The sequence below is a fragment of the Crassostrea angulata genome, chromosome 9 (genome assembly GCF_025612915.1).
Source record: "Crassostrea angulata isolate pt1a10 chromosome 9, ASM2561291v2, whole genome shotgun sequence".
NCBI lineage: Eukaryota > Metazoa > Mollusca > Bivalvia > Ostreida > Ostreidae > Magallana > Magallana angulata.
In genome coordinates this window covers 37569689-37630636 of record NC_069119.1, presented here as the reverse complement: position 1 = coordinate 37630636, position 60948 = coordinate 37569689, and the positions used below count along the sequence as shown (strand labels likewise).

At 35.1% G+C, this 60948-nt stretch overlaps 2 pseudogenes; one reads left to right on the top strand and one right to left on the bottom strand.

Moving 5' to 3' along the window:
• Nucleotides 1–202: 202 nt before the first annotated feature.
• LOC128163003 (uncharacterized) lies at nucleotides 203–11666 on the bottom strand (annotated as a pseudogene).
• A 26263-nt stretch (nucleotides 11667–37929) lies between these two features.
• LOC128163006 (uncharacterized) lies at nucleotides 37930–43612 on the top strand (annotated as a pseudogene).
• The last annotated feature ends 17336 nt before the right edge of the window (nucleotides 43613–60948 follow it).

The window sequence follows — 60948 nt, the reverse complement described above, 5'->3', positions numbered from 1 at the left end:
AGATGCTGGTATCCATCCCTTTAGGAAATATTTTGTCCGATTACATCAATTACTGTGTTGGATATTTTGAATGGAAAATCGTGGTTAGGAATCCATAATGTTAGTATGAATTCCATAACATTCTTTATATCTAATGGTGAAAAAAAACACAAGTATAAATTTAAACACTAAGTATTATTAATTATTATTTAATTTATCTCTGCAATCCAATTTCATTACATTCAATTTCATATTAAGCAACAGACAGCCATGCTTGGATGATCACAAAGTGTGAAATAAACAGGAGTCAGTATTATAGTCCATGTGAATTATACACAGGTCAATTTCAGCTGCAGATGTTGAACAAAGGGACAAATAACATGTGTGGTTTTGAGAGCAGACTAGATTTGTACAGAAACATTTACAACCTGTCAATATCCAGGTTATCTCCATTCTACGGCTGGTGTTGAGCTGGACATGTCATCTCCATCAGGACGGGGTCTGTTCTCATCTACAACAAGAGATTAATTAGCTGTTAATTGATAATCAACTTCATACAGTATATATAAGACAGACCTACATCTATAAATAAGTTTAACCTAATTACATTGACACATGCTTTTATAGTTATGTAATTAATAAAATCATTTCAATCGACTTGTAACAAAACAAATTACAAATACATGTGTCACTATATTAACATCTGGTTTATTAATTAAAGTGATATGTTACAAACATTAATTAACTAATTAGAATGACATGTGACTGCACATCTTATTATAAAAACATTCAATTTCTATTTACGGTATTTTAGACAAACAAACAATGAATCCCAATGACTGGTAGATACAGCTAACCCTGTAACAAAAAGCTGTTTATATTGACAAACTATCACACAGATAAACATGTCTTACATGTATCTTATTGACTGATAATTAACACGGGTTGTGTGTCTTAGTTATCTATATCTAATTAATGTGAATGATAATGACTCAGACTTACCTGTCAGAGCGTCCTGTCCGGTGATATACCTGTAGACACACACCTTTTTGTTGTTCTCCCCTGATCTGACCCAGAGACGGTGAGTGTTGACATCATAACTCAGGCTCCATGGTTCACACATCTCTTGTGATTTTCTCAGTAGATGTGACAGAAACTGACCGTCCTTGTCCAACATCTGTACTGTTTTGGTTCTAACATCACACACCAGGATGTGTGACAGCGCGTCAGTACAGACTCCACGTGACCATAATCGTGATCCTGATGGATGTCCTGTGTAGGAGAAACGATGTCTTCCTCGACGCTCTGTCACCACTACAGCATGACGTGTACAGTCAGACACCACGACATCCCCATTGTTGTTGTCTGTTATATAGTTAGGTATTCTATACAGTCCCCGTCCTGTGATGTCATGTTGTATGGTTTGTGTCAGTTGTCCACTCTGGTTGTACCGGGTTACCTTGCCTGTCTCTGTATGTATATAACGCATCCCGACCAGTAGATCCCCAGTGGACGGGGACCAGTACACACACGATGGTCTCCATGTAGAGTCTGTTCTCTCTATAAATGTGGTGGTTGTTTTCATATCCTTTGACAGTTTGTTGATGTTATTATTCCTATCTATATAAATCAGTTCACTCTCACTGTTCACTGTGTGTAATCCTCCATATATATCACTATATGAATCCTCCACACGATGTAGAGGGACACCTGTTGTGTCTGCCAAGATGAGATTGTTTCTATCATCACTGACCCAGACCCGGTCTGATGTCACACAGGAAATGTGATAACAACGATCAACACCTGTCACTGTGAGAGAGTGAAGTAACTCGGGGGGAGACATCAGTTTCAGCAGACACTGGTTTCCTTGCTGTGGTTTTTCTGTCCCTGGGGTTGGGATTCCACTCAGTGACTCCATCACACGACTATGATCTACAAACATCAAACATAGAGTTTTAATTCTGTATTGTTACATGAAGTAGGTTAAGTTAATTAAATACTCTGATTACAGTTATTATCAAACTCATTTATGTACTTTAAATGAATTTCTCTTGTATATCTTAATTTCATAACCATGAAAATGTTCGCATTTTCTTATTAGTCCCCTACCGGTTTTCAAAGGAGGGGACTATAGCTTTCCTCTGCGTCCGTCAGTCCGTCTGTCCGTCTGTGCGTCTGTCTGTCCGTCCGTTTGTCTGTCCCACTTCAGTTTTCCACACATTTTTTTCTTTATGCGTTTGTGTAATAATATGAAATTTGCTGAACAGCTACAAAATGTCAAACTACTGACCAAGTTTACACTTATGTAGCGTCTGTTTGACATATTTTCGAGAAAATTAATTTCTTATCTTCGAATATTTTAATGTTCGGGTTCGATATTCTGCATAAAAGTGCATTGTTTTCACGATTTCCACAAACCGGTAGGGGACGTGTATTGCTTATGCAATACTCTCAGAATGCTTGTTTAAATAAGTTTGAGGAAAAATATGGTAATATGTACATATATGTAATAATGAATAACAATTACATGGATATATAACTAATTTATGAATTACAACCACAATGAAATAGATATAAACTGAATTAACAATTTAATATGACTTGTGTGATATAACAAAATTAACTAATGTATACTTAGATCTCATTGAAACCTGTATGATACCTAACACATATATACTACATCAATGATGATGACTCAGACTTACCTGTCAGAGCGTCCTGTCTGGTGATATACCTGTAGACACACACCTTGTTGTCCCATGATCCAACCCAGAGACGGTGAGTGTTGACATCATAACTCAGGCTCCATGGTTCACCCATCTCTTGTGATTCTGTCAGTAGATGTGACAGGAACTGACCGTCCTTGTCCAACATCTGTACTGTTTTGGTTATACAATCACACACCAGGATGTGTGACAGCGCGTCAGTACAGATTCCACGTGGCCGTAGTCGTGATCCTAATGGATGTCCTGTGTAGAAAAAACGATGTCTTCCTCCACGTTCTGTCACCACTACAGCGCCAGACACATAGTCATAATCATAGTCAGACACCACGACATCCCCATTGTTGTTCTCTGTTATATAGATAGGTTCACTATAGTCCACATCCTTTGTCATGCTGTATGGTTTGTGTGAGTTGTCCACTCTGGTTGTACCGGGTTACCTTGCCTGCAACCTTGCCTGTGGCTTTATGTATATACCACATCCCGACCAGTAGATCCCCAGTGGACGGGGGCCAGTACACACACCGTGGTCTCCATGTAGGGTCTGTTCTCTCTATAAATGTGGTGGTTGTTTTCATATCCTTTGACATTTTGTTGATGTTATAATACCTATCTATATAAATCAGTTCACTCTCACTGTTCACTGTGTGTAATCCTCTATCATAACCACTACATGAATCCTCCACACGATGTAGAGGGACACCTGTTGTGTCTGTCAAGATGAGATTGTTTTCTATATCACTGACCCAGACCCGGTCTGATGTCACACAGGAAATGTGATAACAACGATCAACACCTGTCAGTGTGATAGATTGATGGAGCTCAGGAACAGACGTCAGTTTCAGCAGACACTGGTTTCCTACGCGTCGGTTTCCTCTCTCTGTGATTTGGATTGCACTCAGTGACTCCATCACATCTTCCTTGTTGAGTGACTCAGTCATGGAGAGCTGGCTGGTGTGGAGTGTAGGATGTATCTGGGGGAGGGCTGTCTTTATGGAGGAGAGGAATTGTATCGGTCTGATTATTCTCCTCTGTTCATATATGTGCACATATCTCTGTAGGCTGACAATATGTATGATCATTTCTTTTTTCTGTTTTAAACATCTGTGTTTGAAATCAAAGTCACAGAACACATTACACATGAAATCGTTTTGTATATAGTCAATGAGATGCTTCAGTGTCCTGGCCTTTGTTAACATCTCTGATTGATAGAGGGAGAATTTTGTGCGACAGGTTTTGAAATCAGTTTTGATTCGTGGCAGGAGAACAGGTCTGTAAAAGAGAGCTTCACTTCTGATGGTGTGAATGGTTCCTCTGTGTTGTTGTCGCTTTGTGTCATAGGATGTTGTAATATCTAATTGTCGGTTATTTCTATGCTGTGTGCAATAGAAACAGACAGGAACTTGACAAGATTCACAGTACTTTCTATAAACATGGCTAGGACGTCTCACACAGATCTCTTGTGTTGGGATGTTGTTGATTTTATCACGATGTGACACAACATCATGGTCAATTGTTTGGAGATCTTTTACATGGTTCTCTTTACACTGGGGACACAGATCACATGGACACGATACACAATAGTACTCTGTGTCCCCTGGACACTTAGAACACTGATGTACTTTACATGGAGTGCTTGCTGTTTCCATTGTGTGGAGGGACTAGGTCTCAAAATCACAACCTGTTCAATAAAAAAAATAAAGTGTTTTAAATGAAGTCAACCACATATCAATATCACATTTTTTATAAAATGTTTTCTTTTAAAAACATGTTTCTTTAATGTAATAATGTATCATTCCTACACAGATAATAGTGATTCATATAAATAATGATTCATAAATATGGCTCTGGTTACAGAAACACTCAACTTGTTAAATAAATGGCCCAAAATATGATTGACATTAGAGAGAGGGAGAACGAGAGAGAGAGAGAGAGAGAGAGAGAGAGAGAGAGGAGAGAGAGAATTCTCTCTCCGACCTTCTCTGTAAAACATGTTATCTTGTTTTCTCTTTCTATATCTCAATCCTTTTCTCACTCTCTAGAACATTTTCCAGACAAGAATTCTTTCTCTCTCAGGCTTAACATGTAACCTGGATTCTTTTCTTTCAATCTCTCTCTTTCTCTCTCTTTCTTTATTTCTCTCTCTCTCTCTGTATGTCCCTCAGAATTGTCTTGCTTAGCTTGATCTCATGTTTCTCATTCCTTCTTTCATTCTCTATCCCTCTTTCTCAAAGTTTCTCTGCTTTTTACATGGTTGCTTTCTCTGAGAGAGAAAGAGAGTTTCATAGCTTTACTTTATATCTCTCTCTCTCACTCTCTCTCTCTCTCTCTCTCTCTCTCTCTCTCTCTCTCTCTCTCTCTCTCTCTCTCTCTCTCTGACTTTACTTATATACTTGTCTCCTTTTACCAGTACTTTCATTTGCTTTCTCTCTTTTTCTCTGTATACATCTCAGAATGTTCTTGCTTAGCTCATTTATCATTCCTTCTTTCATTCTATATCATTTTCTCAATATTTCTTTGCTTTCACACATGCTTGCTTTCTATGAGAGAGAATAATCCTTTTTTTTTCTTTCTCTCTCTCTCTCTCTCTCTCTCTCTCTCTCTCTCTCTCTCTCTGTGTATATCCCTTAGAATGTTCTTATTTAGCTAGAACTCATGTTTTTTTTATTTCTTCTTTCATTCTTTATCCCTATATCTCAAAATTTATTTTCTTTAACACAGTTGCTTTTTCTGAGAGAGAAAGAGAGTTGCATTGCTTCTGACTTAACAGAGATCCTTGTCTCCTTTCTTTCATTCTCTCTCTTTCTCTCTGTATATATCTCAGACTTTTCTTGCTAAGCCTATTGCCCATTCCTTAATTCATTCTATATCCTTTTCTCTGCTTTCATACATGATTGCTTTCTCTGAAGAGAGAGAGAGAGAGAGAGAGAGAGAGAGAGAAAGAGAGAGAGAGAGCAAATGGGAAAAATGATTGAGAGATTGCTAAACATGTACCCACTTTCTATGACACCGGTCTCTCTCTCTCTCTCTCTCTCTCTCTCTCTCTCTATCTCTCTTTTAGACGGGGTCACATGACCCCGTCTTTTAGTTTACTGTCAGCCAAGTATCAAACCGGAAGGCACGGGCACGCGTAGAACACATGAATTAAGTCTCGGCATAAGAAAATAGTGCAGAACCTTTTCATGCATTTCAGTGAATATCTCCTATCGGTAAATATCCCGCACCAATATTAGACCTATGAATTCAGAGATAATGCATGGTTGTTATGTTTTAAATTTTTCATTTACCGTGTGGTAGTACATGTAAATAAATACATGTAGTACTTATCACAATTTTAAGAAGATAAAAAGAACAAGTTTTTATTGTCGTTTTAAAATCTATTTTACAACTCCTTTATTGTAGCTCTTCAAAAAAATGAAATTAAATCGCTTTCGAAATCAAGTTCATTTTTTTCCACGACACGAATGAAAACGTGTGCTTAATAGAGGAGAGTGTATTGAAAGGAAACAGATGACAATGTCCTGCGACATTTGTTATTTTTACTTTTGAAAGCGTTAACTTTGCATATATTAGAAATTTTAAAATCAAAAAATGCTGAATTAATAGCTAAAATCAACAATTTACAACTATATATCATACAATAATTTTTGCTTTATCAATTGTCAGTAAAACATATTACCGCCATGTGAATATTTTTCCTAAAGATGAAACCAGCTCTCCTTCATTAGCACTAACATGACATGTTCCTTATTTTTTTTCTAACCAGTCCTTAACTGACTTATCTCTGTACATTTATCAATAAATGTCTTTATCATTCTGTTGCTTTATTTAACGACATATATAACAGCCAATCAGGAAAGATCTACCTCAAAATATGACGTGATTCATTCACTTTTGGACTCTATTTTCTAGTTTTGTCGATTTAAAAAGCAGTTCACTGAATTCGGAGTATGATTTTTCATGAAAGTAATAGTTGAATCTTAATTCGTGTATATGATTCACGAGTTTACAGAAAAAGTAGTAAGTAGCAAACGAATTTATTTTTACCAATTATTTTTATATGAATCGTGACAGATAATTCGGTCTAAAAAAGTCAAAATGGTTACCGTGACGAACTTTTTTTTATTGTTTTAGTACTTGGAATAATCTGATTGTAAAAAAGAAATATTTCTTACGTCAGGTGCCTGTGTTTGTTATCGGTATACAAATGTTAACTTTGTTCGGTAATTCAGCAGTTTGAGAGATTTCGGGTTTATTCATAAACCTTGTATAACAAATTCGTCCGACGTGTGGATTTTCCCTGGGATCAAACATTTTAAAAAAGCTCATGATTTAAATTATCTACCTAAATATACGGTAGTTGTTTTGATTTTCCCGGTTAGTTGTAGTTTTTAGAATTTTTCCTTTGGGTCTTATTTTACATAAAATACCGTTGTGTCAATTTTCTACAATTATGAAGAACAGTCCCGGTCGGGATTAAGTCAAATTTAGACAAAGTATCAGGCAATTGCAAAAAGCCGAACTTTAACATACTAGATTGAAACAACTAATTCAAACTCATAATGTTTGGAACATATATCGAGGAAAACGTGGACAACTATCAATTCAAACTTTTAAGACTCCGTCTTTCAGTACTCTCAGTACCTTGATTTTTTCTCTGCTTAACATCTGCCCTTGTCTCTCTTTTCTTTTAATCTCTCTTTCTCTCTCTGTATATCTCTCAGACTTTTCCTGCTTAGCCTGAACTCATGCATTCCTCCTTTCCTTCTTTATCCAGCAGGGTTGTCTCTAAGACCTGGGGGAGGACCTAAAATAATTACCTTGCTATTATTGTATTTCAAACACAATCTAGCTATAAACTAGACCCCCAGACCCCTTTTATTAATTTATTTTTACTTCTACTTCAATTATTATAGACAAGCTTGTAATCCCTCTTTCTCAAAATTTCTCTGCTTTCTCTAAGAGAGAGAGAGAGAGAGAGAGAGAGAGAGAGAGAGAGAGAGAGAGAGAGAGAGAGCGAGAGTGAGACGGACACACACACACATATAGGGAAGCAAAAGGAGAGAAAGAGAGAGAACAAGCATACATGTTAAACTGAAAAATTATAGAAGAGGGAATAAGATATATTAATCTCTGCTAAACATGTAACCGGTCTCTCTCTCTCTCTCTCTCTCTCTCTCTCTCTCTCTCTCTCTCTCTCACTATATCTACTAACATTTGCTCTCTTTTTCTGACTGTCACATTAAAATTCATCATTGTTTATATTTAGTTTCGTATTTTAATTTAACCACATATCCTGTGGTGAGCCCCTTAGTGTTTTAGTCTTACGTATTTGTAAATACCCATATTGAACCTCAGTTCACTGGGCCTTAAACCCGCCAGTCCGTGCAGTATCAGTTTGGACGCGGCAGTCCAGAGGGAAGGGCGCACTTATACTTCTCTCGTGCATACCATCCAGTCACTATGCATTTTGTTAATATAAATAGCTGTGTGCTTACTCTGGGGTGAACCTGGTACTGGCTTTTTCTGAGGTGAGGTTTATTAATTCAATTTTATCGTCATTTCGTTCATTACTGTTCTAAAACACCCAGTCATGGTATTCCAATCGTTTTTATGCTTATTTGTTACGTATGAATTTAAATGTCTATGTTTAGATACACGTGTGTGAATCTATTATAAGTATGGCGGACTATTATGGTCATATTCTTTTTGTAGTAATGAGTAGTATTATGCAACACTGCATTTAAGTAACTGAGTTAGTATTTTGTGAGTGTAAAAGCTAATATGCTTTATAGTAAGTCTACTTTAAGACTGTATATCAGTATTTTGTGTGTAATAAGCGTCTATGCTAAGTGTGTCATTCATGACCGTATAGCCTGTAAGTAAAGTATGGTGCGTATTGTTGTAAAAGCCACAGTTGCTTTTGTCATGTACTTAATGTGTTTGTGTACTATGTTGTCGCAGGTTCCCTTTTCCTGCCATTGTGTAAACCACTTTCATCGATGGTGGCCGAATATTGGTGACGTCTTGTGTAGACTAAGTGGCCAGTAGAGAACATTGTCCAGTGGAGGACCCTACCAGTCCATTCTTGTTAAGACCAAGTGGCAATAGACTACAGTGAAGGACCTTACCAGGTTCCATACTAGGACAATTACTTTCAATATGCATCGATTCAAACTATATTAAATATGTAAAAACAATGTAAAAATATTGTTTTACTCTTTGTCTTACAGTAAATATAAATTTTAATTGATTCCGCTCGAAAATCTGTGACACTGACATTGCTCTCTCTCTCTCTCTCTCTCTCTCTCTCTCTCTCTCTCTCTCTCTATCTCTCTCTCTCTCTTAATTTATTTCACTTTATAATACTTTTCTCTGCTATAATCTACTTTTGGTCACTCTCTCCCTCTCTTTGACTTTCTTTGTTACACATGTCCCCTTGCTCTCTCATTCTTTCTCTTCCTCTATTTATCTTTCCCATTTCCCCCTGCTTAACAGAAACTGGCTGAGTAATGAATTGTGGCTTCTGACTGGCTTTCCCCCATACACTAGCTGAGTATTTGACTGTGGCCTATGACTGACTTCCCCCCTTACCCTGGCTAAGTATTTGACTGTGGCCTATGACTGGCTTTCCCCCTTACCCTAGCTAAGTTTTTGACTGTGGCCTATGACTGGCTTTCCCCCTTAACCTGGCTGAGTATATGACTGTGGTCTATGACTGGCTCTCCCCCTTACCATGGTTGATTATTTGACTGTGGCCTATGTCTGGCTTTCCCCCTTACCCTGGCTGAGTATGTGACTGTGGCCTAGGACTGACTTTCCCCCATGCCCTGGCTGAGTATTTGACTGTTGCCTAAGTCTGGCTTCCACCTTACCCTGGCTGAGTATTTGACTGTGGTCTATGTCTGGCTTTACCCCTTACCCTGGCTGAGTATTTGACTGTGGCCTAGGACTGACTTTCCCCCCTGACCCTGGCTGAGTATTTGACTGTGGCCCATGACTGGCTTTCCCCCTTACCCTGGCTGAGTATTTGACTTTGGCCTATGACTGGCTTTCCCCCTTACCCTGGCTGAGTAGTTGACTGTGGCCTATGACTGGCTTTCCCCCTTACCCTGGCTGAGTATTTGACTGTGGCCTATGACCGGCTTTCCCCCTTACCCTTGCTGAGTATTTGACTGTGGCCTAGGACTGACTTTCCCCCATACCCTGCCTGAGTATTTGACTGTGGCCTATGTCTGGCTTTTCCCCTTACCCTGGCTGATTATTTGACTGTGGTCTATGTATAGCCCCCCCCCCCCCCTTACCCTGGCTGAGTATTTGACTGTTGTCTATGTCTGGCTTTCCCCCTTACCCTGGCTGAGTATTTGACTGTTGCCTATGCCTGACTTTCCCCCTTACCCTGGCTGAGTATTTGACTGTGGCCTATGTCTGGCTTTCCCCCTTACCCTGGCTGAGTATTTGACTGGGGTCTATGATTGAATCCCCACCATACCCTGGCTGAGAATTTGACTGTGGCCTATGTCTGGCTTCCCCCTTACCCTGGCTGAGTATTTGACTGTGGCCTATGACTGGCTTTCTCCCTTACCCGGGCTGAGTATTTGACTGTGGCCTATGTCTGGCTTTCCCCCTTACCCTGGCTGAGTATTTGACTGTGGCCTATGTCTGGCTTTCCCCCTTACCCTGGCTGAGTATTTGACTGTGGCCTATGTCTGGCTTCCCCCTTACCCTGGCTGAGTATTTGACTGTGGCATATGACTGGCTGTCCCCCTTATCCTGGCCCTGGGGAAGATAATTTGGCAATATCTCAACCCTGACATTACTATAAAAATATACTTTTCACTTGTTTGACAAAACAAACTTTAAATAAGGATGAGGGCAATATTTGTCAATACCTTGGTAAGAAATTGATGTTGACCTTGGCCTATGGTCTCGGGCAACAGTTCTTACCTCATGGCTAACACAATGACTACTGCCCTCATACCTATTTAAGAGCTGCATACTATGATGTTTATGAATGACACACAACGACAAACGAGCGACTGCAATAGGTCTTCTGAGTGACCAAGAAACAAAAAGATTAGCTACCTAATGAGAAATTCATATATTGAATACTATACCACATATGTATTTTGTTTTTCTTGACGTTATCCACTGTATATCCGTGTATCATACATTTAAAACCTATAAAGAGACCACACATTTCTACACACCAGTACATGTATAACATAAAGTAATATTATACAGAAAATTTCAATTAAAACATATAGGAAAGCAAAAGTACTGAGAGAGAGAGAGAGAGAGAGAGTATTACTAACACATTAATCTTTATCTAACTTGTGTGTTTGAAACTATTTTGTAATTATCAAGATAATTAATTACTCTGTGCATTTCCAACTTAATTAAACATGCTAAACATGAATATAATGATTTAAGAACAGATATATAAATTGCACATTTATTAAAAACTTGGCTTGTTTTCAGTATAGGTGAAAAGGGGAACAACTCCTTTCATGTTAAAATTCAGTTATTCCCCTTTTCACTTTGCTTAATCAGTGAAACTGTGTTTAATTAAAAGCAGTAGTGTCCCAGAAACTTAGGTCAATCAACCTTCAGATTTGTATTTAAACTGATAATCCATGATCAATTCATCAATTTATACTATTATTGAAAGAAAAGAGAGAGATCAACGGATTAAAAAGTTAATAGAATTATACAATCGACATTATACCGCTTTTAAAGTAGTGTCAGAGAAGGTTAACTCTTATCTTTAAACATAATGTATACAAATATCAATCAATTCATCCAACTTATACTATTGTTGGGAAAAAATGTGAGATGTAATAGCTGAATAAATTACTGTTGAATCATAATTGGAAATAAATGTTTATACTATACCACAGTTATAATAAATGTTTTTCCAAAACTGGATCAGTTATTTCTACCATGAATGAGGATAAAACACCTGATAAGTAAAGAAAATATCATAATATATATGTCACAAACCTTAATGCATTGTTTGCTTTATACATGTTATAAATTCAAATTAGTGTTAACTATATGTAACCTTTCGAAAGCACATCAGCCTAACAATGAAAATCCTATCATTTTTTATTAATTGAAAACTTTAACTAACAAATTATTTTCTCAACTCCTACATTCTCGGTTTTGAAGTTCTTGTATCACATTGTTTATCTAGGTCAGCGCAGATTAAATGTTTCTGATAAAATTGGAAACTTATTTAAAACAATACATGCAATAATTTTGAAAATCAACTATACTAAATCAATCATACTAAATCAACTTAATCTTACAATGTGCAAACAAATAGTGAGTCACATTACTACAAAGTGGTATTTCTTTCCCTTTAATCCATCTCTTTAGGCGACAAATTATGCTATACATCTGTATTTCAACATTAAACATACATTGATTAATAAAGCATGCTTGAAAAATTAAAATGATTTTTTATATGATACAATTACTTATTCAATCGTTTGTGTTTTGATACTTTTTCTTAAACTGTGAAACCAATCTTTATACCTCTTTGAATTATAAGAAAAATAAATCAAAACAATATTTTTCCAGTTTTTTTCGACTATAAATTTTCTACTTTTTTAAACCACTTATAGCGAGCTATCTCATCATTTAAAGCCAGAATGTTTAAGTTGAGAAAATGATTTGATAGTGGGGCAGTGTTGATTTATTTATGATATATGTATGCATAAATGTTTAAAATGTAGAAATAATACGTCTGTTACAGGGATGTATATACCAACGGGATAGGCAGCTCCCACAAGTCTTGCAGAAATCACGCGGTACGTGATTTTGTATAGGTCATTTTTAACTTCATATTTTTACGATGATACCTGATATATCGATAAAAAACCTTTAAAAAACTATCTTGAAATTATTCTTTAATTGTAAGTTGTACTCTATAACCCTCATCTGATCATAATAACGACAGAGTTTTCAAAACCCAGAGACCCGTTTTTGCCCCATTTTGGAGATTACGTTAAAATCGATGTATATTTTCTTTATATCTAAATTAGTTCACTACATACGATTAAAATGTATGAAAAAGCTATCCTTTTTAACAAGTTTTAGAGGAAATGAAAAACATAATATAAAAAGGAAGAATTTTACAAACTTGTCAAGGCTCGTGTGATAGTTTGGGAAATAAACATGGCGAATGTAGAAGTTGCCTATCCCGTTCGTACATACGGGACGTATGTCTGTTACGAAAATTCAGGGAAACTTGAGTCGAAATAGACCGTCTTCAGTTCCGACAATTACACGTTAATATGAGGGCTTGCAAAGAGAAGTGGATGCAGGCTATGCCTGTCCACTTCTCAAAAGAGAATAACTTAACTCATTTGGCGATTCGTCCCCGACCCTCCCAAAACGGGGTGTTGCTAAAACACGGAACGGAAAACGGAACGGAAAGCGGAACGAAATGGAAAATATCATCACGTTTATCGCTTAAAAAGGGCATAGACTGGACAGAAACGGTTTACTTTGTATCTCTTATCTATATCTAATGAATGATTATCAACATGTTGTTATCTTATTTATATTCATATGAATGTCTATCAATTTTAGCATTGTATTTATTCGGCTTTAGTTGAGTACGAAACGGAAAAATCAAATGTATACGAATTGTGAAACATTAACAAGATTAAACGAGCAAATTAGCTATAACTTTTTACTTATTTTTCTTATATGGTATTGCTGGCATATCAGCGTAACGTACGCAGTTAGTGAAAGCGTTTTATGCGTGTTTTGATTATTTTTATATTTCAAATATGATGTACATGTATATACTTACATCAAAATTGAATTATCAGTGTTCTAGACGATCTTTTATCATACAGACGATACAGTATCATTGAAATGGAAGAAGAAAAAAACCGTAGGACTGACGACATTAAAAATAACATTCAGTAAACATTAAAATACCCGGTAATTTGTGAAACTAGTAATTTGTGAAACTAGTATTTTTAGCAATGCAATTTTGTTTACGTTTGTATTATTAAGCAGTTGTTTATTCCAGCAGCTATATACATATGATCCGAATAGAGAGCTCTAGACGTTGCTCGGTTTGATTTTCCGATTATATATTGGGACTATAGTCTGTCGATCCCAAAATATTCATGCAGCACTTTTGGACGATTTATAATGGAAAATGTTGACATCTTTTCTCCATTTGGAAGTCTCTCAGAAGACCTTGCACAATTTGTCAACACTATCACCCGGGTCTGTTGAAATGTAAAACGCCGTAGACTTCTTTATTTTTAGCCGTGTATTTATACCAGCTGATAAGCTAGAGAGGACGTTTTAAAGAAAGAATAATGAGAATGTTTAATGCTTCTAAAAGAGAATCGCTTGAACCCTGAGGTATATATAAATATACAGCAAAAAGTGAATCGAGGATATTTTGGGACAGAATATAGTGGTCACTGCATGTACTGTTAATTTTGAGGAAATAAATATTCTTGAATAAATAATCTAATATTGCTAATCTTAAAAAAAAAATTAAAAAGGTACATAAAGTACATGTTTATCGTTTTAGCATGATAAGCAAATCTTTGAGGTAAATCCCTTCCGTTCCGCTTTCTGTTCCGTTTTCCGTTCCGCGTTTTAGCAACACCCATGTATGTATACACATGAACCCATCTAATCGAAGAGCTGGGTAAAACTAGTACCCGCTAATGAGACATGCAGTACACCTGTGTTGTGTACGTAACTTCAGACAAAGATCAGTCATTTGTAACATGCATGTATTTTTATGACCTTTTCTTCAAATCCACTTGCACTTTTTTATTAGGTAAATAACAGCTTTAAGGTGGTGCAGGACACCTGCATATTGTGATGTACATGTACACTTCTTATTGAGATAAACAATAAAGTATATTAAATATTGATTAAATATTTACCCCCCAAAAAATGTTACCTAACATTGAAGCGCAACGGGTTAGAGCGTTTACATGTCTGTAAGAGCATTGGGGTCCAATGTGTATTTTTGGTAATTTTACAATTGATATAAATGAATTTTCATGGGGAGGGGAGGGGGGGGGCTGGACCCATCACTCCCACCCCTTCTCTAAATCTGTGCACACGATGATGTTCATGTAGGCACACAGAAGTAAATCTAAAACAGGCAATCGCCACGGGGAGGGGGCATGATTTAATTTTTAATTTTGTTTGTAATAATTATATAGACTATTATACTTTCTATGACATAAAATGTTAAGATTATTGATTAACTGAAAATTCACTGCAAACAGTTCTACCCAAAATTGCACATACAGTGCTGCTCACGTCACGATGTGTATTATCATATGGGAAGGGATCTCATCCTTCAGTTATGAAAATTATAAATTTTAATTGTATTACCGGAGCTTGCATGTAGCCTTCATTTTTAATTAAATGTTATTTAGGGGCAAACACGTGGTGCAGGTATTACTGTCTAATGACAGCATCTAGTTTGAAATTTGCATTTAGAACACCATTGCGAATAATAACGTCATAAATACTATCAAGATAAGCAACCGAAAATGCAACTGAAAGTTTGAATTGATTAATAAATGCACACAATAGCACATGGCAAAATATGCTTTTTAAAGTATTGATTTCTTTGCCTATTAGAGAGGTATGCATAAAAGTGGTTGCATCAGTCAATACTAATGAGAAGGAATGACAATGCTACATATAATTAATTATTTATCAGAAATAAGTTTTAAAAAATTATTTCTAAAACAAATATTGATAAGAATTATTTTGATCTCATGAATAAAATCAAATTTCATAAAAATTGTAAAAAAGAATCACAGACACTTTACTTTCTAATACATTTATAAATTTTGCATTTATAGTTCGTACAATAAGGTCAGCTTGAATATGTATTCAACAATACATCGAAAGAAAAACATTCATCTTAGAAATGGTTAATGTATTCTAAGAATTAAAAATCAATTTACTTAGCACGTGTCAATCAAGTTAATCATAATATGCATAATTTGAAACGTTTTTAAAATTAAATAACAAATTATTCTGTTGGATTTTCAAAAAAAAAACTACTTAGTATCTACTTCAATTTTGGAGTAGATTCTTTTGTCCTATTATATTGCTCTTCTGGCATCCATTAAGCTAGTGAAGACAGGTTGGTACAAAACAAGGTTATTGTAATTTTTTAATGAGTCACTTGACTTCTTCAGACTGAATCTAAGTTATAATAAACATTTTTTATAGCAAGTGAGCGTTAAATGTTTATATTTTTAATGGAATTGATAATTGATGAAAACGAGGGCTAATCTAAAAGTAACGTCTCATGTACAAATGAGGTAAATACATGAAAACGTGGCGTAAAGCGACACAAATTGTCAGAATGAAAGATTAACATATTCTGGTCAAATTGTCAAACGCAACACTTTAGATGATTTAAAAAAAAAACCTTTAATATAAGTTTTGAAGCAATTGCCATTTTCGTATGTGAAAATGCTCAATTGTTCCTGTAAAAAACTGTATTTGAGTAAGTTATTATTCGAACATGACCTTGGTTGTTGAAAAGCGTGGGGTGCGTGTTCGAAATATATTTCTGATGTGTTTTTAAAATTCGGTTTGTTCCTTGCTTTAAGCTGCCTATAAAAATATAAAACAGTTGAATAAAATGCGGTACATGTACATGTCCGCCCATAAACCTTCAGAATCAGTTGATGAGGTCTAAGCAGAGTGCGGTTTACGATGGGTTCGTTTCCTTCACAATATTAGATTTTTTTTTTTGCTTTTTGGTTTTTTTTATCTATTACCTCTTAAAATGATACCATAAACAATCAACCAGCTTTTCTAAATGCATACTTTACATCATGGATAGCAAGAGGTTTTTACAGACGCCACAAAATCATGTTAAGACTTGTCTGGATGGATATTCAAAGTACCCAGAGGTATTAAAAACGTACAATGAAACCAAAATGTCATGTAACGACACGTCAACATGACAACTAAATTAGGGTAACTCACCTTTGTGATAAACACCGAACAGCGCGCACAACTGTACGGCACAATTTGAGAACACATTAGAGGCTTGTTTGTACATGTATGAGACGAAATAAACACGATAGTGAGACTGTTACTCAGCATCAGAATTAAGCAGAATAAGGTCACATAAACAAATGAAATTACCTTCCACCAATGTGTGTATCTAATTTTGAGAATAAAACGCCTCTTACCTTTCGCAGCTGTTCTTCCCGCAAAGACAATTTCTTTATATCCAAATCCTTGTTCTTGCTTTTTGCATCATTGTGATGTGAGTAAATTCCTTTTTTTTATCCATCCAAATGCTAAAAACGACAAGAAAAGGGTGATAATAACCAACTGGTTTTCCATTTTGTTGAATACGGGTTAGGTTTTCATTTTTTAAAAATGCGGCAATAGTAGACAAGAAGCGTGTGTACTCCCACTGACGATAATGACAGGCGATCTAGATATATAAAGTGCAACCTAGACTACATAGATTGTTAAAATATCTCTCAGGTTGAAAACAAATGTTATGTTAAAATTGAATTGATAAGAGTGCTTTGTTATGTATTAATTTTGCTAGACCAGTGAATTTGGATACAATATTCACAAAACACTTTGGAAGAGGAAAAAGAAATTAACATTAATACATCAAAAACTCATTTATTATTTCTTATTATATAATATTTATGCACTGTTCCATGGATGTAGATTTATTGGAAAATATAAATTCATTCTACAGTTTCTGCAATAGAATTCAGTTTCAAACCGGATGTCGTAAACAATAAAGAAGAAATTGTAAACTATAATTATTATATGTAATTATGAGAAATTATTCACAAATTCAATCAAAAGATTTATGTACAATCTGGGGAATTAATGTTTTATTAGGGTTGCATGTACGTGTAATTTTGTATATTTATCTTTTTATTATTAAAGCATTTCAATTAACTGTATAAATACAATGGAGACGTCTTTATTTTAATAAAGAAATAGTTTACATGTAAACATAGTGTGATGTCCTTTTCGATGCCATTCTTATTTTTTGTATCGTCTGCTAGGGAAACAATCATTTTCTGTCCTTTTTTATGTAAACAGATAACTTGAAAGACTGACTATATTAGTAAACAATTTAGATAGAACACAATCACGCATTTTATACTAACGATAAAAAAATATCTTGTTCATGATCAAAATTACATTTCAAGTATCACCTAGTCAAAAAAGGTGCATGCCTCCTTAATGTTCAACTGTTTTCAAAATGTTATATACTTGATTGTATATTTATCAACTTATTTTAACATGAAATTGGTTTCTGATTAATTTTTTGTTTAAACATTCGTGGTATTATCTGTAAGATCAAAGTTACATTCTTGCGTAAGCTGTAAGGTTTATCGAAAAAGCTCTATGGGCAGCACCAGCATATGCAGGGCAACTTACTTATTTTAAGCCATGTGTTTTTTCAACTATCAATGTTGTATAAATCTAACAGAATTTGATAAAAGGAAAGGTGTATTTGTCCCCTCAGAAAGGACGTTTAATTTGTATGCTTTACTAGAACTGTTAAGGTACGCTATGTAATAACGCCGATAATTAAACACTGGTAAATGTTCTCTGCATCATTACATATATCAAAGAAATATTAAAAAGCTGAAAAATGAAAATGGTTTGCAATATTGATCTGCGTAGCAAACAGTTTATCATACAAATCAAAGGTTTCTTAAAGGGACACATCTTCTTTCACTTTTATCAAAATCAATGTCATTTGTTTAACTTAAGTTTTCCTTTAAAAGACACGTTACTTAAAGTATTTCCGTTACCCTGCACACCTGTTGTTGCAAACTTTGGATCTAAAGTATTTTGTAATATATGTTTTGCATTATTTTGAAAATGACATAAGGTTTGTTGTTAGTAACGGTAAATAAAAAAAACCAAAACGTTTGCTTGCAAATTAATCTTGGTTTCACTAAGCCACGTGAACATGAATTAAACTCTTTTGTTAACGAACTAAATTTTTGCAGGAATAATAGAGCAACAATCGATATTTCATTTTGACATTCAAAGATATACACAGTGTTGGTCGAAAATGCCTTTGATACCATTATCATTAAAAAAAATCGGTTTGATTTTTCTCTAATTTTCTAAATTAAGCTTTATTGATAGAGCTAAAGATATGCCATTTTGCTGTTTGTGTATCGAATGTAACTTTTTAAGGTTTGGATATTTTGAATACATTTTACATTCATACTTGTAAAATTTTCTGATGAAAGTTAAAAAACAGAACTGATTTCAACTTAAAAGACTTAAATGTCATCAATTATCAACAAAAAATACATGTCATCACACGTTTTGAGATGTCAGATAAACATGAACTAGAGCATATTTTAGCATCAGAAAACCGTACTTCTTTGTTAAAGGGGCATGGCCACGATTTGGGTCGAAATTTATTTTTCCGATTCTTATATTTACAATGCTTTAGAAAGGCATTTTTAATAGGCAACCGAAATTTGAGTCTCATTTGTTGATTGATAAGCGAGTCACAGAGCTTGAAACTATTTGCTATGTAAACAAAGTGTTTCTTTACATTTTGAGCGTTGAAGTAAAAATTTCAGTTTTAAAGTAAAAAAGAATGTGTTAAACGTTAGGAACTGTATATCTATGCTTATAATTAATACAAAGATAGACAATTAGGCTAAAAAAAACGATTTTTCACTGGTATATGTCACCTATGCCTTGTTTACATGACAAAGAATTGTGAGCCCTGTGTCTTGCTTATAACTCTACGAATGACTCATATTTAATTTGATCATTAGAAATGCATTTCTAAAGCATTGTAAATAAAAAAAAAATTGACCAAAATCGTGACCATGTCCCTTTCAAATAAAAATCTTTGTTGGCAGATACTTGTCTATCTTTTTTAATTTTATTGTCAACTGTGTTAAAAAAATAAAACTACAAACACATTTTCAAATTAGTCGCTGGGATTAGAAAAATTATAGCATTTAGACATACATCTGAGAGAAAAGTTAGAAAAAGAGTTAACTTAGCAAAGATTAAATATATTTTAAAAAAATGGAAATTTAGGATAAAATTAAGCTGCAAAAATATCTTGAACTTAACAATATTGTAATTACATTCATGAGATTATATTCACATAAAATAATTAAAACTACAATGCACAAATTATAAAGAATTCGAAGTTTAACAATAACGTATGAAATCACAGAACATTGGATCTACTTTAAGAGCATGTTTTAAGGGTTTTTTCCCATTATTAAATTCACTGTTTTGGAGCTTCATATGCATGAATAACTCAAATTGCACAAATTGAATGATATAGATATATATATAAAGCACAGGGTATTTTACTTTTGTTGGAGCTCCGCCTCCGCCACGACCGAGGCTTGAACTATGATGTTACAATATTTTCAGGAAAGGAGATAAAGAACGAAAACCATTCAAACTCACGTTGTTTCTTCAAACTCGATTTTCGGGTCCAGGCGAGCTCCAACGCCTAAGAAGCCAGACAGCCACAAATGCCTTTAAACACATCTACAATATTTCCTCTACAATCCCTGAAAATTTCAATTCAATATCTTTCTTTTCGTTTCGAAGGAGATAGCAGGCAAATCGACCTTCTAAAAATCGCTAAAACGTCAATATCTTTCGAACGGAAATGACGTCATTAAAATAAAAAATACATATAAGGTTTCAATCAATGTCTACAAGACCTGAATTTTCCCGAAAATCGGTTGAGTCTTTTTCAAGAAATCGCTTGTACAAAAAAGCGTAAGAAAAAAAATAATAAAAAGGGAAAAAGAAACAAAGCAATAACAATCAGGTCTTCCGTTTGAAACGGAAGACCTTAACTAGAGATGATGTCCTTGCAAGCAACGAATAGGTCTTCCGTCGTAGCTGCGTCATACTTGTGACGTAATACAGAAAATTGATACCTGACCATGGTACAATATTAAATGTATAAACATTTGCAAAAGGGTCGGAACGATACACATTGCATAGATACACACACATTTAATTAGTGTGTTTCTATGCAATGTGTATCGTTCCGATCATCTCAAATTTGTCGTTTAACTGTATTTCAAGCGACTGTGAAGTGCGCGGCCAGCGCGCTAGGTTCCGTTCTTCATTGAAAGCAAGATTTTTCGTCTTGCCTAGATGGTAGAGTGGGGAGCGCAATGGCCGCTCACTGCTAGGAGAATAAGTTCCAGGGGTCGTATTGGTTCAGATTACATTTGTACAATCATATACAATAGTGAAAACACTTCATACCTGTCGATCTTTATTATTTTAAAACCAAAATACAAGAGTTCTGTTTAGCTCTTTTTTTTACCTTAACTCATCCATACAATATATATCCGTGGATTTTCACACTTTAGATTGGATTTCAGACAAAGATGTCCTGTTGTAGTTTTACAGATTGTAAAATAGATATTTAAATAGCTGAGAATATTCTTTTGTCTACATAATTTTTTTCATCTCTTAATGCTTTTATGTATAGATTATAGATCTTTGTTTAAAAAAAATTAACACAATGAGCGTAACGTTTTCTAAGAACATGGCTATCATTTTTTTTTTACAATTTGTCTTCCTTTAAGGAGATATGACCTTTGAGGTGAACACACTCAGCATCTCTTTACAGTGTTGTGTGCCATAATATAAATAGTGCCTGTTTGGGAGGGTAACAGTTGAAATTGATACCCCGAGAAAACCATTGTCAACCGACGCGAAGCGGAGGTTGACAATGGTTTTCGAGGGGTGTCAATTTCAACTGTTATCCTCCCAAACAGGCACTATTTATTTTGTTATACTGAATGTCTTAATTTTTAAGAAAATTTTACTGCTTTTATATAGGCATAACGTGCATTCTACAGCGAACCGTACGCGCATAATTTTCGCGCATGTAACATTTTTTAATGTTATCCGTTGCTAAGTGCGTTGCTAACGCTGAGGGTAATAGCAAATATTATTAACTGCGTCTTAACCAATCAGATTTCAGTATTTAACATGAAAGTATAACAAATAAATTTAGCACACTGGTTATTCAATCTATATGTATGTACATAAATATCCAAAGAAAGGACACAGATCATAAAAAGTCAAGTTTGTGCCTGAGAGCAACATTAGCTATAGGTTGTATTAAAAGACTAGAATACATTTTCAGCATAATTGACCTAAAAAAAAATATCTATCCAAAATAATATGAGTCTCAAGAATAATGCAAGGGGAGCGTTATCCCAATACAAATGTTCCAGTTATATATACAATTATATAGAATTTAGCTAAGAAGGATGTTTAATATGGTGGTACTAGAAGGCAACAATAACAACGCTAACATGACTAGATACAAGATTGAGGAGGGGTGGATGGTGGCAGACGGCAAGTTTTCTCAATGACATGTTCAGGAAAAAGTGCGCATGCGCAGTCGCAAATTACCAGATAAAAATATTTCTAAAAGGGGAAAATCCCCTCATTAACCAACTTGCAACATATATAAAACCACCACATATTGTACCGACAAAAATAGTCAGATATTTTTAGCCGTGATATCATTTCGAAATTGTTATGAAATAATTATTTTTGCACCCCGAATTTTACAATGAAATAGTTGTGTTACATGTATCAAGATGTTGTAAAAAAGTAAATTGAAATTCATAAAAATCTCTTGCTGAATATTTAAAAATCTTTCTAAAAATTAAAATAAAATGAATTCTTTTCCGCAGATAGTTTGAAAAAGAAAACTCTACTTTTTTTTTTTAAACCCAATGATATAACCATTTAAAAAGTTTAAAATGCAAAATGACGGGCTTCTCATTTGTTGTCGGTCATGCGAATTTGGTACACTTCAGTTTTTTAGGTCACCTGAGCTGAAAGCTCAAGTGAGCTATTCTGATCTTATTTTGTCCGTCGTCCGTCTGTCCGTCCGCCTGTCCGTCCGTCTGTCCGTCTTCACATTTTGAACTTCTTCTCTAAAATCACTTAACCAAATTCAACCAAATTTGGCTCAAAGCATTCTTATGGAAAGATGAATATAAATTGCAGAAATGAAAGAAAAATTTTCATTGAAAGCGGAGAAAACCTCAAAACTGTAAAAAAGGGGGATGCGTTTTAAAAAATCTTCTTCTAAAGAACTACTGAGGCAAATCAACGTGATTTAGCATGAATAATCCTTATGGGAAGAAAAATATAAATTGCCAAAATTATTGGCTTATTCTGTTTCAAATCTGAGTTATTACGAAAATAATAAGAAAGAAAAGGCGTTTTTCAAGCAATTTATGCATTCAAGAGTCTTGGTAAAATGGGTAGGCATGACCGGGCCAGGGCAAAACAAAAGGTTGACAGTTATTAATCTGCCAATCTCATTAAAATTTCAAGATATTTACTGACCAGTATATTTGTATTCGCTGTAAATATTGTTGCAAAATAATGCTTAATTGGAATTGACGATTGCCGATCTGTCCCGGCTTTTATTTTGCCCCGGCCCGGGTTTGCTTACCCATTTTACGAAGACTCATATTTCATAATTCTAAAACGAGCTATTTTGTTTAAAGCAGCCATGACACTATAGTTATAAATGTTGTGCAACAGTTCGTGTACGAAGGGAATCTTTGAAACATGCAAAATACATTGGTGCCGATTTTGTGAAGTAAATTGAGGCTAAATATTCCAATGCGTTGACAGTTTTCACAAATGACGGTGGTGTTAGCTTGTTGTGAATTTCGTTTCGTTTTCATTTATGCCTTGCGTTAACCTGGGAACTGTCGCTTGTATTTCTCGATTTTTACGTATCAAATCAAACAGAGACTTCGGTAAATCAAACAGTTTACTGTTTACCTGCGGAAATTAAGCAACATCTGATGTATTTAGAAAGAACTAAAATGCAATTCAATCAGGCTATCGGTAATTCGGTATCATCTTTTGCGTAATGGTAGATAATGCAATATGTTTTGTTGAGATGCTCGGCATTTTCTCGAGTTTATTCATTTTAAATAGAGTTTAATATCGCTGACGCAAATATGTAGGTATATACATGTATATGATTCATTTTGAAAAATAAATTGTGTTCTGTATTTGTTTTAGTGCATGCTTCTTGTGTTTAATTGTTTACACTTTCTATTTACTTACCATATTTGAGTGTTAAGCTTCGAATCATAAGCAAGATACAGAGATTTGCTCACAATTCTATGTTTGTACACAGATCTGAGGCCATTCATGTTTGTCCATTTTAAATGCCGAATAGTAAATACCAAGTTAAAAATCTTAAGCTGAATGTAATAAACTCATGTGAACAAATATGACTCAAACCTAGCAAAATTTTGAGCTCTGTATCTTGCTTATAATTCTACGATTGACGCTGAAATTTTGGTTAAGCATTAGAAATTATATATGAATTAGAGTATGTTAAATACTTGTAAACAAAAAAATTAAAGAATGATATGCTGTATATAACTACTCTCTTGGGCCCCCTCGTTATACGATGAATAATGTGGAATGTGAGTAAATAAAAACGACATCGTAAAACAGTTTCCATAGTTCTGACACATTTCTGTTGCGGGGATAACAGAATTATCGCTATTCCTAAGAAAATATTACAGCGGAAAATTATCCTGGTTTGTAGCCATTTGTTATTTTTGAATAAAAATGAAAATAATGGGTGGGCCATTGTAAATTAGAGTGATGTGCCTCTCAATACGATAACATTGTTTTTATAGCTCTTTAACATGTCACGTGACAACATGTTTCATTCCAGTGTATTCATCAATCAAGTGTGTGTAAAGTTATAAAAGTCACGAGTTTACGCGAGGTAGACAACAGTCATTTAATTAAATTAAATTGTTGAATATTTTTAATTTGAGAAATTGAGCGCATTGAGGTGCAATTTTTTTTTCCTTCTTCACATATATACATGTAGGATTTTTTGGATAAAATACAATAACTATTATATTTTTTTAAAAAAAATACAATAACTAGTAAGTAGTTGAGGAAAAAAAAGTACCTATATGCTCTCATATATTTTGATCTCTTTATTAAGTGGGGGAGGGGGGCAGAACGAAAATACAGGGAATTAGAAGTTATATAACAATGTACCCCTACCAAATATTTAGTTATGTATCTTGCGTAGGATTTTCTTATTCTGTGTAAAAACAGTATTTCATGAAGGTACAATGTCAAAGATTACGTGTATACAAAAATAAGTGTAAAATTCGAATACTTTACAATATTTTTTTTTTGTTATTTTACCGAAATCCATATGGCACAATATCTTTTGAACGTCCATTGTTGCTCAGGTGAGCGATGTGGCCCCATGGGCCTCTTGTCGTATCTAGTAATGCATATTTAACTAATTCAAAATGTTTCAAAATTGTTCAATATCCCTTATAGAATACCAAAAGAGATAAACATAATTTAGAAATTTATCAAAATCTACAAAAAGGTTGGAAAATTGATCAGAAGATATATAACTAATTCAATACTTAACGATCTTTAATAGATTCCAAAAAAAAACCAGTTTCCTATTTTTTGCCGCTAGTCTTTTTTTCGGTGATTTTCGTTGCTGTTTTTTTTTTAAGGCTCAGCATACCAAAAGTTATTGCAAAAACAACAATTAAAAACGCGAGAAGCATGCAGAAAACAGGAACATGTTTTAAAATTTGCGCATACATTTTGAGTTACACTAACGATATAAATACTAATAACGATTGTATCGAAAGAGCGCAGGTATTTCCAGAACTAATCACACAGAGGCAATCTTTCTATGTACTTGTCACCTAGACCCCTTGATTGTATTAACTGTTCTCATGCACAAATGACGTGAACATTTTTTGGCAGATTTAAAATGATAAGGTTATTGATAGTAATGCATTTGAAAGATTTACGATATCAAATTTAAAGTTCAGATAATGTTGTCAAAGTAAGAGAAAGTAAAGGTGAAGGGGCTGTAATTTATTTGGATTAAACACACATTCAAACTCTCGTTTTCATAATTAAAGTCACAAGCACTACTTAAGATTTTATAATTTTTATTTCAATATGATTTAAATGGATAAATATATTATACCAGTTGTTTGTTCTGGAATAAGACATTATTGGCATTTCGATGGACGGAAATTCTACAGAAGTTTGTTATGCACATTGCTAGACAAATAGCGCATTGACCACAGTGCCTCAAATCATTGGTATGGAATTGACCATATTTACTTATAAGGGTAAGAAATTTGAGGTACAATGTCTGTTCATAAAAAAGAAATAGACGGTGAAAGCAGCTTTCCAGAAGTCAGCTGGAACCTGTCATTTGCCTTCTCTTTTTGTACAGGTAAGATCATACCAATATACTTGCGCACTTTTACAAACTTAAACATCAATAAATCAAGGTGTTCAAATAAGCATAATATTTCATCTTCAGAGTATATTTTGCATGTTTTATAATGCAAATAGTTTAAACTATATTTCAATTAATGAGTAGTCATCAGAAAGCTGTTATGTGCCTCCTCTTTTTGATCAGAGTAACATGCTACTTCCCGTGTAGAGAAGAATCTGGTCTTTAAACATGGAACGGGCAACGCCAGATGTCTGGTGAAGGTTAATAAGGTCCCGAGGATCTAATTAATTGTAATATCATATCGGAGAAATCATAGTATGATATATCTTTCCCCATAACTCCATGTTAATATAGTACATCCAGTTGAGATTTATGCACATTTTACCTAAGACTCAGAACGTTGAATAGGTTGCTTTAGTGTCATATTAAGCTTTTTTTTCTTTGGTTTAATTTTTTTCCATTAATTTAAAATGTTGTACTTAAATTGACAATAATCGTTATTCACAAGTATACTTGTTATACATAAAGGAGGCAGTTGTCTGAAGGTTTTAAGAATCTCATGCTTGAAAGAAAAGTCAAGTTAATTTTATTAAATTATTTCTTCCAACCAAGTATCCGAACAGAAAAATATATCGTCAATTAATGTCATCACTTTTTCAGAGTAAAATGTGATTTGAAAATAATCCAATATTTTAGGAGTGCCATAATAAGGACAAGCAACTAAACTGGCGTGTGTATAATCCATTAATGCTTGGCCTCGATGTTAAACAAATAAATGGACCTCCCCAAAGAATGTTTTACCTCAAATATCTCTGTAGCTATTTATTTGCATGACAAAAACAAATAGGTCTGACTGCTAACACAGCCCTTACTTTTAACTGACAAGACGGTGTCTTTATAAGACATTTAAGTGCAATTTTTAGAGTATGCTTATCGTTCCCTTGTGTATTATAAACATGTTTTATACACCAAAATTTAAATCTTTACTATATAGACAAATACTTTTAACTGTACATTCGCATCGACAGAAGTATTTGGTCTTTGATAAAAAAAGATCAATTGATTAATTACAATTTATCGATTAACCTCTCGTGGTGTAGCTGCGTGGCAATGTTTAAGTCGTGTATTATTGAGGTTTTAATGAATATGTTTGTTTTTAGCGGGAAGATAAATAACTCTATTATATTTAATTTTGCAAAGATAAAGAGCAGTGACCTATCAAATCAGATGTTAATATGAAAGTCTATCTTTTAAGAAGAGGTTTAGAGTGTTAAAACGAAAAACGGCATACTTATCATCCACAGCATTATAGTTTTAAACGTTTACAATTTTGAGAAATCAACAATAACAATTTTTAAACGAATGTTTGATTATAAAGTTAACATGTAAGAGTACTTGCCTCGGTAATAATAATGCGCTTTTTCTGTGGTAAATATGATGCGGTTTTTCTTAAGATGAACAAAAAATGAGTCCAATTTGGACGGTAAAAGAAAAAGAAATTCCATTTAGGCATTTGATTACCTAATGGGAGTCAAACCATTAAAACGGGTAGTGCCTCACATGAAAAAATTGGAAAAGAATCTTCTTTGTCTATTTAATGCAATGTAACGTTTGATAAGCAAGATTTTCAAATAACATACATTCCATGTTATAAATTAACTGTAAGTTTGGATTTTCTGAGAGATCAATCATCCAACCAGAAGATTTACAGAGAACTGCTTTACTTATGTATTTGTTTTATTTTAATGTGGATATAAATATTTTTACCAATATAAATGTTTTCTGTCCAAAACAGGCCAAACAACGTCTTTGTGTGATTGATCTAAACATATATGACTGTATAATCATACTGTAGCAGCTAACATTGATTTGTTTTTATACTTTCATATTTCTCTAAAGTACTATATAGTACATAACCATGGACCAACGGACTTGGGCCAAGGATGTGTTCCGATGTCACCTCTGTGAGACCCGGCCCGTTCAGTGTTCTGTGATATTTGTCACATTCATCTGTGTAAAACTTATGTGGGGAGATTTACTGCTTTGATGTGAAATACTTGTTTGTGTGCATTATACTTCTTCCTAGGAACACAAAGGTCAAGAAAAGTGTTGATTAAGTGAAAAACTAGAATGTATGCCGATAGAAAGAATGACTAAAATATTAGGAAGAATTAGATGAATCAATTTATCCTAAATATCAAGAAGCTAGATTCCTAGCTGAGAAAGCTGATCTAATTATCCACTCTACGAAATTGATAACAACTATTTATAAACGTGGAGAAAACTTTCACATAAAATTAGACAACATTATTAAGAAACTGAAAAATTGATCTTAGGACGGCTTTATTAACAGTTTAGGCCTCTTTCTGCGTTATCTTCTAAAACTGAAGAACAAATCTACACGATGGATTATCCTGATGTTGAGTCAACTTCCTTGGACAAACCGTTCATTGATATCAAACGGATCATCGCATATAAAAGCATAGAGTATTATGGATTCCTCGATTTCTGTTATATGATACGCAGTGTGTTCTGTCTGACAGATGAAATCATATGGACGTGTAGGGAAGATTAAGTTTTGCGACAATATAATCTCATGGGGAAACTAGTGAAGTCAGTGAAAATCAAGTCAGGGTACATGAAAGCCTTCCGTCTTACGGATCCAATTGAGGGTCAGCTCAAACTTAGTGATGACAAGTCCAGTATTTCTTTCTCAAGCGGTTTTATTAAGCGTGATCGTATAGCTACAATGGGTATATATAAGGTTTTACTTATGATGGACAGTTTTGACTAGTTCGGCCCATATACGACGATCATGAGTGAACATTTAGTGTTCAAAATTAAGATTAATATTTTATTTCTAAATAAAGTAACAAAACCGTCAAAACTGCCAATCAAAGAGTCTGGATGCAGGATGTGAGTCTCCGAGTCCTGGGTCTCGGAGTACCCCACCTAGTATGAGGCATCACTTACTCACAATACGTTCATTCATACACGGCATAAAAGGTTACAAAGGTTAATATATAGAATACACAATACATGACTCAATATAGAATACTAGAGCTATCGTTGCAGACACAGAATCGCCAAATATGCCACATGTTGTTAAACTCTCAATTTGGATATTATTCTGCCCGTATTATGCACCTGGTTTCATAACATCATTTAGGAATACTACGCATTGCTACAAGAGTCACAGAGTTCATTCTGTCAATTATCATTAACACCATTCAGTGCGCAGCATCTAGGTACACATAAATATCATAGTGACCATTATGTAATACTAGCAATTCAAGGTCATAGCATGGCTATCTGTTTACATACGTCCCCCAAACAAAAGAAATCTCCCGAAGGGAGATTTCTCATGCCTGGCGCCCGGAATAGGAAAGCGTCCTTGATCTACCCTTGATCAGACGAACTTCCTAGTGACATACCAGTCAGAACATCTATGTTAAGAGATAGTAACAAGTGACATGTTTCCACCTCCGGCTTGGAACATCATTCATCTATAAAGACAAATCTATAACCAGGATGTATACATGTTCATAAAATCATATAGCTTGATTATATCGCATTACAATCATGAAAACAATAATGAATAAAGTATGATAATAATGACAAAGATGAATATAATCGTAATTCATCATCAAAGTAATAATAAGTATGGTTAAGCTTAATGTCACCTATATATACAAAGTCAAGGCATGCTTGTAAAGTCACAAAATATCTCTTCCTTCTTAGGGGCGAGGTTAGCGTCATAGGTTCAGAGTCCATCGGTTTCTTCCTGAATTTCTCCAGAGTGAATCAACAAATACAAGATTTACATTAGCACAAGATAACGCACATTTCTACTTTAACACATTTCACATTTTTTAATTTTCGCTAAATTTCACAATCCTTTCATAAGGAATACACAACTTCTTCGCGGCTGTAGCTTAATTATTCATCCATCATCGGCACCCGTGGATAGAGGGTCGGCGCGGATGGCGAGGCGACTTCTCGCGGAGCGTCTCCTGCGTTCCTCTGTTGCGTAGACATCGCGGCCTTCTCTTTCAGGTATTTACGTGCCAGCTCTGGGTCCGGTCGATAGTATTTGGTCCATGGATAGTCTTCATTTTCCTCCTTTCCAAGAAATTGTTGTGATTCTTCCGCTTCGTCGGGGTTTCTCTTGGATCCTAGTGACTTTCGGGATTGGTTCAAGTTCAATAATGTCGCTAGAGGTCCTTTTCTCTGGATTCTCACAACAAAATACAGTGTCTTTGGAAGAACCTTTCTTATCTCCGTCACTATCCCTTTTTCGACAACCTGTCCAGCAACCACCACAGCATATACCACCCCACTATTTAATAGTTTTGCGTTTCTTAATACAAAGTCCTATCGTTATTGTTACTGCCAAAGTTAAACACACATAAAACCAGGGGCTTCCCACCCAAGACGAGAATTTCATGGGTTGCAAATTAATTACTGGCAATTCCGCCATACGTGAATTTATAGGGAAAACTTTAATATTTTTTAGTTTTACGACATTAAACTATGAAAACCTGAGCAACCTTGTCCCATACTCAAGATGTCGATCGCAAAATTTGATTGTTTTTACCAATATTCTTAAATCACTTACAAAAATCAGTCGTATAGTTCCCGTACTTACTCGCTGTTTAATGTATTTCAAGTATATGTTAAGTCTCATTAACATTCATATACCTTCAAATAACCGAGGTGCTGAGTCCGCGTTTGCTAGTCGGCGTATCTCACTATCTGTTTTAATGTCTCAGGGGGTCATCCTGTCATACCTTTTTAAAAGCGTGCAATATGTACAAAGCTAAGCTTATTCAAGATTATTTACATCTACAATATACGATAAATTTAACTTATTTTTCCTACTAAATTGAGTAATTGCTTCATAATAGCCAAACAATCCTCAGTATGCCTTTGTTTGCTATTTTCCTTACGGGGCTTAGGGATTAGTTTACGCGGTTTAGGAATTGGTTTGAAGCCTCGACCTACTTTAGGGACTATTTCATCTATTTCCATATTTTCATCTAAGGGTACATTTGGATTATCTAAGGGTATTTCATAGTCTTGACCACTATTTTTACCACATTGATTTGACTCATGGGTCTCATCCGATTCTGAATCTACGGTCTGATCATTCTCGTGTTTATACTGCTGATCATCCATGATTTTCTTAGCTCTTATACGTCTTTGAAGTTCTGCTAGGGGAATATCCTCTTCGTCTGAAGATCCTTCTCTTTCCCATTGTTTGGACTGTATAGCTCTTTCCAATGGTTCTGGTTGCATGTCTTCATTTTCTGACGACGATTCATCTTCTGGTGGCACCACATAGTTAGTTTTTCTTAGAGTTCTTACACTATCTTCAGTAGTTGATGAAAGGGGCCAGTGCGAAATGTCTGCCAGTCTTAATTGTCGTGCGTGGCATTTGGTGGTTAATCCAGTCAATTGATCTCTCACCACGAAACTAACTGGTCCTTTCTGCTCTATGATTCGATAATATGGTAGCCATTTTTTATCTAACTTATTTTGTCTTCTGTTGTTCTTAAGGTAGACAGGGTCACCTACCTGAAAATTTTCATCTTTGCTTCTCTTATCGGCCTGAGCTTTCTGTTTCTTCTTGGCTTCCTTCATATTACGATGTACTAGCAGGAAAGCTTTATGTTGTTCTTGAAGGGCGATCTTGTGTTGATCTTCTCCCGCATATCTCCTTCGAGGTTTCATCAACGTATCAAGTGGAGAAAACTTTGACGAATCGTTAGGATGGAAACGAATGGCTGCTAACGTCTGATTAAGATGAATATCCCATGTTTGAGCGTTGTCTGTTGTTTTCTTAGCCATCACGTCATGTAGAGTTCTATGAAATCGTTCTACTTTACCATTACCTTGAGGACTGTAATAAGATGTTTTGATATGGTTGATATTCAATTCTTTTAAAGTTTCTTCCACTTTCTTATTCACATTTTCTGTTCCGTTGTCTGTGAGGATTTGAAGAGGACAGCTATATCTTGGATATATTTCTTCTAAGATAAGATGTACTATGTTGTCAGCTGACTTATCAGGGACGGGAAAAGCTTCTGGCCAACCAGAGTAGATGTCAATAAAAGAAACTATGTACTTGTTTCCCGACAAGGATGTTGGATATCGTCCTGATAGATCAAGTCCTACTTTAGCCATTGGAAAAGGTGGTATATCTGTCTCTTGAAGTGGAGGTTGATTTTTCTTATTGCTCCTCGTTTGGCATACTATACATCCTTCTATGTACAAATTTGGTATGTAGTACTTTTGTCTGATTACGTCATATGTTTTGTCCACTCCCATATGTCCAAGTCCGTCATGATACTGCTGCACTACTAAAAGTTCTAACTCACGTGGTACATACAGGCGAAGTTTTGGGCCTTCTGAGTCTCCATCTGAAAGATAGTACATTAAACTATCAATTTCCAAAAACTTCTTTTCTTCGGTTGCTGTTGCTGTTCCTTTATTTAACCGATTCTTCAGTTTCTTGATCTGCTCGTCGTGTTGTTGACTTTCTTTGATGTTGATATCCTCTGGTAGATCAATAAAGGGTTTGACCAATTCGTCGTGTTGTTTAACTTCACATCTGGCTAATCTCTTAGGCGAAAAGGCATTGGAGTTAAGTACGTTCACTTCAAAGAAATTGTCCTTAACATCTGGTTCATCATGCTCTGATTGTTCTTCCTCTTCACACTCGAGGTTGACTGTCGGTAATCGGGATAAGAGATCTGCACAGCAGTTAAATCTTCCTTCTATGTACTCTACCTTACAGTTATATCCTGCAATACTTAATGCCCATAGTTGAATTTTCTTATTTTGCATTGGAGATTCTAAGATATACTTGAGCGGCTTATGGTCTGTTCTTATAGTAAACTGAGCACCGTGTAAATAATGGTCTAACTTCTGAAGGGCGTAATGGATTGCAAATGCCTCCTTTTCTATGGTTGACCACTTTTCTTGAGTTTTACTCAGCTTGTGGGATAAGTAATATATTGGCTTATCTTCTCCCTCATCTGTCTTTTGAGTAAGGCACGCTCCAATACAATTGTCGCTGGCATCGGTGTACAGGGTGTACGGTTTATTAGTATCTGGATATGCTAGTAAAGGCACTACCGTTAAACTTTCTTTAATAAAGTCAAACGCTTTTTGGCAACATGGTGTCCATCTGAACCTTGCATATTTTCTGGTTAAGTCAATCAATGGTTCCGCAATCTTAGAGAAGTTCGGTATAAATCTCCTGTAATAACTACACATACCTATAAAGCCACGAACTTCTCGGACTGTAGTGGGCGCTGGTAACTTTCTTATAGCTTCGACTTTCTTTGGATCAGGTGTAACGCCATGTTCATCAATGATGAAACCAAGATATTCTGTCTGTTCCTTGAAGAAACTACATTTCTTTAGCTTCATTTGAAGTCCATGCTTCCTTAGGCAGTTGAAAACGTCTTGAATATGACGAAGATGATCTTCCGGTGTCTCTGAGAATATAAGAATGTCATCCAGGTATGCGATAGCAAACTCCTCTTGTCCTTGAAGAACTATGTTCATCAGCTCCTGAAAAACTGCTGGTGCATTACTCAATCCAAATGGCATCCGGTTGAATTGGAATAGTCCTTTGTGACATGCAAAGGCCGTTTTTTCTTTACTTGAATCTTCTAATTTCACTTGCCAATATCCACTCTTTAAGTCTAGTGCAGTGAAATATTTTGCCTTACCTAGTAAACATAGGATGTCATCAATCAACGGTAGCGGGAAGGATACGGGTTTCACTATCTTATTCAAGCTTCTAAAGTCAACGCACATCCGGTCTGATCCGTCCTTTTTCTTCACCACTACTAAGGGAAATGACTAAGGCGATTGTGATCTCTCAATTATCTTTGCGTCCATCATTTCCAGTATGGCCTTGTCAATTATCTGTCTTTTATTTAAGGGTACACGGTAGGGTCTGTTCTTTATTGGGTGGTGATCTCCAGTTTTCATCTTCATTTTAACAGTATCAGTCACTCCAAGATTACCGTCTTTCTTTGCAAATAAATCATTGTTTTTGCTCACAAGTCTTTTGATTGAGTGTTCAAATCTTTTAGGTACATCAATTTCTTCTTTTGTGTCTTGAGTAGTCTGTATTTCTGAGATTTCCTTCTGTTTTAATGCGGTAATTCGTCCTACTATGTAGCCTCTTGGAATTTTATAATTTTTGTTAGTTTGGTTAACGAAGATCATTGGAACTTTCTTATCTTTCCGAACTATACAAACGGCGTCTTTTAAATATAGTCCTGGGTCTTCCATAATGCAGTTATTGTCTATGCTGTTCACTTCAACCAAGTCATTTTTTTCCAGAGGAAAATTGTTATTTATTTTTCCATAGAATACAGTCACCGTGTTTGGTCTCATAATAAGTTTCTTAGGAGTTCTTACAATAGTTGAGATGTGTAAATCTTCTTTAAGTTCCGCGTATACTTTGCCATCAATACGCATGAGTCCAAGATCAAAGTATAAACGAACATTGTTTTTCTTGAGCCAATCACGACCGAGAATCATGTTTCGGTTGAGTCCCTTTGTCACATAAAGTTTGTGGTCTACAGTTAACCCTGAAATCTTAAAGGAAATATTTACATACCCTATCGCAATTAAAGAATTGCCATTTGCTGCTTGTAATTAAAGAGGGGATGTCGTTATTAAACAACTTGGGGCGGGGAAATAGATTATCATACACTTTCTTACTAATTAGAGATACGGCTGCACCTGTATCTACCAAAGCTCTAAATTTATTTTTACCTACTTTTAATAAACAGCTACTGGGGTTGTTAGTAAAATTAATTTCATATGTAGGTCTTTGTTTAAAGTTCTTTCTTCGGGCTTCAACGAAGGAAGAACGTCTTAGTTTTCCTGTTTTTGTTTGTCAAAATAAGAACGCGATTTGAAATTTTGAGACGATCCCCTATTTACTTGGTCGCTAGATTTATATGTTCGGCCTTGACGATTTGATGGTCTGCCCTGATTTTGCTGCGCTCTTTGATAAATATGCGAGCCCCAACAATCTGCACGCACATGACCTACTTTACCACAACTCCAACATTCCACAGGCGAACGGGGTTTCTGCTCTATATTATGGACGGGTTTGTTTTGACTGGGTCGTTTATTTATTTGAGGACGGGACCTGACTTGGGTTTTATTTTGAGTACAAAATCGAGCCCTATGACCCGCCTGTTTGCATTTAAAACACCTACTATTACGCGCATGGTCAATTTCCATTGGTTCTACATGCCTTGTTTCTACTGAGGTAAGATTATCCGCTCTATTCTTTAATAAGGGAAGAGTAGTATCAAAATTTGAAAGAGTTCGTCTGTTGTCATTACTTTGGACAATTTCTGTCATATTTGACCCTCTTATCGCTAGCCTCTGTCTCAGATTTTGTTCTCGCATTGCTATTTGAATTGCGGATTCTAAATCTTTAGGGTTTTCTCGCAAAATTTTCATTCTGAGATAGTCGAATGTCAACCCGTCACAAAAGATATCTACTAACTGTTGTTGTATCAAAGGATCTTTTAGTCTGTCATTACTGTAGGCGTCTTCCGCAATTTGCAATAGTCTCTCGGCGAACAACTGAACACTTTCATTTGAATTTTGTCGAGTCTTACGCATTACTGCTAACGCGTGTTGGGGATCTGTTATTTCTGCAAATCTATTTTTAAGGGATTCCTTAAGATCGTTCCAAGATGGGATTTCTTCAGACGCATCTGTTTCATCTAAATACCTTTTAATATAATCCCCCACTGAACCCTTACTCGTTATGTATGCAAGCATGGGGATCTCATGACCTTGTTTCCCAGACATAACACTGTACTTTTCTACTTCTTTTATCCACTGTTTAAATTATTGAGCATCTCCCTCGAAAGGAGTTATCACAGAAGATAGGGGCACTGAGAGTGCGGCTGTTATAGCGTTAACTTGACCAATGAAAAAATCTTTATCATCATCCTGATCTGGGACTCGGTGTCGAGGTTCACGAGTTGCATACGGCCTAGCATCATGATATGTTTCAAAAGTGTTTTGTTTAATCTGCTCTTTTTCTGGGGACTTTTGACCTGTTTCTTGCTCTTTATTTTCTTTTTTCTGACCCAACCCCGCGAATTGCTTTTCTAATTGCTCCAATTGATTTTTTAATTCTTTTTTATAAAACCCATAACCTGTCGCCATATTGGTTGCTTATGTCACAGGGCTACAATTGAGTATAATTTAGTATTTAGTAATTCATTTATATACTCATTCATTCATCCATACATTTCATTATTAACTCATTCATAGTTTACTCGTGTTTGAGTGGTATTCGTGTTCTGTCACGTGATTGTGTTATTTTGGGTTGTGATTTACCAAATACGGCAATAGCTACTGTATGTCTATATTTGGTAGTGGAAAACAGGTTTTAATGGGTGTGTATGGTCAGTGCGCAAGTGTGAGTGATAACACTTAATTTATAATGCTTTGCACCATGATTTTAGAACATAACTCGTTTGCCAGCAGACAGCGACAGTTTTACAACTGGTCTGATTTAATAGTTTGAGATTGTCACTAGTTTCAAACTATTACTATTAAGTTTTACTGAAGGCGAATTTGGTCACCTTCTTATCATCATTATTATTCACGAATGCCATAATAAAGTAATGTTGGAAACTGGACCATCCTTTTATTTATTTATTTTGTACGAGGAATAACGACCCCGTGACAAATGGCGCCCAACGCATCCAACGTATCCAACAACGAATATTCCAACGTAAATTCCAACTTCTGTCCCAGCATATAGGCCTAACTTGTGGAAAACACTGGGAGTTTCATCCGGCACGTGTGTACGACAAAGTCGACTCGGGTGACCGAATTCCAAATACATGTATAAAACCGTCATCCGGAAAACAGAAATACCGGTATATATATTCATGTGAGCGCTCAACTATTTGATTTTGTGTGAAATACATCACTGTGTTTCCTGTTATTTCTACTTCATGTATTGAATATTCTGGCCAGGCCATTGGAATTCCGGAAGATAGCGACCGTATATACAGGATCCGTGCGTGATTGACTGTTATCGGGTCAAAATCTAGGACGGCGAGGAAAGTCGAACACTCAGTTTCGCTTGAGTGACTTCAGTGAACTTATTGTGACCGACTGCGAGTGATATAATTTTACACTGAATATATTTTATGTGTTTATTCTCATTTCTATCATTGTACTGTTTATCATTTCTTTCATTTCTCATGTTGCTATTGTACCAGTCATCATTTCATGTGTGATAGAGCTTGCGTGTTTAGTTAGTGAGTTTGAGTAACCTCGCGTAAACTAAATAACTTTTGCTTAAATTTCAGGGCCATTGACAGCTGACAGATCCAGACGAAGACAATCAGATTTGTTACTAACCCTTTACTGCACTTACTTGAGCATATCAAGCACTAATTGTTTACAGAATGTGAGAATCTTGCAGAAAATCGGTGAAATTCATTTTGAATTTTGGTTTCAAGTTTGAGTTGATTTTTCAGTCGGTTTACTAGTTCTGAAGTGTTTGTACTGAGTTCAACTTCAAATTCTTTGTCATCTGTTTTTTTTTGTTCTTATTACAACTATCATTATCATTCATTTGCATGATTTTATACTTATCATATAGCTTAGATTAATTAATAACTGTAGTGATTAGTTAGTGCAGTAGTGATTAGACTAGTTTGCATTAAGTGTTGCTTAAAGTATCTAGAGTGTCGGTTGAAAACAATAGAGCAATTTAAGTATTCATTCTAGTGCCGATTTATTTTCAGCTTTAAATTCATCAGTTTGCAGTTTGTTTTTGTCAGATTTTGAATTGTTGATATGGCAGAAGGAGGTGAAAACCTAACAGGTGTTGATCAAGAAGCGGGAGCGAAACGAAAGAAGGGGCGTGGCCGAGGATTGTCAAAAACAAATACATCTTTGGTAGAACCAGGTATAAAGCAACCCGGATATAAGGTAATAAGTAACCAAGAATATGACGATCTTATGGCATTGAAAGCTAGCACTCCTATCATAGGAAATGCTTGACCATTCAATTTCTCTGGTTCGAATGCATCATTACTGCAAAGTAATTTTGATGTAACACCTAAATTACCTATATTCAGTGGTAGTCTTGAACCAAACAAGAGTGAAGTTAGCTACGATGTTTGGAGTTTTGAAGTGAAATGTTTACAGAATTCGCATGCTATTCCTGAGGCTTTATTGCTTCAGACTATCAGAAATTCTTTAAGGGGTGAAGCAAGGTCAATGTTGGTATCCCTTGGGGAATCAACTACGGTAGATAAGGTCTTAGCTAAACTTGAAGGTTTTTACGGCTTAGTCAGTAGCAGTGAAACTTTAATGCAGGGCTTTTATAATGATTGTCAAAAGGACACAGAGTCTATTGTTCAATATGGTTCAAGATTAGAGTCAACGTTGTGTAAAGCTATCAAACAAGGTCATATCAGTGATGCTGCAAAAGAATCTATCTTGTGTAGTAAATTTTGGACAGGTCTTAAAAGCAAACCTTTGAGAAGTGCAACTATGTATCTTTTTGATTCTGTGAAAGATTTTCAGAGTTTACTTAAAGAAATCAGAAAGATTGAACAGGAGGAACTATGCAACAGTAAGGCCAGCGAAAAGTCGACAGCTCATCAGAACCTTGGTACAGCAAGAGTAGAGAAAGAGTCTACAACTAACGAGGAGTTACTCAAGACACTACAAAGTATTGAAAAAAGGTTAGAGAAAGTAGAACTAATGCATAATCAAAGTAATGAATTATCTCCTCCAAACACTCAGTTTTATGGCAGAGGACGAGCATTTCGGAGGGGGCATTCGTACAACAGAGGAAACAACAGAGGTAGGTATTTCAATAAACCATTTGAAGACAAAATCAGGAGTGAACCAAAAGAGTAGTCTCTTCCACTGCAGGGCAAATGGAAGAGAAAAGTAAGTGCCCTACAACTTTAGAACAGAGAATGGTTGGTCCATCAAATACAAGTACTGTTAATTTTTGTGGAAAAGAGGGCATTGGTCTCATAGATAGTGGATCTATGGTCACTACGGTATCAGAAGAGTTTTATAATTCTCTGACTAACAAGCCTGAATTACAAAACATTTCAGAATTTCAGCTGAATGTATACGGCGCAAATGGCAGTGAGTTACCATTTCTTGGTTATATTGAGGCTTCTGTTAAGCTACCATTTCTCCAAGAACCACTTTTTGTCCCAGTTCTAGTGACAAAGACTTCAGACTACAGTTCTAAGATCCCTGTCATTGTGGGTACCAATGTAATTCGATATTGTAAAGAATTTTCAGATATGTCCGACAGTGCTTGGAAAAGTGCAATTGAAAATTTGAATTTGAACTGTTGTTTACCTGTAAAAACTACGAACAGATTTCCTATTAAGTTAGAACCTAATGAAGTTAAGTACATTAGAGGTATTGTTCGTAATGTAGATTCCTCTGTAGAGTCAGTGTTAACAGAGCAGTCTGAAAATGGGCAACAAGGAGTGATAGTTTGTCCAGGGCTATTATCCATGAAGAATGCAGGTAGAAACAAAAGGGTCAACGTTAAGGTATGGAATATATCTGCAAGTGCTATAAAGATTCTGCCGAAAACAAATTTGTGTCAGGTAAGTCAGGTTAGAGTAATGGATGCTTGGAATCCGGAAACACCGACTACTGACAAGACGAAAGATCACAAACCCTTAACAGATTTAGGAGTGAAGGTAAATACAGATAATCTTTCTACAGAGCAGTGTAAGGAGGTATATGGTGTTTTAGAGAAATGGCGTGGGTTGTTTTCTACATCCCCGACCGATCTCGGGCGGACGGATGTGGTGAAACACGAGATACACTTAACGACAGATGTACCCTTCAGAGAACCATACAGGCGAATTCCCCCGGGAATGATTGAAGAGGTAAGACAAAATTTACGTGAGATGTTAGAGGCTGGCGCTATTAGAAAGTCCAGTAGTCCATATTGCTCCAATGTTGTTTTGTGCCGGAAGGCGGATGGGTCCTTAAGGTTTTGTATCGATTTGCGTAAGTTAAATAACAGGACAATCAAGGACGCCTACACTTTACCTAGGATTGAGGACACGCTAGACAGGTTAGACGGGGCTACTTATTACAGTAAGTTAGACTTAAAGTCAGGCTACTGGCAGGTGGAGATCCGAGAGGAGGACAAGAAAAAGACGGCGTTCACGGTAGGTCCACTAGGGTTCTTTGAATGTAACAGGATGCCGTTTGGTCTAACCAACGCTCCTGCAACATTCCAAAGACTTATGGAAACTTGCATGGGGGACATGAATCTCAAATAGTGTTTACTTTTTCTTGATGATATCCTTATATTTTCCAGTACATTCACGGAACATCTTGAGAGGTTACAGTCTGTTTTTCAGAGATTGCATGACTATAAGTTGAAATTAAATCCAAAGAAATGCGAATTTTTTAAAAGTCAAGTTCGGTACTTAGGTCATGTAGTGTCTGAAAGGGGGATTATGACTGATCCTGATAAAACATCTGCTTTAAAGAAATGGCCGATTCCGTGTAATGTGAAGTCATTAAAATCTTTCTTAGGTTTCACAGGATATTATCGCAGATTCATCAAGGACTATGCCAGAATAGTCAAGCCCTTAAATGACCTACTGATTGGACAACCAACACACAAAGCAGCAAAGAAAAACGCAAGGAAGAGAAAGAAGACAGAGTGGAAATGGGGTGAGTTAGAACAGGATTCTTTTGATTTGATCATACAGAAGCTTACAAATCCTCCTATTCTTGCTTATGCCAATTTTACCCAACCATTTGTCTTGAACATAGATGCGAGTTCAGATGGTTTAGGGGCTGTTTTATAGCATTGAGCGAGTTATTGCTTATGCAAGTAGGGGTTTAAGACAACCAGAGAAACATTACCCGGCTCATAAACTGGAGTTTTTATGTTTGAAAAGGGCTGTAGTAGACAAATTCCACGATTATTTGTATGGTAATCACTTTGAGGTAAGGACTGATAATAATCCTCTAACCTATGTTACTACAACAGCCAAGCTGGATGCTACCTCTCATCGTTGGTTGGCATCATTGTCAGCTTACGATTTTAAGATTACATATAGATCAGGTAAGCTCAATAGAGATGCAGATGGGTTATCAAGATATCCACCACAACAAGAACTGTTTTCGGATGTGGTTAAAGCTATTTCTCTAGCTGCATTGGTAAAGGTTAACCCTTTAGCGGAGAGCTGTGTAATTGGAAAGTCAATGAAGCTGAAGTCAGAAGAAATCGATGAAACACCGCAGAAGCTTAGCAACATCGATTGGCGAGAGCAACAAGGTAAGGATAAAGTTATAAGTAGAGTCAAGGATCTGTTAAACGGCGGGGTCAAACCATCTGGTAATAATCTGCAACAGGAATCAGAACCAGTCAGGTTACTTTTAAGGGAATGGAGACAACTGGTGGTTGAGAGAGGAATCTTGGTAAGAAAGGCGGTGATTGCAGGAGAGGAAGTTCGTCAGCTAGTTCTTCCTGGTAAGTATAGGAGTAGTGTACTCATAGGACTGCATGATGACATGGGTCATCAAGGGCGAGATCGAACCTACTGGTTAGTTCAACAGCGATTCTTCTGGCCCAATATGTATGCAGATGTGGTTGACAAGGTAGAAAAGTGTGAGAGGTGTGTAAGAAGCAAGACAAGAGATATACCAAAAACTGGATTGGTGTCCATTCATACAACAAGACCTCTGGAACTTGTTTGTATTGATTTTCTTACTCTGGAGAAGTCAAAAGGTGGGTATGAAAATATACTTGTAATAACAGACCACTTTACGAGATACGCAATGGCTGTTCCGACCAGGAATCAACTGGCATCAACAACAGCAAAGGTACTGTATGAGCAATTTATCTGCCACTATAGTTTCCCAGTGCGTATACATTCCGACCAAGGGAGAAACTTTGAGAGTAGTGTTATTAGGGAGCTCTGCAAGATTGCCGGAGTAAAGAAGAGTAGAACGACGCCGTATCACCCAATGGGTAACGGTCAGGTAGAAAGATTTAATCAGACGCTTCTCAAAATGATGGGGACACTCGACGATGAGCAGAAGAAAGATTGGAAAACTTACGTTTTACCATTAGTTCACGCTTATAACGCGACAAAGCACGAGACTACAGGCTTTTCCCCGCACTACCTTATGTTTGGTTGGAATCCACGATTAGCCATCGATGCCTATCTTGGATTAGAGGATTCACAAGAAAAGGTAAGAAGTAGAGAAAACTATGCCCAGAAGTTAGAGAAACGATTACACTACGCTTACAAGATGGCAAGGGGTAACATCGGAAGGAACTCGAACAGGTATAAAGAGAATTATGATCACGGTGTTAGGTTTGAGAAACTAGATATTGGTGATCGAGTGTTAGTAAAAATGTTAGTGTTTTCAGGCAAAGCCAAACTCTCAGATAAGTGGGAGAGAGACCCGTATGTTGTAGTAGAACAGCCTGTTTCAAACATTCCAGTTTATAGAGTCAAAAATGAGGTGTCTGGGAAAATAAGAACGTTACATAGAAATCTTTTATTGCCTTTTATGTGCATAACTGAATCTTCTAGTTCAAATATAGAGTCAACTGAGAAGATGCCAAGACCAGAGCAAAAAGAATCAACAGAGGAATCAGATATTTCAGAATCAGAATCCAGTGATGAAGGAACTATCATTAGAAAAAGGAAAGGTAAAACTAAACGAAATTTGAGTATTTCAGATAGAAAATCAACGGCAGATTCATATGATAGTTCTCGGCAGTACTCCACAATGGGATCATCTCATTCAACTGGTCGGTCATCTATCACAAGGAATTCAACAACAACGTTTGAATCGCCAACACCGGAAATAACGGAACCAAGGAGATCTGAAAGGGTTAGAAAACCCCCAGAAAGGTATGGTACCTGGGTATCTCCCCAACAAACTCAGGTCTGGTAAATATGACAAGGAGAGAATGTCACAGGTAGATTAGTGGAATTCTGCAGACAGAATAGTGAAATTCTGCAGACAGAATCGCATATAGTGTTGTATTTTAATTACATATTTTCCTGAATATTTGTTTTTAATTTTGTAGTATAAGTAGAATGTGGTATGATTATTTTAGTGTTGATAAGATGATTTAGTTAGATTTTGTCGAAAGAATATGTCATAGACGGTAGAACATGATATTATTCTAATATGAATGATATATATTTTAAATATTTAGTAACAGTATTAAGTTATATGATTTGGAGAGGTTATGATTCTTTTCAGTATTCTCCCTTAAAAAATGTCAGGAGACATTTTATTTAAGTGGGGGAGAATGTCACAGGGCTACAATTGAGTATAATTTAGTATTTAGTAATTCATTTATTTACTCATTCATTCATCCATACATTTCATTATTAACTCATTCATAGTTTACTCGTGTTTGAGTGGTATTCGTGTTCTGTCACGTGATTGTGTTATTTTGGGTTGTGATTTACCAAATACGGTAATAGCTACTGTATGTCTATATTTGGTAGTGTAAAAACAGGTTTTCATGGGTGTGTATGGTCAGTGCGCAAGTGTGAGTGATAACACTTAATTTATAATGCTTTGCACCATGATTTTAGAACTTAACTCGTTTGCCAGCAGACAGCGACAGTTTTACAACTGGTCTGATTTAATAGTTTGAGATTGTCACTAGTTTCAAACTATTACTATTAAGTTTTACTGAAGGCGAATTTGGTCACCTTCTTATCATCATTATTATTCACGAATGCCATAATAAAGTAATGTTGGAAACTGGACCATCCTTTTATTTATTTATTTTGTACGAGGAATAACGACCCCGTGACACTTAGACAAAGTTGTTTACTTCGAGATAGCTATAAGAGACATATAGAAATGGTTCTTACCTTATTCTGTTTTGACTTCGCTTAGTCCTGGTCACGGGCACCAAGAAAGTTCATGTAAGCCTTCCGTCTTACGGATCCAATTGAGGGTCAGCTCAAACTTAGTGATGACAAGTCCAGTATTTCTTTCTCAAGCGGTTTTATTAAGCGTGATCGTATAGCTACAATTACATCAGCTAATAGCAGCCCAAATCAGGAGTCTGCACAATCTTATTTCATATGGGTTTATATAAGGTTTTACTTATGATGGACAGTTTTGACTAGTTCGGCCCATATACGACGATCATGAGTGAACATTTAGTGTTCAAAATTAAGATTAATATTTTATTTCTAAATAAAGTAACAAAAAGGCCAAACTGCCAATCAAAGAGTCTGGATGCAGGATGTGAGTCTCCGAGTCCTGGGTCTCGGAGTACCCCACCTAGTATGAGGCATCACTTACTCACAATACGTTCATTCATACACGGCATTAAAGGTTACAAAGGTTAATATATAGAATACACAATACATGACTCAATATAGAATACTAGAGCTATCGTTGCAGACACAGAATCGCCAAATATGTCACATGTTGTTAAACTCTCAATTTGGATATTATTCTGCCCGTATTATGCACCTGGTTTCATAACATCATTTAGGAATACTACGCATTGCTACAAGAGTCACAGAGTTCATTCTGTCAATTATCATTAACACCATTCAGTGCGCAGCATCTAGGTACACATAAATATCATAGTGACCATTATGTAATACTAGCAATTCAAGGTCATAGCATGGCTATCTGTTTACATACAGTCAAGAGGATATAGCAGTGACAAAGACCGGGGTTTGCTTTATACTGATAAAAATGATATAGCTGTGAACATAGTGAAGAATAAAATGACAGAGATGCATAAGTGAGAAAAGGAACTTGGGGATCCCGTGCAGTGGTGGTGGTCATCAGGACGGAAAACTTCGGTTTACCTTCACTGGTCCCCCCTCTACTACGAAGGGGTCATTAGTTCCACGTGTCATCATACAGACAACCAGAGACGGATTTCGATAGCATGTGGTAACATATTCCTTGTCCACATTCTGGATCATCTGCGATTTATAGAGTCTGTCGGGGTCACGTGTTGACACTCGAGGCCATATATTTGTGACAGAGAGATTTGCAAATAAAGGGAAGAAAATGCAGTATTTCATGTTAATAAATTGGCACAGAAACTTGTCTAAAACTTGACAGAGTGACTCTGTGTGTGAGTCAATATATATTTATAATACCATTTCACTGACTGCATTTGTAAGAAATGTAAATAAACGTATATATATAATATTGTTATCGGTAATGTTAAAGGGAACCTTAATTTAAAAGTTACACGTAGTGTGGCTACCAATAAGGTACATGTACTGTAAATACTTAAAATCAGATTTCAAAATTGCAATTTTTAATCTAGTTTTATGTAGCTGATGTAATGAAGGAAAAGTATAATAAACCGTATGTAACATATCGCTACAAGTTTCCTGACTGGAAAAGTCTGGATGATATTTTTATAAACTTGCAAAAATAAATCTAAGCAAGAAATACTATAATCCGACCATCAACCAAACTAAAGTTTTCTATAACTAAAGCAGCGACAAATAATGATACATGTATTTTGTTACACCCGCAAAATAATGTCAAAGCAGTGCAGTACATCGACAGATTGCTAGTTAGCAGTCTGTGATTAACACTATCAGTGAGCGGCCGGGTTTAGGGGAGAGGACCTGTCCGTTAAGGGTAGAAAAGTCTAGTAGTTTATCCTGGAAGTTATCTGTGTATAGCTATGCGGGAGCAGAATTGTTCGTAGAGTGATATGCTACAATGTAGTTTTCTTACCAGAATATTCTGAATCTTCAAACTGGGAATGAAGCAATGAGGTATCGTACAACGTCATAACTCCAGATCAGAAAGAAAAAAGTCGAAATTCAATAAAACATACGTTATCTCTGCTTAAGAATATATCCTTTATACATTTTCGTTTTTTTTTCTCTTGATCATTTTTACATGTGGTCAAGCATCCACTCAGTGATCATGGAATTCTCTCTGAGTATTACAACAAAGACAATTATTCGACCCTGCAGGCTATACCTAATATTCAAAAACAGAAAGGTCTAGTCTCCGGCTGTCCGAATGAATAACAGTCTTTTTTTATCTACTTCAATATATTCTTCAAAGAATAACACTACCCTATCAATACGAAGATAGAGTTCGTGTAGCAGTAGCGTTGAATGACCACAATAGCTTTCCAGATTAGGTTTCGATTTCTGTTCTCTTCTGCCCCCTAATGGGTAGATGGGATGATACTTTGTATTCTATTGGTATTTGGTTCAATCGAATTTTTCTTAACTTTGTAATAATATTTTGTGATAACACATTTAATCATTTATGTTGTTTGCCACGGGTCATTTTGCCAAAAAAATTCTTTATACGATTTGTAAAGAAATAAAACCCGAGCTGTGTTTGTATAATAATAATAATGGAGTACTACCTCTATATCTGTTGTGTAATTTGAATTCCAAAACAAACAAGTAAACTTCTTCATACATAAACTAAATAAAAGTTTTAAATGTTGAGGTTAAACCTTTTCTAGGTCCCTTTAATTGTCAATTTTGCTACTAGTTTGATTCGATCTCATTCGTTGTTTTGCATGGATTGGTTGATTAAATTTTAACTTTATAGCTGGAAATTTATAAATCTGTTCTACACAAGTGTATTCAACACATACATGTACCCGATGTTTCTTTGAAAATATTTACTTAAGCGTTAAAACATAAGGCGAAAGCACAGCAGATGAATATGCCTCGGGGTAAACAAGACTGAGGTAATTACATCTGTCTTAACTAGCGCCACAATCGTACCAAATGAACAAATGGTTCTTTAAACAATAAATGCATGCACATTTTCAATATAATTTCATCCGTGCACAAAAAACTCACTCTAAAAGTTTTCTTTTAAGACAATTAATATAAATTCTCCTCCTAATCTGCAGCATGCAGAAGTTTGGCTTCTGCTTAAACAAGTCAAAAGGACAGCAGTTGTATGGGCGATTCAACAAAACAAAACAAACCCCAATTGTGTCCTCGACATCTGCAAGGTGATTTCTGGGTCTTCTTTCAACTTCTTAAATAGATGTATAAGTGGATCTTTCCAAACATAGAACAATCTGTTTCTGGCAAAATTGTATGTTTCAATGCAGATTATTTTGTTTCTACAATTGCATGAGTTGTTAAAGAAAGGCATCGACTGTTTGTTACAGAGTTCTTCAATCTTGTCTACATTAAAGATGTCTTGTACAATCCTAGACTTTCCATTTGCACAAATAAAAATGTAATGTTGTGGTAAGTTGACAATGATGCAGAACTTGTCGACAGATTTAAGTTGGCTCCTGAGGACATATTTGTCTTTATCAGAGTCCTCCAGACAATATAACATTTGATATATTCATCCTGGACCCGCTATCAAGTGTTCACCTTATAAACCATTACAGTTTTTACCATCCAGTGTACTGCTTTCCTGCTTCACAATATGTCTTCTAGTATAGTCGTCGACAAACAGCTGAACAGTTTCGATAAAATATCGTGCCATATGCTGAAATTGGCAGTTAGGTTCGGTTGTATTTCTTACTTGTTGTATATAGTAAAAAATATTACAAAACACTTAGATACAGGGAAGCAGCATCTGTTATAGAAGTGGCTACGATCGTGTAAGCAAACCCATCTTTGATGTTTTTGTATGTAATGTAATGTAATGTAATTGTATGATATGTAACATAGAGAGCTATACCGAGGCTGTACAGAGCTATACAGTGAAGGCAAGCTGTAGCGGAAATATCCGACTTTAAACAATAAATTCGGTTAAATCAGTAAAATAACTCCAAAACAACAGTCTGCTCTAAAGATTAATTTTTTTATTTATCCCAGTGTTTATGGTGTTACATTTTCTTGAGTTCTGGTGTAGTAGACACATTGATAAAAATTCTTTCACAAGCAGATGAATGCAGATGATGACACAAAGGCATCTCTTGGGAGATCCTTGGAATTTGTTAACATATAACAAGGAACTTTCAGTTTGCTCTATACTCTTACCAACAGTCATTTACAAATATTCGATTTAACAAAATACAAACAGCTACGGGGATAGGAATACACGAGTTAGTAGAGACGTTTCCATACCAGAAATAAAAGAGGTTTCAACTAAAAAAAAATTGCCCCTGTAAGAACGTCATCGACATCGACAGGCAAACTCAATATGCATGTTAATAAAATATGTTAAACTGAATGAAAATAATTATAAAAAGAAAAAGCAATGTGAAAACCTCCATCACTTTAGTCCCTGAATACTACAGATTTTATAATGATATCAATATTTATACATTTTTTGTAACGTGAATCATTGATTTACATATCCCCACCTTACATCATTAATTATGAAGACTTGCATACAGTTTAAGGTATCTTATTTAAGGTTTTTATGTATGCCCTTTCGTTGGATAATGGCTGTTTTTATTTGAAAATGGCGGTAATAAACATTCAGACATATTTATTTAATTAAAATATATATATATATTACGTCACATATTTATATTAAGGGTCATAAAAATTAAATATATGTCTTGAAATACATATATTAAGTTATATTTAAGCTGGGTTAAAACACGTGACAAATGGCTAGGCTTGGTGAATCTTCATCGCGCACAGGATGAATGACCATCTTTAAGTTATCCTTAACGATAGCTTAAAGGTGCTTAAAGATAGCTTAAAGATGATCATTAAGCCACCTTTAAGCTATATGTGTGTTGCTTAAAGGTGACTTAAAGAGAGCGTAAAGATGGCTTAAAGGCAGCTTAAAGACTATCTTTAAGCCACCTTTAAGCCACCTTCTAGAACAACTTATAGGTCCTTAATGTCCAAACTTCTTTAAGCCACCTTTAAGTCCCCTTTAAGCCACCTTTAAACCACCTTTACGTCAATAAAAAAAATGATTCAATATTGTGCTTAATTTACCAACAAATTGTATTAACTTTATGACAGAAAGGGTATTAAAAACGGTTTTTGCTCGAGAAAATAAAATTTAAAAACTTCAAAACGCCAACGATGAGGATTGAACCCGGGAGCCTTCGTTTACAAGCAACTCCTCAATACCTCTGTGCCACGGCATTTTATCTTTTAAAAGGTTTTTATATCCTATTGAATCAATGTATTGAGTGTGTATTTTTTACTTGAAAATATTTTGACGTCCATTCAGATTGTAGTAATCAATTATATCTAATTTATAAATAACATGCATGCATTTAGAGTGAAATACGGAACTTGGCCTTCAGTGAAAAAATAAAATTATACCTAAATGGAAAATGTTAGACTTACTAGTACTTAGTTAATAAATTCAGACCGGGTAGGTATACGTTCACCTAATTCCTCGCTAAATAAAATGCAAGGAAGGAAATAAAACTATTTTTTTAAATGCATTGAAACTAATAGGTATTACTTCTACGCAATTTCACGGTTTTCATGATCACGGCGCCGTTCTAGCATGAAATTTTTTAATAATATTGATTATTATACATTTACAACAGATCTAGAATAACAAATTAAATGATATAGGCTATGTTTATATATTTAATTGTTACATAATTTTTAAACTATCTATTCTATAACAAATAATATAACCAATTACCGGTGACGTATTTACCACATGTGGCAATTGCAAATGATGTATACATATACTTGTACATATAATTGTATGATGTACCAGGCCGGGTATGTGACATATATACCCTTATACATATATTTGAATAATTAACCCCTATTTATGATTACCGCCTTTACCGGTACATTAATTAATTAGCCTCTTGATTTTACTATAACATACATGTATCTTTAATTTGTAGACGTAACATTTTTAAAACCCAGAGTTAGAAAATGATACTTTGAAAATGTATTACAAATATAAAGAAACTTTTATTCACTAGACTTATTGTATACACGTAAATACCAAGACTTCAACGCCTTTAGAAACCATGAGGTGCACCTGGGCACACGACACTCCTGTTGTGTATATCTTGTATATTCTGTGTTAGTTCCAGGGATTTTCTTACGTTGGACAAACAATAGGCTCTAATTAGATATAAAAAAAAAAACGAACAAAAATATGTCTAGACAAACAAAGCAGTAATATCCTACCCGATATAATACAAAGGCATTTCGGGTAATTTCATTTTTAACCTGTGTCTAGTAGATCTAGAATTAGACCTAGAAATAATTAAAATTGAAAAAAATAAATACATATCTTAAACTGATTATTACATTAAAACATGCATATTTCGTTCATTTTCTGATTTTGTTTAATAACATACTTTATCATAATTCCATGCACAGATTTAGATATAGAGACTGTGCTCACCCTACAATAATTTTGAAACTAAAAAGAAAAAAAGAAAGAATTTTATAACGGCAATCTGTGTTCAATGGAGTGGTGTTGATGATAGCGATCTGTGTTCATTGGAGCGACAATTAAAACCGGCTGGATCAACCCCCACTACTGAATTCAAAATCCACTGATATTCCCAAAAATTGACTGACATTGTCTGACATCTAGTGTATAACCACTGTACCCTACTGTAAATCCACTGTACACCCACTGTACAGAGCTACTGTACCACACTGTATCCCACTGTACCCCACTGTACAGAGCCACTGTACTCCACTGTACTCCACTGGACAGCACAGTACCTACCCACTGACCAGCACTGTACCTCACTGTACCACCACTGTACGGGGCACTGACCAGCACTGTACCCCACTGTACACCACTGTACAGGGTACTGACAAATACTGTACACCACTGTAACCCACTGTACCTAGTATGTTTTTATAAGTTATCATGTTTAAACAATGAATTGAATATCTACTTTATTTGAGACCAAAATCTGGATTTGTTTTGATCCTTTCATATTGCTTACAAGAGAGAAAATGGGCTTCTATTTCTTTAAGTTCATATATAATTACATGCGCGGTCAGAAGTCTTTCCAGGGAAAAGGCGGGGATACTTGCTTTCTGGGGGAGCTTAGACAAATTTTGGATAGTTGTACTATGTAAGTTTAAAAAAAAATGAAATTATCATCTGACCCCCCCCCCCCCATCCTCCGATCCACGCATGTATTTATCTAAAAACTCGGAATCCAATTATCATACAAAATATAGCAACTTATTCAATAAAAAGGGGAAAATATTTTTATATATTTCAAAATTAATGTTTTAGTAACTAAATATCAGATTCTAGTTGTCATGATTTTTTTTTACAATGAATTTCATTTAATCAATATTGTCAAATAAATATTAGTATATATGTTACATTAAAGTTTTAAAATTAAGAGAATTTAAAACTATGAATAACAATTTATAGATAGTTTTAAATTATCTGAATTTTAAAACTTTAATGTAACATATATGTGGAGGAGGGACAACTTTTTAACGATAAAAAAAAATCCACCATATTGCTCAACATACTGACTTTTTTTCAAAAGAGAGAAGATAACTGGTCTGGACTTTAAAATGTCTTTGAAGTTTTACTTCACAGGAAGATCAGCGAGTCAGTATCTGTGTATAGTATACATACTTTCAGTAGATCAAAAGGTGTGAATGTCCCAATATTCAACCTTGTAAATTGTCCGTCTGACACCTTGTTCAAGATATTATGTAATTCCCTTATAAGGGTATTTGTGGTCTTTTGATTATTAAATCCATTTGAAATATATTTTTTTAAAAACAAAACATGTATGAATAAACGAAATACTCTTTATATTAATCATTTTAGATGCGTTTTTTTTTATTATTTAAATCAAGTCGGATATTAAACATGTTAAACATTTATAAATCCTCACCCCCCCCCCCCCACCAGTTGCTGATATCAAAATAAGTATTGTGTTAAATTAAAAATGAAATATGGTGATAACGAACAGTGTTCAAATAATATTTCACCCTATTACGGTACTTTTAAATATATACTATTGAAATTAAACACTGTTCATTATCAACACATGTAATACATCTGCATGTATCTTCTCTTGCACAGCTAAGAACGTTGGCATAATATACATGTAGTAACAGTTATAATAAGAAAAAATATACCCCCTCCTTCCCTCCCTCTCCCCCCTCTCTCTCTCTCTCTCCCTCTCTTTCTCTCTCTCTCATGTTGTAACTATTCTCCTCCAAAGTCAGGAAGGCATACATAAGCCCCCCCCCCCCCCGCGCAATATTTTTGCTGCATCACAATTTAATTTTAGCATCTCTTCAATTATAAGCGACACCTTCATTAATAGTCAAACATGTTTATTTTCTCTTTCCTTAATAAATGAATTGTGTAAGGGTCGGATAAATGAGAAAAATAGTTTTATTATTCAGTAATTGAAAATACGCAATTATTTTTTGAATCATGTTGAATGTATATATGACTTAATAAATTTTACGACGATGAATGAGCATGCAGCCCAAAACATGCATACACAATTTTTTTTTCTAAAACAAACTTTTAGCTATTAAAGCTGTATTTACTGATTATACACGCAATTGGAACTTGTTGCACGAAAACGTCACGCCATGGAAAACGAACTCCATTAGTTGTCATCGTATAATGTACGAAAGCCGAGAAGGATCATTCGAGATTCGAGATTCAAAATACGAGATTCGAAATACGAGATTCGAGATTCGAAATTCGAGATTCAATATCTAAATTAATCAATCAAATCATGGATCTGAAACCTGTATCGTAGCAACATCAAACTGTTCTAAATAAAGATCATTCGTACATGCTCTTTCCTACAAAAAAATGTCTTAATAGCTATTAATAAATGCTATGTTCACTTCTCCCTACCTAACTAAATAATTATGTGTATTTACTTTAACAAAGAATATCTAAGTAGACTAGTAATAATGCAGTGTGCTTCGCGGATCTAAGTGATTTTGTTTGCCCTGGTGGATTTCCACCTGATGCGTTTGAACCCTGGGGTATTTCACCACCAGTAATAGTTTAAAACCCGGGTTTATTCATCCCTTTTGTGTAAAAATGCGGTTATGGTAGAGAACTTCATAAGCGTAGCTAATTTTTGCTCTAGGGGGTCCTAGGCCAATTTTAAAAAATTTTACTATGTAAATTTAATAAGCTCCAATTTTCCCTAGGAGGGGGTCCAGATCCCCTGACCCCCTCCTTTCTAGATCCCCGCATGAAGATTAGTACATGTATCTAAATAATCTAAATATAAATAATCTGCCCTGTTTCACTAATAAATATAAGCATTACATATCGTTTTTATGTATGCATACAGTGATACACTACGTAATAGTACTATGATTATAAACAAATCATTGAGATATCACATCATACGGAATTATTAATAAATACAATTTGTTTTCCTTTTCCTCAGTAAACAACTTATTATGAGTCTTACTTTTGGAATTGTTTTCAATATAGAAGGATACCTACTCTCTACAATTTAAGGTAGGGATGATAGGGTGCCAATTTGTTCACATTGCCGATTTCTTGTGCTGAGAACAGTAAAACTTTTTAAAAATTTGATTGTGCATGAATATTTCAAAATTAATTGTTTGTACATGTATTTTGTTATAATTCATTCATTGATATATCAACAAGAAAGAATAAAAGCATATGTTTCACAGCCAAGTTAAGTTTCTCTGTAGTTTCCTACCCCCCCCCCCCCCCCGCCGCACCAAAATTGACAATCATTACATATAAGTCATACAAATGTTTACTTTTTTTGTAAGTAAATCTCTAAAGATGTAAATAAGCACTGCAAACAAAGATGTGTGTATTTAATATACTACTACATTACACTTAACCAGATAAAATGTAATCAGGATGAAGCTACAAGGGGTGAGTGGTGCAAATTTACCAATTTGTCGCCATACACACAGAACACCAAATAAAGAAACTGTGAGTGGTGTGTGGAATGCATAAAAGATGGCGGCAAATTATCTCAAATAATCAGTGCAAAAACCAACAAATAGACTGTTATTTGTTACATATCCTGCAAAAACATTGATAAAAAATGTTATCGTCCCATAACATAGCCGATTAAGTTAATGTGTACATATGGTCAACGTACATGTAATTCTAATATACAAGAAGGCTGACGTATCAGGCGGGGATCCAGAAAATTAAATTTCAAAAATGATCGGTTGAATTACATTAAATGCTTTGAAAATTGTTTTAACCTATGGCACGGGTCAAAATGCATGATAGAAGCTATGTACAGTGTAATTGAAAACTTTCATTTTATATCAATATGTAGTATTACCTATTATAACAAATGAGAGTATAGCACAACTGCCACAAGCAATACATGTCCTTTACCGGCACCACCTCCCTCCCCATAAAAAATGAAACAATTGTCGTTTTATTTGCTAAAATGTGTGTGGTTCAAGATTTTTCTAAAGGACATACCCAATTAGAATTGAAAAAGTGTCGTACGTTTAAAACTATTTTTATCAAATTTTTTAGATTTATTTGGTTATATTTTGGTCCATTTGGGTAAATAGATGCACCAGCGCAGCTCTTATTTATATATAATCAGGCCATAAATTCAAAATATTTTCAAAAATTAATAGCTTTAAATTTAAAATAAATAGCTTAAAGTGGATGAAAAAAGGAAAGCAAGTCGAACTCGATGAGTGCTAATACCTGTGTTGAATGAATGGTACAGTAGGATATGCGCAAAAAAGTCCCGTCTTCTCTTTCCTACCCTATATTTATTGCAATATTAAATCCGATTATAAGAGTCAAATTAAAAATCAAGTACGGATATGTACATGTTTATCAAAAGTAAAACTACTCATAATTTATCTACAGTGCATCGTTATGGAGCTACATAGAAAGTTTTATATTAATTTGCTGAGCCAAATAAAAAAAAGCTGGAAAACGAAGAGAAAACAAAATGGGGACAGAATAACTGGCAAACTAATTAGGACTATATAGCCCCCCCCCCCCCCTCTTGAAATGTATATACTGAAAACAGATTATTGGAGTACAACATCCGCACACAATTTAAAGAAAATTTCATGTTTTTTTTATCATTTTCGCTAGCTAATGTAAGACATCAAAAATACCCTAAACCCCCTCACGGAAAAGGAAATGCTAGGTGATGAGAGAGAGAGAGAGAGAGAGAGAGAGAGAGAGAGAGAGAGAGAGAGAGAGAGAAGAGAGAGAGAGAGAGAGAGAGAGAGAGAGAGAGAGAGAGAGAGAGAGAGTCGATGTAAATCACAGGTGCGCTAACACCGTTTAAAATTAAAGCTTGCTAGTTGGTCTGCCCTACCCTAGCTACCTCCTCTCTTTTCTCCTTTTAGAGGCTTAATTATTGTCTATATATGCTTGTAACAAATCAAATCAATTTCAAATTCTAAATCAAAACTGAATTTGACACTACAAAACTCTCTCTGTGTCTGTCTGTCTGTCTGTCTGTCTCTCTCTCTCTCTCTCTCTCTCTCTCTCTCTCTCTCCTCTCTCTCTCTCTCTCTCTCTCTCTCTCTCTCTCATATCGACAATGGCATTGCCATACCCTACAATACACTATTCTTATCTCGATTTTTGTCTTTGAGGTTGTAAATCATTATATCTTCTATGGTTTTAAAACTTTATCATAACCTATATTTTGACATGTCGATTATTTCATTGAGTTTTGTACATTTAGATTAAACAGATCTTTCTTCGCGAGCCGATTTTTACACAGTTGGGGCGAATACACTTCGGGTTAAAATTGTTCGGGGGGAAATACATACAGGGCAAACAAAACCACTTAGATTCGCAAAGCCAACAGTGTTATTTCTAATTTAATTGTTTATACTGTGTGGGGTTAATTCATCAATGTTAATTTAACCATTTTATAACCACTATATAAGAGCTATTAAGACATTTATTTGTAGGAAAGAGCATGTACGAATGATCTTTATTTAGAACAGTTTTGATGTTGCTAGGATACAGGTTTCAGATCCATGATTTGATTGGTTAATTTAGATATTGAATCTCGAATTTCGAATCTCGAATCTCGAATCTCGTATTTCGAATCTCGTATTTTGAATCTCGAATCTCGTATGATCCTTCCCGGCTTTCGTATATAATGGCTGCCTTTACATTCAAGTGAATAATTTTACTGATTGTATGGTTTTCTTATACAATTATATTTGTTAAAATTAACGTCTTAAACAATGTCAAGTGCTAAACACAATGAACTGACTTAAATCTTTAAAGCAGAGTTAGTTTACTGAATTTTTTTAATTGTGCTTTACACACGTGCTCGGACGACATTTCCGTATAAAATCGCTTCGTATGGTCATTAAAACAAAAAAGATATTCAAACTATTACGATTTCTGACTAATTATTTATATCTTGTGTAATATTTGTTTCCTGTGTATAATATTGTACCGTGATTAGCAGCGTTCACGATCGCAGGTAGACTTCAAGCCCCGGAGGCTTTCACACCTCTAGAAATTAAGCCCCGCCCTCACCTGAGAATTACCACCCGGTAAAAAGTTCGGCCTTTAAAACGATCTTTCGTTTTTTCTTCTGTTTTTTTCTTCATTTACTGAAACCAGTATATTGTATCATAGCAAACATTTCAAATCTTCTATAAAATCTCTCTCTCTCTCTCTCTCTCTCTCTCTCTCTCTCTCTCCTCTCTCTCTCTCTCTCTCTCCATGCTAACGTATTTTAGTATTTAAATAAAGTACTACGGTAACATGATCGTATGGTTTGTGCCAAATCTTCTATAAAATTCTCTCTCTCTCTCTCTCTCTCTCTCTCTCTCTCTCTCTCTCCATGCTGACATACGAATATTTTAGTATTTAAATAAAGTACTACCGGTAACATGTAGTAATGTTGACAGCGGCTAAATCTACATATTGGCATTAAAAAAAAATTAAGTATGTATTTATCTTTAGTTTCGGGATAATGTCCATGGATTCAAATAATTTGAAGTTCGTTATTCAATGATTGTCTTAAAAATTCTTAATGATTGAAAGTCAACGCTAAAATTAATATTTTTATATCGACAGTGTACTGTCTCCTTCTTTGTGTATGTCTACAGAAAAAAATCTTTTGTCTATCTGGGAACAACGAAAAACCGGAACTAACAAAGGCTCAGACTATACACACGGCCGGGTGACTGTGTCAATGTGTGAAAATTGACCACCTGGTGTATAGGTGTTGGGGCCTAGGAATAAAGAGAGGTAAACGTCGGGGAAATACACTGTTAAAACAAAAAATCTGAATTTTCACTTTTGATTAAAAAAAATCATTATGGTTGCCGGGTGCATTGGGATCATAATCATTTTAAATCTGTCTTAAAAGATTATTATAATTTACTTACATGTAGGACTAGTTTCATGTAATGTTTGCACAAAAGTGGGATTTATTATATCTTTTTAATAGTGATTATACATCGAGGTCAAAATTTAAAAAAATGCATTAACTTTTATAACCGATTGCTGAACATGAATCGTTTCGACATAACACAGTACTGCAAGGGGTATCAAGTGGATTCGGGAAGAAAAAGGAGGGGAGTGATATTATCCATATAATTACATTTCATTTTTCGACTTTAAGTTTGCAGATATTTTTCTAAAACCACGGAGTTGGTTGGCAAAAATAAACGTAAGACATAAAGAAAAATAACCGATTTGTAAAAGAAGCAGATTAATAGACAATCAATTTCTTATTATTCTAATCGATTTCTTATAAATGGATCTATCTCTCTCTCTCTCTCTCTCTCTCTCTCTCTCTCTCTCTCTCTCTCTCTCTCTCTCTCTCTCTCTCTCTCACATTATACAAAAAAGTGTGTAGCGTAGGACATTTTATATATCTTATTACTTAAACATTTAAAAGTAAATCATATATTAAGAAAACTGTACAGCTACGCATATTACAACATGTTACAAACTTTTAAATCCTTCCTTTTATTTCTTGCTGAAATTAATGATACAGTTAATTACCGCTTAATATGTCACTGATTATGTTTAAAATTTATAATGTATTCTGCAGTAGGTGTTATTTTGTAAAATTAAAATCCGACATTTGCAATGTATATTTAATTTTTTTAATCAAAAGAAATCAATTAACAAATGAGCTAGAAACTCGCACGCTATCTTCAAAATGTACCTGTGTAGTCAAGCGGGCAGTCATGATATTTGGACATGTGTACAAAAAAAAAAACAAGCATGGATATATTTTGTGGATTCTGTGTTTAATTGACTGTTTTAGTGGCTAAAACACAGCTTATGAGGCACAGAGAATTAACAATCCGATCATTTAAACGAGGGCTTGTCATATATCATCAATAAGAAATGATTATGTAGCCTTGCTGGTGGGGGGGGGGGGATATCATCAATAAGAAATGATTATGTAGCCTTGCTGGTGGGGGGGGGGATATCATCAATAAGAAATGATTATGTAGCATTGCTGGTGGGGGGGGGGGGGGGGGGGGGGGGGAGGGGTATTTTCGAATGACTGGCAGAATGAACATAATGACATGTACTTTTTTAATAATTAGATTCAACATGTAAAATTCAATACTTTCACCTTATAGCTAGGGAAATTATCATAATTTTATGATCGTAACATTCAATAACAATACACATTTATTAATAAAGAAAATGTATTAAATAAATTTAACGACCTGTTGCATTCTTCTGTCAAGATATCTGTATACATAATGATAATGCTACATGTATTTACCAGGTACAGCATAATAAAAATAAATATCGAAAAAAAAAATATACTGAAGATTCAAAAATCTTATTTTTTTCTCAAATTAATAGTACAGTGCCGTACAGTGGGGTACAGTGCTGGTCAGTGCCCGGTACAGTGGCGTACAGTGGGGTACAGTGCTGGTCAGTGCCCTGTACAGTGGCGAACAGTGGGGTACAGTGGAAGTCAGTAGGACTGTACAGTGGTGTACAGTGGGATACAGTGCTGTTCAGTAGAAATGTACAGTGGGGTACAGTGGGGTACAGTGGAAGTCAGTGAAATGTACAGTGAGGTACAGTCAATGTACAGTGGATGTCAGACAATGGAAGTCAATATTTGGGAATATCAGCGGATTTTGAATTCAGTAGTGCCCCTTTATTAAAAATTATATCATCATTCGGATCATCCCCTCCCATCCCTATAAAAGAGCTTTTGTATTTAATTTATGTATTCAAAATGAATCTGTTCAGCTTGATCAAACTTGACTTAAAGGGAACTTAAAAATGGTGTAAAGACAACTTAAAGGGAGCGTAAATGCCACGTAACGATGCTTAACGGTGGCTCAAGGATGGCATAAAGGTGACTTAAATAAGTTTGGACATTAATGACCTACATGTATAAGCTCAGCTTAAATGTGACTTGAAGGTGGCTTAAAGATTGTTTATCCTTTAAGCTACATGTACCTTTACGTCACCTTTAAGTCACCTTTAAGGACTTGCTTAAAGATTGTTATTCGCCCTGTGACGTTTTCGACCCCATATTAAATATAGTTTGTAATTCAGATTGTGTATTGTTATTCTACGATATAATATCAATTTTACGTCTCAACGAGTCATTTTATACGCTTTCACTGAATAGATGTAACTGCAGTTGAAACACACAATTTGTGAAAAAATAAACACTTTATCATCTTCCCATGTTCTTGTTGATTTATTTTTGAAATAGTGATTTCAATCTGAGATGTTTGAAACATATCAAGCAAGATCATGAAATACTATGGATTATTCATTTCTCATCTTGATATATAATTATAGTAGAAATATAAAAAAATGAATATTGTACTTGTATGTTTTCAATATTCAATTATTGAATTACTTCAGTTGATAGTTGGAATATTAAGAGAACACGAAAAACCATTCTCACATTATTGACTTCTTGAATCAATAATTATGAAGAAAAAGAAAACAAAATAGATCAGTCTCAATCTGATATCTACATTTATTCAAAGGAAGAGATATTCAATTGACCCATATTGCACAAAATGTAGAATGTAACCGCTCAAATTCGAGAGCATTTTTATTAGGGCTGGATGGTCGTGATAACTTTTTAAGACAGTCTTATCTGTAAAAATGAAATCCAATTTGATGGGGCATATTGGAAATGTTTTGTCTTTATGCGAGAAATCGTTCACCTTCTTTCCAAATTAGGAACTGCTTGGGTATAGGTACCTTCGTTCAAACGCTTAAATATCTCCCAAAATCTCTGACTAGGGCTTGCATTTGAAAAACTTGATGATATTACGGACACGTAATGTGAATTAAACGTTAAAAATTGATTTTGACTATGGATGTTGAACCTGTTTTTTATATTTACAATTTGTGTGGGTTTGTTTGCTTTATCCAATTTAAAAAAAAAAAATTGAACACTTAATTAAAAAAAAATAAGAAGCAACTGGATTGATGTGGTAGAATTGTGAGTGGGGATAAACATCTAACAATAATTATATGTGGATTAAAAAATTGGTATTTTAAAATTATATAATATTACATGTATATTATATTACATGTGCATAAAAATACAAACTTTTACAGCCACTAACTGTTTGTCACACATACAGTATATGACACACGCCCTCACCGTCGTAATTTGTTATAGACATATAGAATATCACACTTTTGTTTGATCTCGGCCCTGGTATCAGCCCGAGCGGTTGGTATCGGCCCAAGCCCGAAGGTCGCGGGCCGATACCATCCGAGGGCTGATATCAGGGACGAGATCAAAACAAAAGTGTGATGTTGTTGCTTATCATATATCTAAAATCAAAGACTTTAATTCAAATTTAAATTCCAAATAAGAAATATAATTTATCATGAAGAAGCTATAGTTTTTTTCGGATTTACAAGACTTGTTCGTTTTATTTCTTTTTATATGTGTTAAAATTGTAAGAGTTGTCGGACTTTGTT